Raw genomic sequence first — 61,493 nt, 5'->3', positions numbered from 1 at the left:
CAAATAATATTTTCTTTTATATTTACAAATAAAGATATACAGTTTAAGTAAAAAATATATATATATATCCATTAATATTATACAAAACAAAGTTGAGAAAGTAAATAAAATATACCATTCACGTAGCACACGAAAGCCACGACAACGAAAATCAAAATAACTTTCGATATTTTTTTTGGTTGGTTTTTATAAAAAGTTTAGTTTAAACTTTATCACTGACTTTAGCAACTGAAATCAGCTACAGTTCTCTTGTATTTATATTATAAACTTAACCTTGAGAAATGTAAATGAGGATTACGCGTAGACTTATGTTTGCTTACTAATATTTGTTATATGGAAGGTTGGGGTTAGTGCTACTTAGATGAGAGGGTCTTTTAAGCATTCTTACGAATGAACATCAGTGTTTAATTAACGATAACGATTTCAGGTGTAATTTGCTTGCCTGTAAAATAAAGATTATTTGACTTTCACTTTAGGTTGAATGGGAAGAAAAGGAGAGCCAGAGCAATCCAGATACAAGAGACTAAGATTTTTTTAAGTGTCCTTGTGCCTGTAGACGATGCTCACCACTCTCACTCGGTGAAATGCCTGTCTGAAAACGCCTAGGCATAAAATAGCACTTCACTAGTTTAGACAGGCTGCCTACAATTCACAACGTAAGGGAAAACCTCTGCATAAAAAGTTTATTGAATATTACGATGTTTTACAACTACTGTGATTATTTTTTTAAATATTACTCCACTAGTTTGTTATTATAATTATTAATGTGATTAAGTGCAGAGATCTGCAACAAGCACATAAAGAAATTTGTGAGGTCTTCTGGTTCGTGAGCGCTTCAGACACGGCGTGCTGAAGGCGCTGGTTCGAATCCAGCCAGATCGAAGGAATTTTTCGTTGTTTTCGATTTTTATATTAATATAGTACATTTTGTTAAATATCTAAGTCTTTGTCTTTGAAAATAGCCTAACGCTACATTACATAGAATCCGACTGAAAAAGTAGATGTTTAATTGCTTGTCTATAGATATACATACATATTTATTTTAGAATATTAGTGTTTATGATTTGTTTTCTGTTATAATTCGAGAAGTTGATTGATCTCTTTGAAGCTGTGAATTCCATAAATAATAAAAATAATCTACAAAACACATTTTTTCTATCCTCTAGGCAAAACACTGATCTGATGTTTTTCCTAGTTTTCTGGCACTTAACTTAATTATTTGGGTAACAATACAAATATATCCGAAAAAAACCGAGTAACCAAAAACTACAAACCGAAAAAAACAGTTTTCAAAATGACTCGATTTTTGCATGCCCTATTATAAAAAAATTTAGCATGTTGCGTGTTCTGTATACTGTAATATCTATTAGGTTATTAATTTTATTTATTTCATAAAGTGAATTGTCCGTTCAAATGATTATTATTAAAATCCAATATCTCCCGCTTATAAACTGTAAGAATATGTATACAAGCCCTGTCAAATCCATAACCAAAAATATTTTCCATTGAATCATTTTCAAAGAAAACTTATTTTCAATGTACCAATTCACCCTACAGTGGAATATTCCATCAAATACAGACAAGTTCGATAAATAGTACTTCCAGAAAACGTTAGACAATGGGAAAATACATTCATATGTTAATGAGACCAATTAGAATATATAGAGCAATAGATATCTGTAACAGCAAACAATACTGTCATTGTTCAGCTGTAGGAAAATTTGAGACGTAGTTAATTGAAATATTATTTTTACATGATAGTCATAATAGCGTATATATATAGTTTATTTCGCTCTACGTTTGGGACGTGTTCGAACGTCCATGGACTCGAAGCATATTGCAACAATAATGTTGAAAATCATCAATGTATGATGGGCATAGGCGTCATTCATATCGCCAAGACGCAACGCAACGCGACGCGACGCTGCATTAAAACGAACAATGCAACATTAACTTTATCCTCTACAAAATAAGGCAACATTTCATTAAACAAACAAATGAAAACGAAGCTGCAGCAATCGGCGATGGACTACAGCGAGCTGCGGCGGGCGCACTTTAAAAATGTAATATACTACAGCACATATTCTCTACCAAATAAAGTATACATTTCTTCAAACAACAAATAACAAGTCAGCCACGGTAATGCAGCGTCTCCGCGATGTGAATCAACGCATAGACGGTTTATACTAAGTTTAATGAAATGTTGCCTTATTTTGTAGAGTATAAAGTTAATGTTGCATTGCTCGTTTTAATCTAGCGCCGCGTCGCGTTGCATTGCGTCTCGGCGATACGAATCAACGCATAGACGGTTTAGGGTCCTATTCCAGAACTCTACTCAATGCTCAAGTCAGGATTTGAGCAGACTTGAGTATGATTTTCAGTGCTCACTGCAATACTCAAGTCCTGACTTGAGTATTGATTAGACTTCTGGAATACGACTCTTAGACTAGGTTTTAATTTTTTTTTTTAACTAGACTGTACAAAGACTATTTGTACAGGATACGATTATCCGAATGTATTTAACATTGTAAAATGAAATAATTTGTATTTGCATAAGATATGGTTAAATAAAACTTTATAAACAAGTTATTAACGAGTGCAGCATATCTTACCGATCGTCGGCAAGCAAATATTCAAACTTACATTTCACTAAAATATTAATTCTTAATAATTATGTACCTACTACAGGGTTATTAATTTATTAAACTTATTATAAAAGTTCTTTGACGTTGTAAAAACAATTTTTCAAATGTGATTTCTCTATTTTTTCTACACATTTTATTTATCAGCTGTGCTTTTTTTAATAATAATAATACTCTGCATAACACTCATAGCCCCGCACTAGGAATGCCCTGTATCCCGAGTGACATGGACACACACACAGACAACCACAAATTACACCCAAAGACACGGATAAAATAAATGTAGGCTATATAAATATTTATCACGGCCTGGGAATCGAACCCGAGACCTCGGCGTGGCAGTCCAGCATAGTTGTGTATCTTTCTTACAACTCATAAGCGGGGGAAACTGGATTTTAATAGTAATAATCTGAAAGGACAATTCAGTTACTAGGCCAAATATAACTCTGCAGGATTAAATAACTAAATAACTAAATAAGTAACCGTTCGGCCAGGGAGGCAGTATGCTTTTAAATTACTCGGTATTTTGTGAATATTTAACCGACTTCAAAAACAGGAGGCGGTTCTCAATTCGATTTTTTTTTGTGTGCAGGTTTCCTCGCGATGTTTTCCTTTACCGAAAAACTCGAAGTGCAAGCTCAGACTTGAACCCACGACCCTGTGCTTCAGAGGCGGTAGGTCAAACTATTCGGCTGTCGTATCAGTAGTGCAGTGGAAAAGTGTGCGTATAGCTGGCATAAAGGTAGTGTTATAGGACCGATCCCTTTTACTATTTTACGTAAGCTATGTGTACTTATAATTTGAATCATAATTAGATATCAAAAATGTAAACAAATGGGATAACCGAGCAAAAATATATTTTAAATGTTAGTTTTTATTTTGACGATAATAAACGTTTAGAACTCTTTTCAAGCAGAACTATTCCCATTTTGCAATATATATTTTTACTTAATTTCGTTTAACACAGAAATTATAATAAAAGACTATGCTAAGGTCGTCAACAATTTTATGACATCATTCATCATTGCACTGGTAACTCAATCGGGATCAAAACATTTTTGTGCCGCCATTTTGTGTCATAGATGTCATTCGTGTTTCGTTTCATAAACTTGGAATGTTTTCTTGCCTCCGTAGTTCGTTTTTTTTAAATTATAGTGTAGTGTAGTGTAAAAGTTTTTCTTTGTTGTTAATTTGTTACATTTTTATTATGTTTTTGTTGTTCATTAAGAGCCTATGCACACGGCGTATGTATAAGCGCCGACGAAGCGATAATTTTAATTTTAGTTATATTTGTTACTTTCGTATATAAGCTAATATGTAATCAATGCCATGTTTGCGCGCGTTCGAATCGATTCACTACAGTGAGTTGTCGGCATGTATAAAATACGACATCGGCATAGGCTCTAAGTTTTATTGAGGTTGAGACATTTTGTACCGAATTCGTACGAAAATGGAATTCCAATCTATCATAATTGCAAACAGAAAAGGCAAACCTCTTCCTTTTCCAATTTTGTTAAAAATAGAAGATTTAGCACATCTGTATTCACATTTTGACATGACATTTCATGACATTTTTTTTTGTTTACATTTGGACATCTAATTATGATTCATACTATAGTTTACCGAGAATTCTCTCGGACGTGGGTGGACAATAATGGAAGAGTGCCAAATAGATTCCGTATTCATCTTCAGCGTTGTTAATGCTTATCCTGACAGGAGATTTGGAGGGGAACTCCTAGACTTTTGCGTGGAGCAAATGTGGCAGTGTGCAGATCTCGAAATATAGTATTTAGGAGTAAAGAATTCCTCCAGGGTAGTACTGCCACCTTACCTATTTCTGGCGCCAAGCAGTAATTTAACACTACTGCGTACCGGTTTGGAAGGGTAAGGGTGCTAGTGAAATTCCAGGCACATGGGACTTGTCAACTTACGCCTCAGGGTAATGGGCGCAGTGGCAGCGCTCCTCAGATCTTTACAATTTAAAGCTCTGAGTGGCACTGCAACTGTTATGGACAGGCGTGTAGCTTGCCATCAGGCGCACGACTCGTTCGTCCCGTCACTTGATATTATAAAAAAAGTTAGCATCCAAAAGTACAACCCCTGCGCAGGGTCGAACCTGAAAATTCTGTTAATCTTGTTTTTTGCTTGTGATAAGTAAACTTAACAAAGCTGCAAACTGGCAAGAGTAGATACGAGAAAGTATTTTACACATCGACAATTTTTAGTTGCATGCTCTTGTGTCAACTCTCCTAGGAATACAGATATATTAGCATCACAACGTACAAGTACATTTTTTTTTGTTTACAGTACTTAAGTAGTTTGCAATTAATGCATGTTCACAAACATAATATAACTTAACCTAACCTTTGTTAGCATAAGTTGCTTAGTTCTTAGTTCAGTCATTTTAGTTCAGTGAACGCAGTGCAAAAATGATTTATTTGTATTTTTCATTGTATTTGAGTAGTATATATATTATGTAAAAATTTTACTTACTCGAGAGCAATATCTGGAATTAACTGAAACTACAAAGTCTGCTGTTCTGTTTTATTGTACATTAAAATTTTCAAATTACTAAAATTCACATATGCGCAACAACAATATTCTTTTGTTTGTATTGCTAATTAATTTATTATTTTATAATGTATTTACTATACATATAGTATCATATTGGTTACAAGCTTTTATGTGTCGTAGTGTTTTTAACGTAATTGTACAACAACAACTTCATAATAAATAGAACATCTTAAACACAGTTCTGCGAGGGATATAGTATACAAAGTGAGAAGGAACAAAGGGTACAGTCATGAAAATACGACCTTTGATGACTTATTTGTGGAGTACGCTGACTTTTTTTTTAATTTTTAAGTAAACCTTTTCAATCAGAGTAAAGTTCTAGTTGTCATGTTCAGAGACATTGGTATTTCCATTTTCATTCGTAACAGGTGTGCCTCGAACAATGTTCTTGACAACTTTTCCATTTTCCATTACGATTTCCGAGTACAAGCCCGATGATTGTCCGTCGTCAGCTTGAGGTTCATTCATCTCCTTAATGTCGTCTTCTGATAGAGCTGACTGTGAAGGGAAAAATTCAAATCATTTTCAAGAATTTTGAAAAAAAAAGCTTGTGTCTTTAATTTTTTCATAAATTTCAAGCACAATTTGAGCACAAGTCGTGTTCCCTGCTACTTAGTACAGTCAATTAATATAATACTCTACGACCAGACAAGCTAGACTTGAACAGGCACGGTGTTGCGTGAATCATAAAAGTTGTGATTTATTTCTCAACTTTGTAGCATATAGCAGAGATAAACTGCAACAAAGTCTATCTAAGTAAGTATGCATGCACATGCCATTGCAATAAACTTTTTATTTTATAAAACATGTGGTCAGGCTCAGACTTGACCATAGGCCAGACAGATCGATGAGGCATCGAAGTTGCCCAGAATATGCGTATTTAGTTTAAAAGATGTAATGTGTGGACGTGACCCCGACAAACGCACACAGAAATATAGCTGCAAGCAGCATTTTACATTCCCTTTAGAGGCAATTGAAATGTTATTCAGAGGTGTTTTTACTTACAGGTAGTTCCTTCATTGGTGGCATGTCGGGGGAACTGCAAAATCGTAACAAATAAGGTAAGTACCTAGCTACAAAATATTGACATTTATCTGCAATACTTTCAATACAATCATTGTATGTAATGACAAAGTTTCTGGAACATGTTACTGAGTAACAGTGGTGAAGGAATAAAGAAAGTTAGCAGCAACGTATTAAGGAAGTAACACTCATTAATATTATAACTAGATTTACCTTTGGGACTTACTCATTATTTACCAATAGAATAAAATAGAAATAAAAGAACCAAACCCAGCGGCTGATAAACCATCAATAACTGACTAGTTTTGTAAAATTGTGTATTATATGCAGGTTTTTTTGGTTTAATCTTTCTTTTATTCCTTCTTTTTAGTTCTTAACACAGTTGTAACAGCTGGCAAAGTTCGAGCAATTGTTTCCGAAATGAGTCATGTATCCTATTTAATTATTAACAAGGACATGTCACTTCTGTCTTATTTATTAGAACGTTGTATATACTGTAAAAAAAACTAGTGAAATATCATGAATTGACTCTAAAATATTATAGTGTTTTATATTTGAATATTAAATTTTGTTTTTGAACATATAGTATTTTATAAGGCAGTACACTTGTTCATTCGTAATGTAGAGTCACCCGAAGATATTTGACTTTAAACGAAATCATGAACTATGTTTATTCTATTTAGCGTTTCATTGATTGGAAGGTCCAATGTTACACTTGACCCAAGAACGTTTAACTGCTTTACTCAGGTAACATAATCTTACCTATCATTAGATGCAGCTGAGTCATCACTACCTGAAACAAACAAATTACACAATTAATAGATAGCAACTGGCCCTAATAAAGAGTACATAATTTCGTTCATTTAAGACCCTGAATCGACGTCAGTAAGCCTCGTCGCAATGGAATCGGTATAAAACTTTACGATAATTGACATCCGCACTCGGAAGGAACGGGACTGAAGCTAAGAAATTCAAATTCAAATAAGATTTTATAGATGTTTTTCTGGTCGGCCATTTTGTACATGTCCAAACCGTGTCCAAATTGCTCTAAAATTCCGTAATTTTTACACAACGATCTGTTTGAAATTTTTTTCGTCTAGAAAATTTACCCAAAACGTGTTTTCATTTTATCAAAAAGTCTAAGTAAGTTGGATAAGAAATCAACAGGACTTTAAAGCACATTTTTTCTGATGTAAGCCCTTAATCTTTTTTTTTTCTTTTTTTTATTAGAACGTTGTATATACTGTAAAAAACGAGTGAAATATCATGAATTGACTTTACAATATTATAGTGTTCTCTATATCGCTTGCGATAGGAATGGTTTAAAGTCCAAAGTGGCAAGCCTTATGTGCTCTTGACTGTACAACTTGGGTAGTATTAATGGGGACAGCAGCTTGTTTTGCTAAACTGAGAATACTCATAGGAAATGAAGCTATTTTCGGGATTTAAATCGCGTATATTTATTTTTTCAAACAAACCGACGTTACCGGGCCTTTACAGGTCCCATGGTCACGGTTGACTGAGGTGGTACAGTCTTCAACCAGTTATGTCTAATATTGATGCAAACCACCCTGTAAAGGGCCCGAAACGTTGGTTTGTTTGAAAAAACAAATATACGCGATTTAAATCCGGTAAATAGTTTCATTTCCTATGTGTAACAATCGCGAAAACCTAAGAACTCGATATGAGAATAGTCAGTTACAATTGTTGTTTAAAAAAGTGTACCAAGAACCCAGGTTTCACACTTGTGTAATTATCGACTTAATTTTGTTATAATATATTTTTTACAAAAATTGTTATTTTTCCCCCTTTTTCTGCAGAACAATGCAAGTGTGAATCATTGTAAACTCATCTATCTACATTTTACCTACCATTAACACAGTAGATTACACTAACGACGAGGAGAATCAAAAATGCAACTTTCGACATTTTGCAAAGTATTAAGCAAGAACAAACGTTCGGATACAGCAAACGGCAGAAAAATACTACCTGCGTTAGGAAAACATTTGGTTTATATAGATGAACTTGACAGATCTTGGCTTTGCTTCCATTTAATACGTAAATATGAGTATTGATGGTTCGGGTAGTGTAGGGTGAACGAGACAATATTATGAAATTAAAGTAAAAAGAATTCACAATGTCGTGTCAGTGTACAAAAATAAATTTGGATGTGAAGAAGACGTGGAATGCAAAGCTTCTTTTTTTAGGAACGCCTATGAATGTATAGAGCCTGAACCGTCCTATTGTTACAAACATAAACGAAGATTGTATGAACTTGTATATTCAGGATTTTGTCAGCAGATACCATTGAATACACATCGAATGTACTAGATGGAAGATACTAACTCTTTTGATGAGTGAATTTTCAAACTGCCATTTTTAAGGACCATCCACACACATCAGGGCCGTGCCCGAGACGTGGACGGGACGTGCTAGTTTTTATGAATTACGGGCCCTTCCCGGCGCCGGCCCGAACACGGACATGTGTGATACAAAATATACGCAACCAAATTTTTTTGAGCCCCTGACGGAGCACGGGCCGTCCGCGTCCCGGACACGGCCCGAATATGTGTGGATAGACCTTTATATATCGCAGTGCAACCTATCGTCCAAAATACTCGTCACAATTTTGTTTAACGTTATATAACTTTGATCTCTAAAATTTAGTGACATGTGAGCTATTTATTTCAGTTTTTTTTTTTCAGATAATCTAGAACAATGTTGTATGCTCACAAGTTATCAATTATTATTATTACTCATTTTAAAAAAAGGATTTTATGCAAACAGTCTTGTTATTCGTTCGGCCAAATAACGGCTTTTAATGGTGTATAAAAAAGTGCTAACAACACTGGTAACACCTCAAATACCTTAGTAAGTATGTTGCCATATAAATAAATAAATATTAGACAACATCACGTATGTTGCTCCGATCTCAAAGTAAGTAACTAAAGTACGTGTTTTGGAAATCGGAAACAACGACGGTACCACAAACACCCAGACTCGAGACAATATAAAACAGATTTCTACATTGACCCGGCCGGGGATCGAACTCGGAACCTCAGAGATGGTGGTGCCACTAAGAAAACTGGTGTGCAAGCCACTCGACCACGGAGGTCCTCAAAAAAATAAGAAAATACACAAATTTTCTTTAATGCACTATCACCTATATAGCACGCCCCTCTGGTAAAAGTGTCCAGTATCGTCGTGAGTCGAGTCCAAGCCCATCTGGGCGCCCTCTGCCCCGCTACTTAAATTTTGAAACGGGTCAGGAGCCTTCAGCTCGCCTTTTTATCCGGTAGTGCACTGCTCACCGCAAGTTTTTTTATAGTATCTACTACTTGTGTACTACGATACAAGTACGGTATTGAAGAAAGAGATATGGGGACTGTCGAATTCAGAACCGGAAAAAAAATTGAAAATTTATTTTAAAAAAACTTTTTAGATGTGCCAATTCACCCCGCTACGGAACTTAACCTGAACAAAATATGACAAGTTTGATGAATTAGACAACTAACTCTTTCTGCACGGTCTATGAGGAAAATGAATGTATATATTATGTTAATGAGACCAATTTAAATTTATAGGCCAATATATATCTGTAATGGCAAACAATACTGTTGTCATAAGGCTATAGGAAAAATTGTGACGTAGATGAAATAAGATTTTACATGTATCGAGATCATTAGGAACATAGGAACAAACAACAATATTACTCAGCAGTTGTAAAAACCCAAAACTCCATACCATTAAACCAACCATAAGGCTAAACAACAAACCATTGGATGAAATAATTAATTTTATATACTTGGGCAGTTTATTATTATATATATAACCAGTGATTCTAGGTGTACTCGGATATAGCCTCACGAATCGCAGTGGCTAAAAAGGTTAATTTTCAAAAAAGGCCAGGAAACGATTGATAAATGTATATTTGGAGTATTGCATTGTTTGGCAGTGAGACGTGCACAATGGTACTGAGAGACAGAGAACGATTGGAGGCATTTGAGATGTGGTGCTGAAGAAGAATGGAGGAAATCAGTTGGACGGAAAGAAAGACCGATGAGGAGGTGTTAAGAATAGTGAATGAATGGAGAGGTTTATTAAAGACAATAGAGAACCGAAGGAGAAAAATGTTTGGTCATCTGATGCGTCACAACAACTTTCTTAGAAACATAATAGAAGAGAAGATCGAAGGAAAGAGAGGCAGAGGAAGACCGAGACGAAGTTATTTAGATCAGATAAAAGAAAAAGGTAATGTCGTGATTCAGGAAATCAAGGCTAAAGCGCTAAACAGAGATGATTGGCGATTCTACACCGACAAGAGCCTAGCTCTTAAGTTACTATTTTTTCAAAATATTTGTACATTTACAAAAAAAGGGGTGTGCTCCGAAACAGTAGAAAAAAATACTATGTTTTTATTCAATCGTTCAGAAATAAATAGGAAAATTTTAAACAATAAACATTAGTTTTTATTACTACGAAGAGTGAAAAGTGTAATCTTATTAATTAATTAATTATTTCAACTTTTTCATAACAATGTTTTTTTACTCTTCATACAAAATTAAAATTGCCGCCCCCTGACCTCAAATGTTTGACGCTTCATAAAATACAAAATGTCTCATTAATCAGGTGCATGTTTTTGTATTATAGACCTTGATTTAATGTAGTTTCAATATTAAAGCGATATGTGGTTTCATAATAAAAATTTAAGTAATATGCTAAAAATAAAATTAATCATACTGATTTACTTTTCTTTTGTAACGCTTAATTTCCACTTTCACTTAATTTCCGAACTCATTCGTTAGATTTTTGCTTGGGCACCACTAGAATCATCCTTATTGGCTGTTGGTTTGGCGTCCTCGGCCATATTTTTCATGACAATCAGTCCAAATGTGATGGTCAATATTTTCATGACGTTAATAGTAAAGAACTTTTTCATGATAAGGTGTCTTGATTTATTTATCCCTTCGTAATACGTGTAAAGTAAAAGTTTATTAAGCGTATTACATTTGTAATATCAGGTTATAACAACCCATTGACATTTAATAACTCATGTTTATGCTATTATTTCGCAACATTTTTATGCATTTCGTTACATAACAAGATTAAACTCGTACACAGTTATAACCCGACTTCGACAATGCAAAAAGGAATGAGTTTGGCATTAGGCAGATATGTCAATATTATGCATATAAATGATTGTAATTCTGATGAGTTATATATGTAAGTATGTAACGAAATTGCATTTATCTAATAAATAGTTGGTATTTAGAAAAAAATCCCCTTCCAAGTCGCCTAATCAACCAATTAACCCAAACCATAATTATCTTTTTGGGAATGCCTCCAAAAACAAACTGAATTACTTCAGATATCTGACCTTCCTATCGAATACATGCTGGTGAACGATGAAGATAATATCTACCTTTAGATTTTTAAGTACCAATTGCGTTAATTATGATTAGAGCATAATTTTGTGATTTAAGTAAGGAACCAAACTGTATTTTCTAAAATGTTAACATTAGTGTTACGAAAAAAATATATTTCAATATTATTTATTATTTTTCATTTGCTTTTTGCGATATTAATTGATTAATTGCCTACTATTACTACTATTACTTAATGCCATAGTGATTAAATTAATTACATTTTGCCAATGTATAATAAGCTTAATGTTAAAATGTTTGTAGTATTTCGTAACGTGCTTTTCGTTACATACAATTATTTTGAGAAATAGTCAAATAAGAAGAAGACACATAGGAAATGGAACAATTTCTTTTTTTCGGATTTAAATCATACATCCGTGACCATAAGACCTGTACTGGGCTCAAAAGATTGGTTTGGTTGAAAAAATTTTATTATTATTATAAAATTCTATATGATCTTTATGCTCTGGCTTTCATATTGCAATATTATAGTAGCGAAGATTTTGTGTACACGATGATTTAAGTCGTAGTATGTAAAATTGCACAGTAGATGAAAACAATTACATATTACCAATTTATACGCTTGTTAACGTCTGGAGTTATTACACGAGACTTTTGTACTAGTGCTTACCTACAATTGGTTAAGTTTTCGTGACGCACCTGCGTAATTGTTTTTTCAAATTTATTCTTTTTAGTGTTCCGTATACATATTTATGATATAATCATTGACTTACAAATAAATGGACGACGGGTCTAATACAAAAACCACGAAAAAAATGTCCCAAGTCAACCTATTCGAAATTTAAATTGTAATGTCATCGCAGTATCGCGCTGTCAGTCGAACAAATGAAGACTAAAGCGGAGTTTGGCGCTCTGTATACGATTTTAGCGCCTTACAAGTGCGGACACTTTTTAGCGCGGACCCGACGTCCATATAATTGTAAGTCAATGGATATAATATACGTTTTAGGCAAGTTGACGTCAATTAGCCTGTATTTTTTTTATTTTCTTTCAATAACACCAGTTGTTCATACTACTAACCGCAACAAAAAAACTTCATAAAAGCATTCACTAACGCATTATCTCCCCACATTGCAACCCAGCACAAGACGAGCAAACATTGTTTGTTCCACTTAACAATTTCGGACTGCACAGTCCCATAGATTCTATTGCTTTATTGGTAACTTTTTGTATAATAAAATACATCCTTTACTATGTATACATATATTCAATGCATACATTTTATGGGTAGTTTGACCATTCGAATCATTTCACCGTTTATAAAGTTTAATGTATATTTTCACAAAAACTTCTGTAAGTTCTTTTGCAAATAAAAATATTATAAAATATTTAGCACATTTTCCGTTCTTCTTTGCTATAAAACCGCTGCTGAAGCGAGAACTGATTGCCAATAGTTTATTTATTTATATGAGTTAATTTCAGTTTTTTTTTATAATATCATGTAACGGGACGAACAGGTCGTGCGCCTGATCGTAAGCTACACGCCTGTCCATAACAGTTGCAGGGCCACTCAGAGCTTTAAGTGGCAAAGATCTGAGGGGCACTGCCACTGAGCCCGTCATCCTGAGACATAAGTTGATAAGTCTCATATGCCTGTAATTTCACCAGCACCCTTACCCTTCAAAACCGGAACCCGATAATGCTGAGTAACTCGAACGCAGTAATGCAAACTATTCTGCTTGGCGGCAAAAATAGGTACGGTGGCAGTACTTCCCTGGACGAACTCTTTCACAAGGAGCTCTACTGCTACTGAATGATATTTGCCATGATATTATAATATTTCTTCTTCTTCTTATCGTGTCGACGGCATATACTATAATGTTTGCCATCGTGGTGAAAGGATTTGCCATTCGGCGTAAAGTATTCGCCGATTGTTGTGAAAGGAATAGTAGCTACGTCGAGTAGGTTCCTTTCGTGCGCCCCATAGAATACATAAGAAATATGTTTAGTCGATCAATTTTAACATTGATTCTCGATTTACCTGATCGTATCCCATCACTGGTTCATAGAGTTTGATATGTGTCATATTATTAATCAAGCAAAACCAAAACAATACATACTATAACGTAGTGATTACATTCTCTTTGATACATACAGATGAAATCCATTCTTAGATTTACATACTTTCTAAGATCGTCGCAGAAACCGTGATGCGTTTGTAGAAATAGAAAGTCCTAAAAGTTTGCAAATATACGATGCGCCTGATTTTAGTTTTATAGCAATAGTATCATAAAAATAACTTGCTCCGCATGTAGGTACAGGAATGAAAATTAAACAAAAGGAAAGATTTTAACTTTATTCTAGAATAGTTTGGTTAATGTCACAAAATGAACTCGATAATTTATTATCTACAAATATTATAAAGTTGATGCTACATATTTTTTTTTATATCTTTACAGTGCTCAAAAGAAATGCAGGGTGACTTTTTTATCAGTAGCCAAATTTTTCATAATTCCAAGACTCGATTTTTTAAAAGAAAAATAACAGGTAACATTTTCACATTAAAATTATTAAATTATTTGTCCAAAGTAATAATCGATAATGTTTGGTTACCTAGTCCATACAACACGCTAGTCAGGCGAATGAATAAAAATATAACGCGAACGCGAAAACGAATTCAAGTGATTTGGCTGATGCTGTGGAATGAACTCGTGAATCTAAAGTCAAGGTATGTTGCGACTTAAAAAAATGACTATATATATATATCTGCCTCGATGGCCGAACGGTTACCATGCCGGACTGCCACACAGAGGTCCCAGGTTCGATTCCCGGGCTGAGACAAGTATTTGTATGGCCTACATTTATTTCTCTCAAGAGTTTGCGTGTAATTTATGGTTGTCTATGCGTGTGTCACATAGGGTTTCCATAGTGCGGGGCTATGTTGAGAGTGTGCATTATTATAGGACGTCAAGAGAATAAACTACTTCATGCCTTAGTAAAACAATATACTACAGATAGACACCTCTTTTATTACATCACACAATATACATGCGTTAGAGATTTTGATTTTAAACAACTCTAAAAGATCTTACTGAATTGTGATCTTTGAAATAGTAAACAGAATTTTTGAAATTTATTTTTTAAACAGGTATAATATTTAATTTAACTTAATATAAATTTACACTATTTACTCGTATTTATTACACTACACTTTGACACATGATGATCAGTATTCATTTAGTTACCTCCAAGGTGGTAATAGTAACATAATTCTAAGCGAGAGTGGTGTAAGAGGTTCCTGTATTCTATCAATTTTCATTATTGTCTTTTTCCTGACTTGGCTTCTACTGTATCTGTTTGCCTGACTTTTTATAATTAGTTTTTATTTTGGACCACATTTGTATTGAAGTCCTGTTTAGGTTTTATGTCGGGATTGATGTCATTTGCTGTTGCACTTTTACTTGATTTTGAATGTTTAACGAGTTTTATACCCTTAGTTAACTTCTCTGGTCTTTGATCACCACTGGGATTCTTATCTCCCCTTGGTTTTCCACCTTCAGGAATATTATTGAATTCTACTGTCTCTTGCCTGACATTTCCATTGATGTTCACCATACTATGAGCACCACCTCTGCTCTTTTGAACTCCATCAACGTCTGAATACTGGGAATGGCTGGATGACGTCACTATTTGTATATTTTCATTGGCACCTGGTTTTGCGTTTTTGATTTTTTCAAAGTTGATTGGTTTTACTTCGAGAGTGTTTATTGGTTTTACAGGAAGAACAGGTTCCGTCGGTGGAGTAGGCTTAGTTGGAGGAATTGGTTGTATTGCGGGGAAGAATGATGGAAACTCGGGCATCTAAAAGTAAATAAGTAAATAAATAAATTACAAGGTACTTTATAGATGACAAGAAAGGTTTGAAACAAAAGATGTTAGAATGATAGAGATTATTGTTCATTCATTTCGAAAAATAAAAATTTCATAACGGTATTTTAAGTGACAAACTATATGTATAAATTTGTTCGATAAATTTATTTCTCGTATATGAATTGATTTTTAAGCTAAACTTCACAATAAACATGAAAAAAGACAAAAACTATTTTTTCTGTGTTTTGTAACATTTGTGTAAGTTGCGAACTTTAAAAATGGGTCGTTTTCTGTAAATATTAATTAATTTAATAAATTTTTTTAAACTAGTTTCATTCAATTATGTATGAATGCATATTTTGTTACTTGTGGCATTTTAGGCATCGGTTAGAAGAGAAAATAAAATGGAATAATTGACTGCTTAGGTTGGGCTATTACCAAAGTTTAAAGCAAATGGCGTAATATTTATTTCGCATTACGATAAATTAAAAAAAGAAATGTCGCCTTTTATTCATTTATTTTTACTTAACTTCTAATATTTATTTATACTTACTTGTGGCATTTCAAGCATCTGTAACAAGAAGCAATAGAATAATGTTGTAATATTATATTTGTTTATAAATATATAATTGCTCAAGATACCTATCTAAGTTTTAAATTACATCATTTATCAAATACTCATATATTTGTTTATTTCACTTACATGGTAAGTTTCAATTTTAAGTCTCGATATAAAAATTTGAAATGTACGGTGAATTATTAATGGTACCTATAAAAAGTATATCGCATTCTATTCTTTTATTTTGAACATATTCATTGCTTACTTGCAGCATTTCAGGCATATTTATCAAGAAACATAATAATGAGTTATATCACTCCTTAAAGTTTTAACTTACTGAATTTTAAAACAAATACTGTAATATTCGCATATCGTAAATTTTAATTAAAATAAAAACAAATACTGTAATATTCGTATATCGTAAATTTTAATTACAAGTCTCGTTACAAAAATAAAAACAAATCAATAGAAACAGTACAAGATATTTTTATGTAAGTTGTAGATTATAAAATATTAAACGTTTCTTTTTTGGAATCTATCACATTAGCTGTAATTTCTTTTTGATGCTTTAAAAAAATATTTTAAATATATTTATTATTAGAAACTATTTTTTTCGGTTTAGTTTTTTTTTTAACAAACTCTGATTCTTTGCAGGTCCTATGGCCACTGTAATGTGTCTAAGCAACATAATAAGTTTAGTAGGTCATTGGATTTCGTATTGAAGGAAATGTTGATTAGGCGTAAGATTCCAAATTGTAATTCAATTATTTATTAATTTCTATATGCACCATGAACGAATGAAGACACTATCTACGATTATTCCTGTTTCACTATACGTCATTGGCCAGATGGCATCCCAACTACCTTACTGCACAACCAACCTAATATGTGATCACGGCAGACTGTCAGAACAAACATACGTAACATTTCCACTTTGTAACAATCGCGAAAATCTAAACAGTCGATATACTTATTTGTTACTTACTTCCGGCATTTCGGGCATCAGTAACAAAATGCAATAAAATTGGTTATGTATTTGCTTGCCTATGTTAGTAATAAATTAAGGAATATAAGCTAAAGGAATACTCTAATATTTGTTTAAGTTATGTGATAAATAAGTTATCGTTTTAAACCTCGTCATAAAAATGGAAAAAATCAATAGGTAGATTATACGTTAGTTTTGAATTTATATCTAAGATGTAACGAATCAAAATAGAACATGTATATGGTCATGCTTACTGTATTGAAAATAGATTTTAGCGTGAAAACCACAGAGAGCGGGTGCGGGTCGGGTGCGTGTCGGCTCGGAAGCGCTACTGGTGTAATTCCGTGTATTTATATGAACAGCAACATACCACCCGCGCTCCCGACCCGACACCCGCTCGACCCACACCCGCTCTCTGTGTGTTTTACGCTTTAAGGCAAACAGTTATTGCTTCTCCAAATGGCGAATTACGCTGTTTAGTGAAAGATATCACTTGTTACTAGACTGTGTCCGGTATTCAACAGAGAGCGACGTTGATGAGATACCTGCAGATTAGCCGAAAGTCCGTAGGTGATTGGAATTGTATATTAGGCAACCCCATACGAAACGGGCAAAAAATTTGTTGATATTTATTGAATAGGCTATCCAGAAGCGGATATGTAAGCTTTAGTTTGGGTTCCGATGGAACTTCCATATACATTGTATAAAAGTTCCTGAATTTATATTTTAAAAAATTACTTACCTCAGGCATTGGAGGCATTACAAACTCAGGTATATTCATCTGAAAAAAAAATGTGATATGAACATATCGCTTTCCACAAAAAAATTGTATTAATTCTAAATAAATTAATTCTTTATATTATAATGCAAGTTTATATGCATATATAAATAAAATCTACATTATAATGCATTGCGTGACTGTAGTTTCAATCAGGAACAACCAACTCAAAAAACAGGAGATATTAATTTTGAAATTAATAAACTTAAAAAAATAATACATATGTATATAATTGTAAAAAAGTGACATTTATATGAAAATAGAAAGCATGTATCTATAGAATAGAGAATAGAATAGAATCGTTTATTTCATGTTATCAATGTCACAATATTGCAATTGGAAATACAATGTCAAGGGATAACTATGATCGTCAGTAATAAAATTATAATAATAATAATGAATATAAAATAAAGTAGTATAACTACTGCTTGTCGGATAAAATAAAATTAAAATTGCTTCAAAAGACATCGACACTGTACAATTCAATATCCAATAAAAGGTTTTTAAGTAGGGTACAAAACGTTTCATCGTTTCTAACACTTTTCAGGTCTGTGGGTAGATGTTCGTAGAATATTTAATTGTGTGCAAGCCCTCACCTGTCGTAAGACAATCTGAAACAATAATAAATATATTTATATTATTATAATTTTTTAGAGCCAAGTAACATATTTTGTATTGATTTTGTGTAATATATTAAAAAATACAAGTTGAGGGATACTTAAATATTATGTTATAATACAACTATGGCAACAGTAACTATAATCACCTGTTTATTAAATCTTCGGAGCATAATGTGCATGTAGTGTAATATATACGAGTATAATTAATTATATTAAATTATATTATTATATTATTTAAATTATTATATTTATGTATATATAACGGATGAATTGCTGTATTTTATATTAATTGTCCTTGCTCACCGGCGGAATTCTGAAAAAGAAAACAAAGTTAACCAACTACATATCTACACATATTATAAATAATGTGATTAATACCAACGACTGAACGAAGATTAATTACAACTTCGAGAGGAATGATATTAATTTAAATTATTTTGTTTCACTTACTTTCCATCCACACCAGGAGGATTCTTTCCAACTGAAAAATAATTTATTTATGCCATTATAATATACACTCATGGACATACTTAGGGGAACGCTAAAAAAGCTGAATTATGATATCAATTACAACACTGGACACGTATATCAGAACGTTAAATCGAAATCAAAAGCCGATTGAAGTCATTCTTTTTTTATCCGACTTTAAAAAGGAGGATTTTCAATTCGACTGTATTTTCTTGAATGCATGTCGCTCTATTACTCCATTATTTGTGAACCGATTTTGATGATTCCTTTTTTATTTATTAGAAAGAGGGTACCTCAGTATTGGTCCTATTTAAATTTGAAGATAATATTCCACTTGTAAGGGTGGCAAACGAGAGGATGAATTCGGTTTTGCGCACTTTCCGGTAACCGATTACAATAAAACTTGGCGAATAGGTGTAATTCCACGAACTTTTGAGATCGGTTTTCTTTTTGGAATCAAATTAAACGTTCCGGTATATGTGTGGCCAATGGTTCACATGAACATTGTTATCATAATGAAACCTTTTTAACGTTCCTTTAAATATGTCCATCAATGTCTAAATCTATTACATAATTACATGTTGTGTAATCAAATACGTAGTATTTTAGAGAACCTAGTAATATTCTCAGAAATTGAATATTCATTCATCATTCATTATAAAATATCGAGCCATGACCGCCGACTTATCATAAGCGACATTTTAAGCCATAGATTCTCAAAGTGGTCCGTACTTGTACTCTTGCTACCTGGCTCATTTATAAATATGTAAGTATTACACAGTTCCCTAAAAAGATAATTAAACTCACGTGACATATGATGTATGTTGCCGTTGTCATTGATCAGTATTGTAGTACCACCATCCTTCACCAGGTTTCCATCTTTATCCTTTGTATAAAAACTGGTTGACGATACCGTCATACCGTTAAAGTTTTGATTTGGACCGGGAACCATGGATGCTACATCAGCTGGGGTGGGAATTTGGAACCCACCTGCGGGGAAAGGTCTGAAATTCATGAATGGGAAATTCTCGAAAATTTTAAACGGATTCCAAGGTTCGTAATTTTGGTATGGTTGGGGTTCGTAATTTTGGTATTGTTGGTACGGCAGAGGCAATCCGGCAGAAGCGGCGGCGTAACTTTGAGGGTAGAATCCCTGTAAATGAGATTAATTTGTTTGTAAGTATTATTTTATTTCCTTTGTGTGTTGGAATATCAACTTTAGGAGTGCCGCGATGCTGACAGCCACTTACCCCAGGTCTGAAAAAAGAGAAAGATTTTTTTTTTAATATTTGCATTAGTACTAAACAGGTCAATAAATTAAAAAATATATCCCAATATAGCCATAATGTTTACAACACCCACCAAAATGGCAGGAATACTCCAACTTGAGTTGACGCCTTTAAATTTTGGTTAGGTCTGACGACTACTGCGCAGTTACCATAACGTGGTAACTTAATGGCTACTACGTCATCGACACCTTGATCTTAAAAATTTCAAATATATTGACAATGAAACTAATAACTTGGACTTACCCAAAGTAGAATGCTGCAAAAAAAAAAGAAAAAATTAGTTGACATTAATTTACTGGTGGGCTACTGGAATGTCACATTTCTAAATATAAATCCAAAACTTCATAATTCATAAAAGAATTGACAAATACTCATTGCAAGCTTATGGTTACAAAGTCTTTATTTTTGGGCAAAATAATTATAGATTATAAGCAATTAAAATTTTTAATAAATCTGTTTTGAACTCAAAAGATCTGTTTCAAAACAAAGTTTGGTTCCTAAAATTTATTGTTTGAATGTAAATGTATGTATTGAAGTTTCGTCAATTAACGTTGATTGTATATTATATTTGTACTTAGTATGCAGGTTAATTTATTGAAAACTTGAATCTAAATAATCGTTACAAATGAATTACATAATTTTATACAATAATTGAATACCGCTACGTGGGTCATATTCATCTAAAATGTACATTTGCAGGTAATTTTTGTCACAAACCTTTTTCGTGGTTAAAAATATAATTAAATACAATAATATTATTTCGTACCGTTAAAATACTGCTGGTATTTGTATATCAAAAACCATTAATTTACTAATTTAATAATAAATTTCATAAATTATAATAGTTTTTTGAACAATTAAAATTTTAGCAATTTTACTTTCTATGAAATTTTAAATGTCACATCCCTCGGGTGTCGAACTCAACGGATCATTACACCCGCCAGTTAGCAGAGAAATTCATGAAGTTGCCATATTATGACTGTAATATTAATATAGTTGTTAGATCTTAAAAAATAATTACAGTTTGGAACAATAATGTTAAAAAAATAATTTTAAATTATTGTAAGTCTTTTTTCCGTTTCGTAACATTTTGTTTCGTTGCGCAAATCGAACGATACAGATTCATTAAAAACAAATAATAATCAATTTTAATGTAATTGTTCTCTCAACGAATGTATCATGGACATATGCCTATTTTAAAACGTCAGCCGTGAATTTCGCACGTCAATTTCAGGTACATTTAATTTTCGGTTTGGTCACGAAATTTCAGTAATTACGGTGAGAAGACTATCAAATTATTTAAATATTTCTTTGTTTTTATAAAGTACAGTTAAAATTACGTAGTAAGGCTTCTTTTGATCACATTAGCGAGCGCTTATTCAAAGAGCTAAGTTATATTTTCTTGGTTTTTTATTGTCGGTTTAGTAACGTTTCGTTACGCAACTGTACGGAAAAGGCTGTGATCACATTGAGCTCTTTCTAACCATACAAAATTATGTACTTATTTGCTACCTGTTCAAATGCTATATAATCCACGACCTCCGTAGTCGAGTGGCTTGCACATCGGTTTTCATGGTTTCCCATATCTGAGCCCCCGGGTACGAACCCAGGTCGAATTAATGCAGAAAAAACTAACTTTTCTATATTGCCTCGGGAGTAGGTGTTTATCGTACTGTCGTTATTTTCGATTTCCATAACACAAATGATTAAAAGTTACTTACTTTGGAATCAGAAGAAAGAAAGACCAAGAGATACAAAGACAGAAATGGAGTTACGAAAAAAGAAGTAAAAATAATGTAAGCCTACAAGAAATAATACATTTAAATGGAAATCCTGCATACATTCAACTAGTGCTGGAAAGCAAAAAGCTAAAAAAAATGTATTCTGATTTTGACATAAACGAACGTAGGCTGAGACAACAAAATTATCGGCTGATTATAAAAACCTTGACAACTTTTCTATTATGCCTAGAAAAAAAATTAAATTATGTTGAATCGGCTTATAATGCGAATAAAGACTCACTAAATATTATTATTTGTTTTTATGTCTTACATTATGTGGACTTATACTATTAATGATTATTTCCTCGCCACGTCGTCGTGGAGTGAAAGGGAAAGAATATAAATAAGTTAGTTAAATTTTTTCAACTGTGCCCAAGCCCTTATGTTCCGTTTCGTTTCTGTTTAGTTACATGTATAATTTAAATGAATATGACCCACGTATAAACTTTAACTTACTTTCTTATAAAAACATAAATTAAGAAAATGCGTTCGAACTATGCAATTCTTCAATAGTAAGCTTAAATGAATTAATGACTGTTAAATTAAGTCTAGCTGCGGACATTTTCATTATTGAAACTAAAAACACTTGTGCAAATAAGGACGTGTGTATGTAACAATAACTATTCGTTATTGACGAAACTATTGTACTCGAATCTAGCACTTTCCACGTAGTTGAAGCATAAGGAGATCCAAAATAGACATTTTGGCGTATTGCAACCAGACGAAAAAATCCTATTTTCGACATTAAAAAATTCAAACTCAGTTTTTTTTAATTGACAATAAAAACAGATGGTGTCGGTGGTCAACTATGGGGTACGAAACACGTTTGACTAAATTTCGCTCAATAAAAAAAATCACAAAATTTTCATTTTTTACTACATTCGTCTACGGAAAAATCTGTTTCATTCGATTGTTATAAGGATATTTCAATGAAAAACTTTCTCTCCCGTGTTTCGTAATCTTAAAGCATAACGTATGTTTTATTTATTGAGGATATTCTATTATTTTTTTAAACGGCGTATGTTTAAACATCGTGACTCGTAACTCACACGTTTCAAAAACTACGCAAATACGATACTATTTCGCCTCAAACCAAAAGTTATAGAAAAATCTTCAAAAGGGGTAATTACACGAGCTGTAGTTTAACTGCACCGCAAGCGCAAAATCAATTGAACAGTAATTTGTATTGCAGTCTCGACGGGACTGCTTGTGAAGTTGGTAGTTGAGAGCCCTAGATACTATCAAAATCTGTCGAATATAACACCAAGATAGGCTGCGTATGCATGCGCAGCCTATCTTGGTGTTATATTATTATATTAAAAAGAACTTTTTTCTTTCAAAATGTTATTTTGTCTATGGTCTTTTAAAAAATAATATTTAGCACGTACTTTAACAATTGACGGCAAACTTAATTAAGCTTATTACTCTTGAAAAGTTAACTTGTGAATCACAAAGATGAAATACAACACTCATCATGATAATGCCAAACCACACACATCTTTACAAGGCCATCCAAAACTACTGCAGATAGGTTGAAATAATCGTCCACCGTATTCACTTGACTTAGATTTTCACTCTTTCGGTCAACACAAAATTCATTGGATGGACACGACTTTGATAATGAAAAGGCCATCAAACGACATTTACTATTTTAAAAGTGGAAACAGGAGTTTTTACAAATGGGGAATTCTAAAATTACCCGAAAGATGGCAAAAGATTGTAGATTAACATGATTAATACATAATTGATTAAATTTTTATTTTTTTGTTTTTCATTTTTACATTGACAACGCACGGACTTTTTGGCCACCTAAATTTTTACAGGCTATAATGGCGATAGTATAACTTAAAAACGATATTTTCATCAAAATATAAAATTAAATACAATTAAATACAAGAATTAAATACATTAGATGACGGCTAGTTTACTTTATTTTATTTTGTTTTATTTATAGCTTTGTTGTGTTTTTTGGTCCGATGGCAAAATTGTGTATTAAGTTTTATCTGTCAAGTATATTATTAATTATTATTATATATTCATAAATGATTTTATTGTATATGAGTTTTTATGTCTAAAATAAAATAATGTCGATTATTATTAGACACTTACCCTGTGTCGAGACGACAAAAGCAAGCAAAAGAATCACCGAGGATGCCATTTTATGGCGAAATCAATTTGTTTAAAAGACTCTCTTCAGAAAGGGTTTACTGTAGCGCTCTTGTTATAACACTGAAAAGTCATGCAATAGGTCTATCTTTAAATATTGTTCATTACTTGTTGTTCAATGTTTTCCATTTGTTCAAACAAACGAATGACACTGTGTTTCCATGAACAACGGTAACGACAACGTGAGGAGCTTCTCGAAAGAAGTAGTAAAATTAAAATATGTTTTGAATAATACACTAACAAGGCATACAATTAATACAAAAGAATACATTTAACGGTGACTCAATAATTTGTCAGAAAGAATAAACGTCACTGAAAACATTATGAAACTGGAACGGAAATTTGCATTCCTCGAATCAGCCCTCCATGATTAGAAGACCTATTGTATGGATAAATAACAGAAGTTATTAGGTAATACGTGGGGCACACTAAAAGTTTCCGGAATGAATAAGAAAAAAATAGTATAAATGGTCAGAAATGAATTTATTGTTTCTCAAAATATTCTCCGTTAGCTTTAATGCACTTTTTCATACGAATGAATCAATTTTGAAAACATTTATACCACTCCTCCGTGACAGTCTCTGAAACATATTTTTCGTACTCCTCGACAGTCTCTTCAGCCCCCCGATTCAGAACTTCGATATTTTAACCGAATCATGCGATTGGATATCGTTCTCGAATCGACGGGCGCTTTCCGAGCTATTCAGAACATTCCAGACGTTTAACGTTCTATTCGGATTCGGATACGATATCGTTATCCAATAGCGTTTACGGAGTTAGTCGGTGAAATAGATTATAAGAAAAATGAAAATCCCTTTTTATAAATTTTTAAGACTTTAAAAGCCTAAAATATAGGAATTCATTAGTATTGCATTAAAATAAATTAATAAAATTGAACAAAACCCATATTTTATTTAAAATAATAAAAGATTTCTGTATTACATTCTTGCTTTGTGAACAATAGGACGTTCGGTAACTTTCATTCGATAACTGTGTTCTGAATAACGTTTGCAACCTTTGCCGGTCGAGAAGTACGAGTAATCGTACGGGAGTGACGTCACTTCGGTTCCGTTTCGAATACGACAGTTTGACGTTCGATTCGGTTATTGTGAATAAAAATTAAAAGAAATCGTACGATATCTAATCGAATTGGTCGACAACAGAGTTATCGTAAGGTTTTGAATCGACCTGCAGGTGATGAAAATCGTTGACCGCGTAACTGGATCTTAATTTTTGGAAATAAATAAAAGTCACGAGATTTTTATTTTTACCGAATTTGTCAATAACTACCGGCAAACAAATGGTCGTGTACCAATCAATCACTATTCACGGCACAACGATTCTTCCAAAGCAACAGTATCCACGAGTCCAGTTTTATTTAAAAAAGAAGCAATCATGCGTTTAGAGGCACTTTGCACGCGCGCCACTTTGGTTGGTTTCGACTTATCTCGAAAGACCCATACGCTCTATTGCTGCTTTGTTTTGGGATCGTAACTATAAATCCATGTTTCGTCACCTGTTATTATGACCCACACCAAATTTAACGCTCCTTCGTTTAATCTGGTAAGCATGGCATTACACCAAGTAACGCGATCCGTTTCTTGAGCCTCAGTCAAATTGTGTGGGATCCACCGAGAGCACAGCTTTTTCGCACCCAAATATTTGTGTAGTATTGATTGTATTTGACTCATGCCTATGCCTAAAAATGCCCGAATCACATGCCTGTCTGTTTTGATCGTATGGCGCACAGCGTCGATGTTTTTGTTGTTCACAGCAGTGAACGGGCGACCATCACGAAATTCGTCACTGAGATTCACACGACCGCGTTTGAATTCTGCAAACCAGCTATAAATAGTCGTCTTGCATGGTGCTTCACGAAAATTTTATTTTTTATTATATTTTTTTTTATTTGTAAAAACAAGTCACAGTCAGATGAAACAAACTGTATTGTACAGCCAAAGAGTTCCATTTTCAAATGTTGTAATTACTTTTTAACTATTGTTTATGTAAGTGGCCAGTTCCGGAGACTTATGCGCCCTATGTAGGATTGATATCTTTGCACAATCCTTGTTTTCGTATACACATATATCGACTTGTTTAATATATACATACATACCTATACATATATATATACATACGTATGTATGTATATATATATATATATGTATATGTATATATATATATATCTATATATATTGTGTATATATATATATATATATATATATATATATATATATATATATATATGCATTAAAATATCGAGATTAACTACTATAGTATAAAACGAGTCAATTATAATTATTTACTGTTGCTAATAAAAATCGTACTGTAAACCGTGTAAGGTTCCATTTCAAGTAACAACAATTTACATACAGAATAACAAGTAAAACACGACCCAATTAAGTCATGCATATTTAGATTATGACTAATGCTGTTTACACCACATTAATTATAAAATTTTCGAAAGAATAATAATTTCATGTGAAGGCAAATATAATGACTTATTGTAAAGCAAATAAGTTATTTATTACTTATTATATTATTATATTTGCACTTCTGTCATTAAGCTCGAATTATATGTGTGCTTAAATGATGAAGATATAAGAATGGTGCTCTATGGGCAAATAACTTATATTACTTTTTTTTATGACATCAAGTGACGGAAGGAACAAGTTGTACAGACCTTTAAATTGCAAAGATTTGAGAGTTGTGTTGTGGGCAGTGGGCTGGCAATATTTGTCGAAGAACCGATAGTCGATGAGGGAAACGAGTTCTAGAGTGGAGACCACGACTCTCCCAACGTAGTGTAGGATGCCCTCTGGCCAGACGGAGTTACGATCTGTGAAAGGCTTCTGGCAGCACATGGATACAACTGTGGACCGGCCTAAGTGGCGCACATTGGGAGAGTCTTATGTCCAGCAATGAACTGTGATAGGCTGATAATAAATTATATAAGAATGAAGAAAGAATGGTAGCTTAAAACGGTGAAATCGTACCGAAGGTATTTTGGATAGCGTCAAATGTTTTATGCATCCATTTTTTACCTTGTGGTCGAGTGGCTTGCATACCGGTTTAAAACTAACTATTCTATATTGTCTCGGGCCTGTGTGTATGTGGTACCGCCGTTGTTTCCGATTTCCATAACAACAGTACTTTAGCTACTTCTTTTGGGGTCAGAGCAATATATATGATGTTGTCTAATATTTCTTTATTTTTATTTTTTTTATAACATCAAGGGACGGGACGAACAAGTCGTGCGCCTGATGGTAAGCTACACGCCTGTTCATAACAGTTACAGTGCCACTCAGAGCTTTAAATTGCAAAGATCTGAAGGGCATTGCCACTGCGCCCGTCACCCTGAGACATAAGTTGACAAGTCCCTTGTGCCACAATTTCACCAGCACCCTTGCCCTTCAAAACCGGAACACAGTAATGCTGACTAATGTAAGCAGTAATCTGCTTGGCGGCAGAAATAGGTAAGGTGGCATTTTATTTGTTATTTCTGCCGCCTAACAATAATGTCAGCATTACTATGTACTACTCTGGACGAACTCTTTAACAAGGAGCGCTACTGCTACTAAAATTATATAATTATACCTTATAAAGTTTAATGGTGTCTTTATATACAATAAAATCTCGCACAAAACTCTATAATAATCTAAACAAGGTCAAATGAATACGCAAGACGTCATAAAACCCTACCAACTCCATTTTGACCGAAAACGTTAAACGTAACACTTTTCACAATATTATCCAATCGTTCAATCATGACATCATCCACTGTGCCAAATAAAACCTTGTCAGAAAATCCCAACTTGATTGAACTGTATTCGTACCGCATATACGAATAGAATGGTACGGTGAATTAAAAAAAAACCGTGGTCATCAAGTGATCTTTTTCATCTAAGCGGGATATTTGACAAGATATATTATAGCATTAAATGAGACTTAAGCTGATGATTAAATGTACGAACAGAATTTTAATACGTTGCAAAATACAGTACTTATGTGCGTTTAGAAATCAGGCGTTAGAAACAAACTTATGAAAAGATTTTTTTGTGATATCACAATCTTAATGATGTCATACAAGCTACATGCTAATGATCGTTTTGCTAAGAAAGGATGGTGTGTCACCACTGACTTTAATAAATTAAGGAGGCACTACATTTTTTAACACAGAATCGGCTCGAGCCAATCACAAAAAGTTGTATACTAAGAGCCGTACAATAAGAGCTAAAAAGACGTTGCGCGTTTCGCTTCCTCCGCCGCCGTCGCCGCCGCGCCCGACACAAAACTTAAGACGTAAATCTTTTTCTGTCCGGCTTAATGCGAGTCCGTGTCGATAAATACGATGACCCCCTAATGTCTTGATGTGAATTTTAGAACGAATGTCTGACAGATTTGAAGCAAGTATTTGTTTTTTTTAAACTACTTGAAAAAGGAGGAAGTTCTCGATTCGGCTGTTTATTTTGGCGTGTATGTTACGCGATTACTGTTACTATTTGTGAAATGATTTTGATGATTCTTTTAGTGTTTCTAAAGAAGGTACCTCAGTATGTATATTGATCTCATTTGAATTTGAAGAAAATATTACACCTCTGAGGGTGGCAATTGCAATAAAACTTAGCAAACAGATGTAATTGCAATAAAAAAGCCGATAAGCTAACTTATGATCAGTTTTCTTTAAATAAAAAAGGTTTTTAAATCAGAGCGTATGTGATAAGTACAGAAAAATAAAAACGAGTAAGTAGGTAAAGCAAACAAAATTTTTTCAAGACGGCTGACAGCCGACGGAGCAGAGATGTTCTAGTGTAGGCAAGACGCCCTGCGGCAAGATGAACGAACGACTTGACAAAGTTGGCCGGCGACGGCTTGATGCGGGAGGCAAAGGGCCAGGATGCTGATATGGTAACAAAAAGTCATGTTTATTAAGAATTCTATCTAGTTCTTCGGTTTTCACTTTGACTGACTGCTACATGTTGGAAATAAATCTGACGATGGCCATGGGTCCTGCAAAGAGCCCGAAACGTAGTTTTGTCTGAACAAAGATAATATACGCGATTTTGTCACTGCGATCTCTGTACAGTCGTGGGTCAGGAGAAGTCATCTGCTCTTATCAGAGGCTTAGTCAGAACACCTTCGTCATTTTTGCCCAAAAGAACGGTAGTCAGTCATTGTAAGCAGTTAGTCTACTTGTCATCCGTAGAAACTGTGTATTATCTACATAATTACAAAGACTTATTAACTATGTAAAATTATTCAGCAAATCTTACAGATTAACTAACGACTTTGGCAGACGGAATTTTAAATTTTTGTCACTGTTGTTTGTACTGTCAATGACATTTGAAATTAACAAAACGCAGAATATCATTAATAAGTTTTCACGTCTGGGGAGATTCAATATACGTATTGTTTTAAAAGTAAAATATTCTTGTTACGTGCCGTGACTAACGATTCCTAAAAATACTAATTAGAGGGCGGTTCGTGAATTGAAGAATAGAAAGATTGGGACGTTAGATCAATTTTTTTAAATAATATTGTAATAATGTTCCAGACAATCACACCAACTAATAATATAATAGTTAGCCTTTATAGTTCCACTGTTGGACACAGACCTCTTCTCACCATGAGAGGGTTTGGACTGTATAGCTCCCACGACGACCCAATGCTCATTGGGAACTTAACACACATCATTTAATTGTATTGCAGATATGTTCAGATATCATCAGGCTACCACGATTTAACCACAACTACCTCGCTTCAAATTAGAGAACTCCATGTGTGTGAATTCACTCCGAGGCGAGGTATCACACGGAACACACACACCAGAACATTCGTGATGAACGTTTCAACAAGGAATTATGATGACATCAGTGAGCATTATAATTACTGTACCTTTTTTGTAAATTTTAATAGAAGTAGAGCTTCTTGTGAAAGGGTTCGCCCAGGGAAGTACTGCCAACTATTTCTACCGCCAAGCAGTAAAGTGAGCATTACTGCGTTACGGTTTTTAAGGGTAAGGGTGCTGGTGAAATTACAGGCACATTACGAAATTAAATTAATTCATTTATTTCCATAATCGACAAGGCATCGATCGCCAATCCTTACAGTATTACGGATATTATGTATTCCTTCCTCGTGGTGTAGATTAGGCAACCCAATGTCATTGCTTCGTGTCAAGAACTAACTGACACGATAACATGGCGCAAAAAGCGAGACTGCCGAATCTATGCACACACAGATTATTCAAAATAATATCACTATATATCGCACACGACACCAAATACTGTCATAACTCAAAATTGTGGAATTGAAAAAATACGGTATGAAAATATAAAAAAATAATGAAATCAATATTCTCTTTTATAAATTGATAATTAAGTATGCATTATGTATAAATTGAAGAGATTAATTATTTGCAATAAGATCCATTCAGTATTTTTTTAATTTTCAAATTGTGTTTTCTCAATCTCACAATTTTGAGTTACGACAGTAAAAAAACTATAAAACTTTAATGCTAGAAATTAAGACTAGGATTAAATTATATAAACGATGAAATAATATTGGACGTTCGATCTTGAAATTCATTAAAAATTTGTATTTTATTTTGTTTTGCATCAACTTAAACAGAAGTTTTTTTTTAAATCGCAGTTACACAGATTGTAACAAAAATATCTTAGCTCACTTCATCATGTAATCCTAGGTACTCATAAAATAAAAGAAATATGACCAAATAATAATATATTAAATTTAGTAGGCATAGAAATTTAACCTTTTTTAGATTTGATTAACACTTTTTTATGATACTAAGTAATGGAACGAACAAGTCATGCGCGTGGTGGTAAGCGACACGCCTGTCCATAACAAGTGCAGTGCCACTCAGAGCTTTAAATCACCAAGCTCTGAGGAGCACTGCCGCTGCGCCCGTCACCCTGAGACATAAGTTTGACAACTTCGATGGTCGCGTGTCTTGAACACCGGCTTTTATGATGTCGCCATCTCTGAGGTCCCTGGTTCGATCCCCGACCAGGTCAATGTAGAAAAACTAACTTTTCTATATTGTCTCGGGTTTGGGTGTTTGTGATGCCGCCGTTGTTTCCGATTCCCATAACACAAGTGCTTTCTTACTTACTTTGGAATCAGAGTAACGTATTTGATGTTGTCTAATATTTATTTATTTATTATTTTATTTATAAGTTTACAAGTCCCATGTGCCTGTAATTTCATCAGCCATCACCCGTACCCTTTAAAACCTGAACGTAATGCTCACATTACTGCTTAGCAGCAGAAATAGGCAAAGTGGCAATACATTCCTGGACGAACTCTTAAAGCTTCTTGATCACACAATAGAGTATTTGAATATTATCTTGTTACAAAAAACTACAGTTGAAATGCTCTGAATTTTGAAAGACACTGAGTCACTAGACGGTAAGCAATCCAGTGTTAAAGTCCAGACAGAATTGAATGTCGGACCTATTCGCACACAAATTAGAGTCATAAACTAAAAAATCTTTGAACAATGCCTGTCGGCACTTTTGTTAAGAAGGTAACGAAAACGGCATTTTTCGACTGTTCCGTACCAAAATGGAACAAACGGAAATTAAGAAATCACTTCATAGTATCCGTCTTTCTGTCACAACCGATTTTCTGAGTAACTATTTAACATAGAAAGTTGATATTAGATAGAAAATGGTGGCCCAATTAGGGTCATGTAGTACTTATTTGAAATTTTTATTTGTAAGTTAAATTACTTTATTGGATTGGATAGTTACAACATCTGTTTGTCTTAATCAATGAGTGTGTAGTCCAATTAGGCTGTCCCTAGCAAAAAATATCAAAATGGAACTTAAACACTGTCCTTGGAATTCTTGAAAACAAAAGTACTTTTATCACATCCAATGCATAAAAATAATACGAAGTACATGAAACAAATTACGTAATTATGTAAAATGTAATAATTCTCCTATTTAAGCATAAAAAGTAATCGACTAATTTCGTTTCGTAGAATCTTTAAACCTCTCTGCCGTAAAGTTGTCATTTTACAGAAGTGCCCCTATTACATGAATTTAATTGATGTAATAAGGGCACATCTGCGAATTTAATTGGTATTTTAAAAATCGATCACAATATTTTTATTATCGATATTAAGGTCTTACCAATTGTCTTTATGAATAAATATTACATTTTTTATAATATCAAATGGTGGGACTGCAAATCGCAAAGATCTGAGGGGCAGTGCAAATGCGCCCGTCACCTTGAGACATAAGTTGACAATTCTCATGTTCCTGTAATTTCGTGTGTGTACATCAATGATTATTCATTAATTACGCATAATTTGAGAGTTGTCAAATTTCCGCTTAGTAAAACGTTACTCAGCGCTTAAAATATGCCCCAAGATTGTTTTTAAGTACTATCCAATCAAGTACAGGGTCTTAGTCCCTTGAGGTGGTATCACCCAAGATACCGATGCTATCAACACTGTTCAGCTGAGCATACACGTCTGGGTATCTGAGAGAGTGAAAGAGCTATTAATTTATACTCGCTTGATAAACAAGCGAGTATAAATTAATAGTAAAAAGTGGTTAATCAAAAATACTATATTACATAGTTTTAGAAATTTTATTGAAGAAAGAGACCCTTTTCCTAATATTCTTGTTTCGAAGTATTAAATTGATTACCAGTGTAAGTAGGTACTTGCAAAACGGCCGTGACACAGGACGTGTGGCCCCGAACAAACCACACACTTTAATCAGGGCTGAGCTCAGGTACATACATGGCATTTTCTTTGTATGGATGTTTTCATACGACGCCAACACAACAATATACCTATTGACAACCTCGGTAGCCCAACGGTCTGCGCAGTGGACGCAGGACAAGGAGGTCCCGGGTTTAATTCCCAGTAGGACCAATTAAAAAAATGAACTTTTTTTTATATTGGTACTGGTCGGGATATTCTGCATTGGAGTGAATTCTGTTGCTCTGGTACTCATAGAACAGGGAATTTCTTGATTTGAGACCACGTAATTAGTGTATTTGTCTGGATGATTAAAAATAGTACATTATGTACTATTTTTTATTGAAAGGACGGTAAATAAGAAATTACTATTAGAAGCCCGAAGTCGAAGGCTGAGGGCTTTAATATCTCGAGTTTTGTATTTTTTTACTAATAAATAAATACAAATTTTACTAGTAAATAATTACAATGTTTATTTTTTGTATGAATAAATATGGTTCACAACACAAGATTATGGATTTTGCAAATGGCGGGTTTCTTGTTTTTTTATCATCACCTATTTTTCCATTATGTAATACAAAAGCAAAAAAAATTGTAAAAAGCAAAGACGCATACAGACATGATGGATTGTAAAAAAAAAATTGCTAAATTATTACGCACAAAATAATTAAAATCAATTATAAGAAATGTGGGTGAACTGCAAAAAAAATCTGTATAAATATCATTTCATGAGAATGTTTTAATTTTGAACTTAGGTTAAAAATAACTCCTTACCGAACATGGCTGTAATGAGAAGAAAAAAGGCCTGAGGGTTTTATTTGGGGCATACGTATGTCATCTACATAACATGAAACATGATGAAATATCGTAGGGGACAGTGCAAATCCGTGTATATAGGTATTGGTAAAAGTCGCGTATCTGCACTAAACCAAATATTAAAGGAGAGGGATTTAACGTTATTACTTTGTTATTTCAATGGCTACTACTTTCATTTTTGCACAGAAAGCATTAATTTGTGTTGTCTACGCACTCGTAACAATATATTTCCGTAAATCACGCTAATTTGTTGGCCACGACATTTACGCGGATTAGAATTGGCCACTAAATTCTCGAAATGGAAACTCACAATCCAATGCTAGTTACGCTTAATTGCACCGTCCACGACGATATGAGAATTATAAGGACGACGTACAAGTTGTTTCTATACGTGCAATTTATTAAGTTGATTAACACTGTTTGCAATTTAAAAAAACTGCTTCTTATTGGAATGAATAAGATTATTTTATTCTATAGATGATGTTGGTATGTCAACAGATGCATAGCCCTAATGACAGGTAGAGTAATTTGTCTCTGCTGACCGCTAGATATAAACTATCGGCATTACCTATGAGCTATAATAAACACTATATGCAGCTCCTCATCAAAGCTTGATCGAATTCCTGTTCGAAGTGGAATACAATCCGGTTAGGGCCAATTCTTGAATAACAAATTTGAAGAGTAATTGTGACTATTTTCGAATTCCAAAAAGACCTTCATAGGTTTAGACCCAAGCTTAAAACATTAAATGCACGCAGATACGTATTAGTAAGATAAAGTAGGTAAAAAAAAAAAAAAAAAAAAAGGTGTACAACACATAACAAAAGACAACAATAAACTTCTAGGAATTAAATGTAAAGCGATTTTTCAAATGAATTTCATCGCATAGAGTCCGGTTTTAGCTATGATAGAATTAACGTTCCTTGTGTAACCTGATCAAGGTGAACAACCAGTATCCACCATGCCGACGAAATCGTGGTGACATTCTTATCTTCTCTGTAAGTCTCATTTAACGACCTACCAAGGTCAAGAGGTCTCTGACACTGTTACAGGGCAGGGTTAGGAACTGACCGGTATTTTTATGGAACTATCTCCGTCTCGCCAACTTAAAGTTCAACATCGTTGTAACAATTACGACGAATGAGTTAGGATCAGGACATATTGCAACGTAATACTTGTTGCTTCTTCTACTGATTTGTTTATTTATATAACCAACGTGTTCGGATTCCATAAACGCATCTGACTTAGATAGGTAGGATACTTTGGATTTCCCAACTAGTTTGCCTATTCCATCTAAGTTTTCCGTCCATCTGTCTTCACGAACAATGAAATCGTTACTCTTAAAAGGAAAGGTTTATGAGTTTTAGATGAGAGGGGGGATGGGTACAGGACAGGATGTAGACTCAGGCGCAGCGCAGTGGGTTTTCTGAAGGCTGCGGCGCGTGCCGCATGCCAACACCGCGGTTGACCTCGTACGACCCTATTAATACAAGATACATCAGCAGTCACGCATAGTATCTCCAATATTCCCAACCATGAAGATCATATGTGCTTGCTTATATTTCGCCGGCGTGGTGGGGGTGGTGGTACCAGCGCCGACACCCGCCGACGGGTTTGTCTTCCCAAATGAGCGCAGAAATAGGAAACTAGAACCGATAATTACTCCTCCCGTTCTACCTGTGTTAGAGCATTTGGAGAGAGATCCGAGTACATTGTTCCCCAATGAGACGAATGGGAAAAAGTTTGGACCAGTGAAACCCAGATTTGGTGGGCAGGTGAATCCCAAGTTTGGATTCGGGAGTGGATTTAACGTTGCCCCATCAGGAACTGGTGGATTGACTGCAAGTTTTAGCGGCAGTTCCAATGGGGCAGGCGCCAGTCAATCAGCTTCACAGTCTTTTTCTTTCGGGTTCAATGACGGATTTAGCGCGTCGCACTCTGCGAGTCAGGCGGCATCGTTCAACGGATTCGGAAGGTCAGTGACATAGCTCTATTAGCATCTAAGTTACTTAACTTCGACGCCTGTCAATCACCGCCACAGCCTTTCTTTTTCGGATTCGAACAGCAACCACTGTTTTGTAATTCATTACACAAACGTTAACGTAGTTTAACACATCATCTTTACGTACTCGGTAATTCGACAAAAAAGTGAGTAGAGAAAACATTTTTTGTGGTTCAAATATTATGCATATCGTGTAGTATGGTGTAATGGGCTAATACCCACAACTGCATGTCTAAGGGTTCTATTGTGTGTGGAATATTATCCATATATATTTTCAATGATTAAACAAGCTAAGCTTCACCGTCTTACCGTTATGTCAAAGCTCGACAAGAGGAAATCTGATCTATAAGCCTTGCATTTTAATAAGATTTACCGTTAGAGATCTGACGCTTTCTTGACCCATTTGCAGCAATCACGTACAGGTTTTATCTCGAAAGGAAAGATTTGCTTCTTTCACTGATAAGTTGATTGCGTACTACTTGTACGCATTATCCTCAGTAGCTTGGCAATCAATTAAGTACACTGGGTCGTCGCATACTTGTTTCGTATTCGGTCACATTCTCGAGGGGCCGGTGGCTGGTGTGACTTGATAATCTTATTTTGTTATGTAATTTGCAATACCTGTTGTGTTCTACATATGTACAAGTACGCGCACACACTTTCTACGATTTGTAATTTATAAACACATTATCATATGCAAATTTTATTTACAAAATTTCGTTTCATTACGGAGTTGCTAAATGTTTGTAAGCTAGTTTTATAGAGGCTGGCTTGTATTAATTATGGAATATTGTTTCTCAAAAACTTTCCTCTCTTTAGTAAAAGTTCTTTAACTTATTATAAAAAGGGGATGGCAATAAACTTAATAATTATTTAAAACAAAGATAATATACTTGCTTTGAATGCATTATGTGTAAATAAGTAATACTTGCAAATGACTATTTCTCTCTTGATAAGGTGTGCTTATTTACAAAGTCTTTCAATTTAATACCAGTGGATTCAGCGGTAGTCAAGCGAGCAGCCAAGCCGCATCTTTCGGAGCTGGTGGCAGTTCTCTCTCCGGCGCCGCGTCTCAAGCCGCCGCGTTTGGTGGCAGCAGTGGCAGCCAGAGCGCATCCTCGGCCTTTGGCTTCAACTCGCTGTACGGCTTCCAGCCTCAGGTAAATCTGTAAACAGTATTGCCGTAATAAGTCTGAAATGAGGCCCATTTTTTAAATACCTATATAAATGGAAAATGCCTTTTCAATCGCACCTTAAATCTTTAAGGTGCGAGTATCTACTTAGGTGGTATATGCTCGGAAACACAATCGCAGGCAGGGAATTCCATTCCTGGGTAGCGCGCATATTAAACGATGGCAAAAAGCGCTTAGTACGCCTGAAGGGAATATAGACCAAATAGTAGAAGTGTTATTCTCTACCACAATGGAGCGCAGACGAGCTCTGTTTAAGCAACCTACACTAGTGATTTTAAAAACAATAATGCAGGCTAAACAGCGAAACAATAGTTGTTTGATGAAGTACAACTATTCCCCGCCCCTTATGGTATACAATGGTCGTTAACATCTTTTATACTTATTCGTTACTGACGGGAGATTAATTCCGCGGACTGGCCACAAAGATGTTGTATGTATTCAAAGATGTACAAAGCTAATCTTTAGAGGTCACAGCCTCGTCAAACGACATGCTACGTCGTATCAGACAAGTGTAATGAGAGCAGCATTAACTTCATGAAATAAGAACTCGATTCATTAAATAAATCAATTTCGCAGCACAACTTAATGAATTTGCTGTCACTTATCGTCCGATGATTAAATAACCTATCAGTTTTTTTGCAATACAGGCGACTTTTGGCGATGGCCTTCTCGACATCCGACACCGTGGAGTCCCTGATTTTCCCATCCCGAGCTTCGTAGGCCGCAGCAAGGGAGTAGGAACAGCTGCCTTCAGAAGGAGCAAATCTGGACCCTCAAGGGGGAAGACTGATGACGATTTCTTCGCTATACTAGTCTCAGATTAGATAGGTATTGTCCGTAGTAAACTTTATGGCCATGAATCAGAAAATTTATAAGGCACTTTACGCAGAATGACCTAAATTAAACAACCAAATTTAAGCGCTTTTGAACGTATAGATTATAAGACATTCTTCAAAATAAACATCTTTCACTATTGAAACCCTTAACAAAGTGGGAGAAAACTAGCTGTTCCATTCACATATGTGGTAAATGGATGGATATAAACATTTTGTATGAAACTATTTCATTTCTGAGTTTTGTAGCTACGTGTTTTGTGACTACAAAAACCACTTGAAATTAGTCATGTGATCAAAAGAATACCTCATAGTATTGTCTCGTGTACAGTGACGAATGTTATTACATTCACACGTAAACTCAAATAACATTTTTGAATAATTATAAAATAGCACACATTCATAGCTCAGCCCAAACACCAAAACTCACGAGAGAAATAAATGTAGGCTATACAAATATTTCTTCCGGCCTGGAATCAAATCAGGAACCTCGCAGAACGTAGCAGACCAGCATGGTAACTGTTCGGCCACAGAGGCAACTGCCTCTGATGATAAATAAATGAGTTAATATATTTATATTAAATTAAAAAAATTCTTCATAAATGTTCATAGTCCTTGTTGTCTGCATACATTGTGTAATAACTTACTCTAAGTTATTACACAATTTCCACAAAATTTGTTGAAATTTAAGAATACCAGGACCCCAATTCAGAACTCTTCGATATTTTAACCGAATCGTTCGATTGGATATTGTTCTCGAATCGAAGGGCGCTTTCTGAGCTATTCAGAACATTCCCGAGTCCAACGGCGTTTACAAAGTTAGTCGGTGAAATAGATTATAAGAAAAATTAAAAATTATAAATTAAAGATTTCAAAGGCCTATAACGTAACCTTCGGTTAAAAAACCGACCTCCAAAGTCATTCATCCCCTAGTTTGCCACCCTTTGAGGTAGAATATTTTCTTGAAATTTAAATGGAACCACATCTGAGGTACCTTCTTTCCAACAAAAAAGAATAATCAAAATTGGTTCACAAATGGCGGAGTTATCGCGTAACATACATACAAAAAAAGCATGCAGACGAATTGAGAACCTCCTCCTTTTTTTGAAGTCGGTTAAAAATATAGGAATGCAATTAATCTTGCATTGAAATAAAGTAATAAAGTTGAACAAAATCCAGACTTATTTAAAATAATAAGAGATTTCTATATTACATTCTTGCTTTGTAAACAATAGGACGTTCGGTAACTTTCATTCGATAACTGTGTTCTGAATAACGTTTGTATCCTTTGCCGGTCGAGAAGTTCGAGTAATCGTACGGGTGTGACGTCATTTCGGTTCGGTTTCCAATACGACAATTTGACGTTCGATTCGGGTGTTGAGAATAAAAATGAAAAAAAAAAAAACCGGCCGACAACTGAGTTATCGTGACGTTCTGAATCTACCCCCTGGAGTTATTCGATTGAAATTGCGCCACGTGTGAGCATGTTATTGCAAATGACAGTTTTGAAATTCGGTTAATGTAATTTGGATATTTTATTGAAAATAAGTACCGTCTGAAGTATTAAGATCAAGCCTATAGATGACGCAGATCTGCAGTTGAACTCTCCACTGTACTAAATTGAGCATTGTTTAGGTTAGCACATATTGTCTATCAAAACATAATCAAAAAAATGTTAGGAAACATTTTCACCTTGACCAAAAGTCTGTGTTTGCCGTAAAGGATATTTCGTACACGTGTAAAGTGCCCAAACAAATTTACTTACCTATTGCAGCATATTTTGACATACGAAATTGTGTTTTAATGCAATAAAATTAGAAGCGTCAAACATATGGCCAAGAAATTTGTATAGCGATTAATGCAAACACTCAATATTTATTGTGAATTGAGCTCTCTTGTTAAAATTAACAACGAAGTCTGCGTCTGCGCCATTGTCGTTTTCGCATACTAAGTAAGCTTTAATTTAGCAATTTAATTTCACTTCCAATTCTTGAAGAAATGATTACTTTTGTATTTAGCAAATAAATATGAAACATTTAATTCCGTTGTCATATACTTACTGTCAATTTAAAGTGCCCCTACTAATATACTCGTGTAAATATTTAACACTTTGCAGAATATTCGCAACTCGAATATTAAGATGCAGAATGTAAAACTAAAATAATGTACATACTCATTTCATTGTATTCGTTTCATTCTATGGAATAGACGAAATAGAATGTATCAAACATGCGTAGAAATAAATAATTACAACCACCAATGAAGAACGAGCAGGTAAAAACCTCGACATCTATAAATACACTGTAAATAGACTAACGACCTTACTCTATTTATTACTAGTTAAGGTGTTCGTTATTAAATAAACGAGTTGTTAAAATTTTATTATAGGTTGTATTTTTATTTTCATCCATCACTAAAATCCGACTTTGCTACGGGATCATCGTATGTGGAATCTGCACAAATTCCTAAAGAAATGTATAAGGATAATAACTAACATAGACCAAATGATATCTCGTAAGTTCAAGTATTGCAACCTTAGCATATCGACACTAACTTGCATATTTGAAACTTGTAAGTTCATTAAAAAACACTCTTACGACGATAAAAACAAAAAATACGCAATAATATCGGGACGGACAAGTCGTGCGCCTGATGGTAAACTACACGCCGGTCCATAACAGTTGCAATGCCACTCAGAGCTTTTAATCGCAAAGATGTGAGGGGCACTGTCACTGCGCCACCCTCAGACGTAACTTGACTAGTCTCATGTGCCTGTAATTTCACCAGCACCCTTACCCTTCAAAACCGGAACCCTGTAATGCTGACATTATTGCTTGGCGGCAGAAATAGGTAAGATGGCAGTACTTCCCTGGACGAACTCTTTCACAAGGAGCTCTACTGCTACTTATTAAATGATTTAGTACCAAATAATAATAACAATACATAATTATATTTTTAAGTACATAATGTTAGTATACCTCTACATACTTTAATGAAAATAAATAATGTGCAAAATATCGAGTCTACTAGATACTTTTAATTCATTATTTCTGCAGTGTCCTATGCAATAAATAAATAGTTTAAGTTAATATAATTATGTAATAAAAGTAATAAATTGGGTACAGCGGAAGTTGAATTGTTTCAAACTCAAAAACAAGACATCCTTTAGGGGAGTTAAAAAAAATATTGTTAATACCTTGTTATCATGTGTTGTCATGAATTTAAAATTGTACATCCGTATACCAAGCAGTCAAAATAATTGGAATTTACATTTTTTTGTTAAGAAATTTCCACAAAGTTGATGAATTTGTTTGTTTGTTTTTTTTTTATATCTGACTTCAATGTATTGCATGTCCGCAGATGGAGTTCCAGGCTAAACAGGATACCCATACATAATGATGGATTACGTTACGTTAGTCAAAAATCGAGGAAGTTCAATCGATCAATTATCTATTACGCTATCGTGCTAATTCTTCGTTTCATTCTTACGCCATTCGAATACATACTGTAACTAAAATGTAACATGCACACTCCTTTTTAGACAAGAAAGTCAATGGACTGACATAGATAGAGTAAAACCAGTAAAAATTACAGTCTCTTACAGTCCACGCGTTACCATGCAATAGATATCGACGGCATTAAAGTGCCTACACATTTGCTCGATTTTTTGATGACACATGTGATCAAACAAAACGAGGAAATTTGTAAGCTGCAGAGGATCGATATCGTATTTTTTGTCGATTAAGATGTGTGATCAGGCAAAGCGGAATAAATGCGTAAGAAGTATATTATTTTGTACACACGCTAGCTTATCAAGCTACACATTAACGTATCTAGTTCCGTTGCACTGGAGACGAATTTCGAACAAAAATGTGTGGTCTGACGTGCCGTTGTTCGTACATCGACACGTGTCGAACGTCAATAATCTAACAAATCTGTAGGCACCTTAAAGACTGGCATATTAAAAATAAGTTGCAGTAACAAAACTTAAGGTTTGTACTTTATAATTGCTCTATATATGACGATTATAGTCTATTTGTTCAACAGAAGGTGAATCTCCAATCTAAGAAGTTATCTACAAAATAATGACGAATGCGCCTGCAGAAATACACATGCCTATGAAAGCAATTAGGAGTTAGAGATGCACAAAGTGACAGGCGCTTATACAAAACTCCGTGTGGTTAACCTAAAGCAGCGCTGCCCGCGTTGCCCACGCTAAAGCATGTACCCGGTGCCCGGGTGCAATCAATATCATGGCGCCCTCTAGTAGGCACACGATCAAAATTGGTACAGTTATATTTTCGTCAGTGATGGGAAATTCGGGTGCTAATGGTACAATTATAAATGGTGTTAGGAAGCAATAGTCCTCTTAGGTAAGGCAGACGATGGCCGTAACTATAACGTAGTTTTGTGGAGCACTTAAATGCATACCTAGGTAATTTATGAAAATATACATATACTTCTATCTTTTTGTTGACTTTCCGTTTCAGAGACGACGGTCTTCTGAAATCGTTTTCTAGGTCACTACCATCGTAAAATATTTATACATAATTTTTTTTTTTGCTGTGACTGACTAACATTTTACACGATCACTAGGGACAAGTTGTTATTCGGGTTGTTGATAGTAATGATTTAGCAAACCATCGACTTTGTATTGAATAAACTGTTCATTTCAATTTTCATCCAAACTCTATTTATTTCATGCTTGTCTCCCAAAACAGCTTTCACTAGCGACCACCACTATAAAGTCAGGGTTCATGATATAATTTTCGTGTGACAGTAAAATACATAGCAACGATAAGCTTTGAATACACAAATATTTTTCCTTACGTCATAATTATTTTATTTTAAGAAATCGATTCGTAAAATAATCTTAAAAACAATCCGTTCTTAGCGTAAAGTATGCAAAACGACCATAAACTTGTGTATGCGGATATACCGAAGACACATATCATTATTGCCACAAGTTCTTATCTTCAGATTTTAAATTAGTTTTTTATCAAACTGAAGTACTTCTTAAGAGGGAGCAGAGGAAAAATTCCTAATCTTCGATTTGATTTTAGAGGGGTATATCCACTTTAAAGTTAAAAATAAAATATTGTATGAATAACTACACGATATATTCAAGCATAGACATTAATCAGAAACATAAAACAATAAAGTTTCCTCGATAGATAAAAATCACGAAATGACCTCTAATTTTCACATTTTTTCGATTTATCCTCGAAATGCTACAGGTTATTAGGACAAAAATTAGATAATAAATTATATTTATGCATGATCGACAACTGTCACTACGGATTTTTTTTAATCCCTTTAGTTTTAGAGTTATTCCGCTGAAACGATTTTGGTGCTTTTAATGCGCAAAATTCAACATCTCCTGTCGCATGTCACGCGAACTTCAGGCATATAATTGTTTCACAAATTTGGGCGGAGCCAACGTCAAAACTTGTTTGGCATGAGAGCTCTTAACATAAATTATCTCTAACCTCGAATTTAAATTTCGAACATTACGCCGTTTCATTCAAAAAAGTCTTGTGGATGACATACATCTCGATGGTTTTCTAGAGAAGCGCCCCATTTCAAAAACATAAAATACTCACTCAGGTCACCAAATACGGTGCAGTTTTTTTAATCAACTTTGATTAAATAAATAACGCGCGCACACTCATAGCCACGCACTAGGGAAACCCGGTACCGCAGGTGCCACGGACACACACATAGACAACCACAAATGACTTCCAAATTTACGAGAGGAATAAATGTGGGCCATAAAAATATTAAAATCTAAAAGCGCAATTGGTTCGTGGATTCGCAATACTATGTTATCAGTACTACGTGAGCGATACATAGTCAATAATAATTACACATAAATAAATTACTTATATTATACGATCATACAAATACGTAAACAAGGAACAAATGACGGTACACAATCACGTTCAAATAAATCAATGGTCGCAGTGATGACGTACTTTAGAAACCCTGTATAAGCCATCCCAATAAATATTTGCCGCATCCGGGTGACACGACGCTACGTTAAAACGAGCAATCCAACATAAACTTATTTTTATATTTACTTCCCAAATTGATTCTGCCGGGAATCAAACCCGGGATTAAGTACAACAAAATTCACTCCGGGCCACTACCTAGAACACCCAGGCAAAAACCAGTTTAGAAAAGTTATTTTCCCAAATTGATTCTATCAAGTGTCGAATCCGGAACCTTCTTCCAGTGCCCTCAGCACAAACCGTAGAAGTCTGAGAAGAAATATTGACTTTATTTAGTAGAGCCCTACGTCGCTCGGCTGCCGTCTGCCTCTCAATAAAATATACCATATTATTGAGAAGCTAAGTAACAATTTGAATTGCCTGCGGCGGTATAAGCTTCCGACGACAGGCTGCGCATCGCCGCACCGCGGCTTTACTCTCTAGTAAAAAAAATATACTTTATTTAGCAAAAAATTTGTTTGTGTATTAAATTTTAAAAATTTTAAATGAAATAAAATTAAATTTGTTTGTATTAAATTGCATTTTATCATCCGACACGGCTCGACGCCGCTTGCTGCATCTTTTTTTCATTTTTTTGTTTAAACAAATGTAACCCTATCCAGTAGAAGATAAAGTTTATATTGCATTGGTCGTTTTAACGCATCGCAGTGTCGCGTCTCAGAGTTGAATAAGTTTACGAAATGTGTATAGTCCTTATTCCGCGTTGAACCTACTTGGTGGATATTTGAAAAATACGGAAAACCCTGTCTTGAATGGAGAACCTTACTCTATAGTGGGACATAAATGAGATTTGTAGACAACAAAATTTTACAGAGATTGGACTCTATAGAATATGAATCACACACATTTAAGGAAAATATAAAAGTTGAAAAAGGAATAATTTAACAAAAAATAATAATATATGTACATCAAACACTAAGGAAACTAGTTCCTCTGTTTTTATGTGAAACAGGAGGCAAATGAGCAGTCTAGCCACTTCATGGAAGGTGGTCATCGTCGCCATGTCCATGGGTCCATCCATTCAACTTAAGAGAAGCTGCCTATGCGTTGCCAACCTTTGAGAATCCTGTCAAGAACCCCATACTATAGTGTAAAGTTAATAAAGACCATTCCACATCTTACCGACTCGGGCACGGAACGAACGTGATGCCCGTCAATGTGACGAGGATGGGCTGTACTTCTTTGGTGGGAGGTGCGATGGTTGAATTTGTTGATGGCTTACTAGCAGTAGAGCTCCTTCTGAAAGAGTTCATCCTGGAAAGTACTGCCACCTTGCCTATTTCTGCTGACAAGCAGTACTGTGTTCTGGTTTTGAAGGGTAAGGATACTGGTGAAATTACAAGCAGATGGGACTTGTCAACTTATGTCTCAAGGTGACGGGCGTAGTGACAGCGCCCTTCAGATCTTGTCGATTTAAAGATCTGCTTGGCACTGCAACTGTTATGGTCAGGCGTGTAGCTTACCATCAGGTGCACGACTTGTTCGTCCCGTTCGTCGTCCCGTCACTTGATATTATATATATAAAAAAACTTGACGGTGGCACCATTTCGAAAATTTTATTTGCTAGTTATTGGGCATCATTTCGAATATCTGGATTATATCACTTAGTATTATAAAAAAAATCATGTCTTTTTATTGAGTTCTTCGGTTTTCGCGATTGTTGTTACACATAGGAAATGAAACTACTTTTCGGATCTAAAGTCGCGCATATTTCTCTTTTTATTTACTTATTTATTTATTTATTTAAACACTTTATTGTACCACAAAGTAACTTACAAATTTTCAGAAACAATATAAATATTTGTGTACAAAGGCGAGCTTATCCCATAAAGAGATTTCTTCCAACTAACCTTTGAAAATCTGAGAGGAAAGTTGGTTTTTGGGGTGGCACTAAAAATAGATAAGTAAAGAAATGAAATATACTATACTCAATAAATACACAGATAAATTTAATAAATCAAATGTACATACGAATATTAAGTAATGTTGATACATTAATACATACAAAGTCTATAATAAATTGAATGTACAAAATAAAACTATAAATAAATATATCAAAAGTAAATAAATATTTCAAAAGCTCTAACATGTGGAGTCTGAACAATTCCAAAACTTCAAAAGAGCACCCTTGAAAACCCGAACCGAAGGCGACTGTCTGACCTCGACCGGGAGAAGGTTCCACATACGGGCAGCATTTACTGTGAACGAGTTCGAATATTTTTTTTTTCAAATACGTTTTATTATTTTTGTTTTATTCTCTATATTCAGTTTTTTTGTAAGAATTCTAAATAGGGAACCGCTCTCAGGGCAAACTAGAACCGAAGTTTATGTTAATATTATTATTCTGAACGACAATGTCAAGTGATAACATTTACAATCATGACGATCATTCTCGTTTAATCAGTCTCGAGGTGTGGTTACGTAACCGAATAACACATCAGAAAGTATAAAATGAAGGCTCCAGTTTTATTCGTTCTATTTTGTACAATTCTAAGTGCAGTTACCAGTATAAGGATATTTCCTTTGGTGAACCCTCAGCCAGTAATAGAGTCTATAGATTTAAAGAAGTACGCTGGATTAACAGCTGGACTCTTGCCGGGAGCTTTTCAGACTAAAACTGAACTCGAAAAAGTATTGAATGTTACGAGTAGTGGAAACGCGATCCCACTATTGGAGAAAGATCTAGTGCCTCCGAAGGTGTGTATTTGGTGCAATTTAATCTAAATACTATGTGTTCGATTTGAATGTGCTTGTTAACTCCGAAATGTCAATAGATGGCGTGTGAAACACGGAACAGTGTTAACAAATATTCCATATAAAATATGTATTATGCATGTTTCATTATAAAATTTAAATAACTACTGGGTACAGTCATCCCATAAACTACGTAAATAACTTAACATTTAGTCATCCCATAAACTACGTAAATAACTTAACATTTTGGCGAAAATGGTTCTTTACTTCATAAAATAGAACATGAAATTCCATTAATATGTGATAAAGGAGATACTATGGTTTAAGGTCTTAAATTCGAAACAATTTATCTCTTTTATTTATACGTTTTTAAATTTTAATCGTCTAAAATCCCGGTGACCTCATGTTATCATGCAACGCAGGAGGCTAGAAACCGACCTCAAAATCTCCTCAACGACAACTGAAACGCATAAATATGGAAGTCCTATTCAAAACGGACACTAACCCAAGCACAAAGTAGCTAATAATTTAGCTAGCTAATTTTGAACCGACTTTAAAAAAGGATGTTGTGTGTGTGTTTTTTTTCTTTTTATATATATTTTACGCGATAACTCCGGCCGACATTTGTGAACCGATTCTGATATTTTTTTTTTTTTGGAAAGTAGAACGACAAAGACCACTTCTGAGGTACCTACCTCAGAAGTGGTCTTATTTAAATTTGAAGAAAATACTTCATCTCTAAGGGTGGCAAACTAGGGGATGAATGACTTTTGAGGTCGGTTTATTTAGTACTTTGTACTGAGATTATCTTAATTTTAATAAATAAAAGTTATTATTAGAAATCGATTAACAGAAAGTAGGATGGAATGCAATAAACTGGATTCATCCGCTAATTTGTCACTTTTAAACATGGAATATCTTCTTCAAATTTGAATGGCAACATTAATGACGATTATCCTTGCACACATGGAGACCACAAACCGGAAGGCGTTCAATGTTACCGCCCTCTACTGGATGGACGGATGACCTGGGGGGCGGGTAACCGATGGATGTATGTCGAGTCCTACCGGCTAGTCTGGCAATCGTTGGGGGAGGCCTATGTTCAGCAGTGGACGTCTTCCGGCTGATGATGATGATGATGATGATGATCCTTGCACACGTACAGCCACAACTTTATCTTTTTTGAATTCAAACAGAAAAATGTGAATATAGAGTAGACATATATTTCCATATAAGTAAAAAAATTCTATATCTACTTTCAGACGGACAGCAAACCAACGGCAGCTTAAAATATCTTAACTAAAACCAGCATGCCATAAGAAGATTATAATGGATTCTTATATCCTAAAGAATCAATTACGCAAATGTTAAACCGCATTTAAATCACAATATTTTATTGAAATTTATTACAAAAAAACATATGTCAGGTCTTGATCGTCAATAGCTGTACAAAATTTTATTATAGATTTAATTAATATAAATAGTGGGGACTTTTATATAACACAAATATACTTGATATTTGAACGGAACATGTTTATATAAAGTTAAGTATTTTTTAATATTGTTTATCTTGTTGTTCTTGTTATAATCATTTAAAAAATTATTGTAAAAAGCAATTTATGCATAGTAGTTACAATTTGCAAACACCAAATAATATTTCTAGTCTAAAATTATTCTCACTCAGGTTGCATTAAAAAATCTGATAATACTGCAAGTTTACTTTTTAGCCCCCAATGCGAAAGGAGAGAAGTTATAAGTTACCTCTACCTAATTTCGGTGTCAATTTTTATTACTTAATTGTAGAATATTATTATTTAATAATCGAGTGTAGTAACCTGAAATATTTGATATATTATAGATACAGATATTTGATATTTCACGATAATTAACTCGAATATTTAAAGAATGAAAATTGCCACCGAAATCAGGTAAAGAAAACTAACCTAAAGAATTACCCAGAAGCCTATATGTATGTATCTGTGTGTCTGTATGTGGCATCGTAGCTCTCAAGCAACCAGAGTCTGGATTGAACTTAAAGCGGATTTTTTTATGTCAACGCTAATTTAGTCGGGGTGGTTCTTAGCTAAGTTTGATGAACATTTTTTCAGCTGTTGGAAGATCATCAACTCGTTTTCCATTTAGTGTCATCGTAGTGTCAGGATGTCACCCATAAAATGAATATTTAATCTACTGTCTTTAAATACAACTTTAAATTTGATATACTATGGAATCATGAAATTACTATAACATGGCAACCTTGATCTGCTGCAACCACTATCTGAAGACTACGCAAATTATCAACTGCTCATGGCAGAATTGATTTTTACTGTTCTGTATCAGGTTTTTAAATTTAATTTATTTGTTATTCAAAATTGGAATTGTCTTACACACACCAATGTGCAGGTGACATAACGATGATAACATTGTGAGATTAAAAGCTGCACGATAATATTGGGTACTATAAATTTAGACTTACGCTACGTTGCGGAATTCGTATAATTAGATTCAGATTCATTTATTTCTCACATATAATAAAACAGTACAAATTACACTACATGTCAAAGCAAAATAAATTATATTGATATCGTCAAACAAAAATGACAATTATAAGATAAAAAATACACAATAATTATATAGTCACAGACCACATAATGTGATCTGTGTATACAATTAACAATTCATTAATAATAATATTGTTGCCATTTAATTATCAAATAACATTATGCACCAAAGATCGTAAGTTGATAAGAAATACATAAAGTACGTCAATGCGATAAAAAATAAAATAAAATAGAAAATACTCGCGTACGCGCGTAAAATAGAAAGTACTCGTGTAGCCTTGGAAAACCCTTTATGCTCTATAAATGAATTCATGAATTCATTATAGAGCACAATTGGTTTTCCAAGAAAATTTAAAGACCTTAAGGTCTGTCAACCGTCGCCTAAATGTTTCGTCAAATGGTTCAAGTCAGAGAGTGGCAGGTAGACGCTCGTAGTAAGTAGGCCCGATGGCACGATTATGTGATATGATAAAACAAACTTTTTCTACTGACCAATGTCAATAGTAGTGCTACAATACCAGATTCCATTAACAACTGTTTCATACGTCCAACTGAATGCGAGACTTTTCTACGAAAATGGTTCAGGTGTGAGTTCATCATTTATCGTAAACAGTATTTCATAACAAATAACTAAAATAATATATAATATAAAATGTAATTCACAAGTTTGCAATTGAGGATGTACGACTAATGAAATGAACTAACTAATTATTTGAGTAAAATTCGTACCAGTGATGCTTCAAAACCACAGACCACATTTCCGTGTTCAAAAGACAAATTTTTGCAGCAATAGAGCTCTTTGTGAAAGAGCTCGTCCAAGGTTATGCTGCCACCTTTCCTATTTCTTCCGCCAAACAGTATTGTGAGCATTATTGTATTCCGATTTTCAAGGGTAAAGGTTCTGGTGAAATTATAGACACATGGGATTTGTCAACTTATGTCTCAAGGTAACATGCGCAACGGCACAGTACATAATATTTTTGGAATTTAAAGCTATAATGGCACTGCAACTGCTATGAACAGGCGTGTCACTTACCACCAGATGGATGGCTTGTTGGTCCCGTCATTTGATACAGTAAAAAAAACAATATTCTACTTCCTCTCTATATTACCTTGATAACATGCCGTCAGTAGAAAAACCCCATTATGTAAGACAAAGGACAATTAAAGTATAATTGAATAAACATGGTTCTACAACTAGGTATAGCAATGGAATTAGTATAGAAGTAGGTACAATAATGAAGAGGTTACTGAGTAAAATACGCGTTCATGGCGAATAAATTATATGCCTTCACTGCCCAACCTATATTGTCCAGAGATGGATTTGAATGATGAAGGATTAAACGTTTTGACTTGCATACGTTAGGTAGGTACTTATATGAGTAGAAAGCGTATGCACACTATGGATTTTCCAATGATTCAACAAGAAATGGAAGACGCAGGCTAGCAGACCACTCACAAAATGGACCGATGACCTGGTGAAGGTTGCAGGAATCCGCTGGATGCAAGCAGCAGAAGACCGTTCTTTTGGGGAGGCCTAAGTCCAGCAGTGGACGTCTTCGGCTGAAATAATTACAGGTATATGGGACTTGTCAACTTATATCTCAGGGTGTCGGGAGCAGTGGCAGTTCCTCTCAGATCTTTGTGATCTAAAGGTCTGAATGACACTGCAACTGTTAGGCTCAACTCACACTGGTAGAGACGAAGCGTCGCGTCGCGTCATGTTTTTCGCCTATAGCATATTCATCTCTGTCCTCCCAATATTAATGTACGAGACGGCCGCTTGTAATAAATTAAAATAGATTTAAGTACTTATCATTTATAACCTATTGTAAGTTACTAGCTTCATAATTAAAAATATTTTGGTTCGGTCTTTTATTTCGCAAATAGATAGATTTAGTAAAATAGATAGAAATAGAAAAAAGGCAAGCTTATCTTAGGAAAAGATTTCCTCAATAGAATAGATGTAAAAGTGTTAAATAAAACCGCGGCTCTCGTCACGGTATTGCTGAGGTCTAGCTGAGCCGCCTGGCTCTCGTTAACGTATTGCTCGAGCCCGCCTCATAGCTTCGTATGTGGCCGTGTTCCCCCCGCGGCTTCGACCTGCGAAAAGGATTAAATACATATATATATTATAAAAAAAAGATGATGATCAAAAAATTAACAAGAACTGCAGTTTAATAATAATAATAAGTATAAACCAAACATAAATTAATTATTATGTAGAGTAAAAAATAATATGAAGAGGTGTATCCAGCGACTCGAGAATATAAATTAAGCAGTGCGTCCAGCAGCTCCAGAACTCATTGGATGTTGGCAAAAAAACTGCCAAGTGTATGTTGCCAAGTTAAAGACAGAACAGTTTCGTTACACTCAGAAAGGCGGAGGCGAATTACCGCGACGATACAGCCGTCCACGATTGATGTTTGGCAGATATCAACAATGCGAGATGGAAATGTCGCTAAAAATGAAGACACAAAAAATGCGCACATTTCATTGCCCATATGTAAAAAGTATATAGAATGCATAAGCTCGTCCATTGTGAAACTGTAACATTCTGACATTACGCAACAATTAAGGACTTGGTCCTCACAATGTAAGAGGTCAATTTGATAGCTAAGGAAGACGATAGTACGTAACTTTAAATGCAATCATCGAAAAAGTAAACAAAAAATTATTAAGTAAGTGGGTTTAAAAAAAACATTTATTTTAGTCCGAAACCTCTTAAAAACAGTTACGTTCCCTATCTACTTCTTTTTTAATAATAATGAAGTAAAAATTAATCGCCGAATTTCACCGAGTCAGTTCAATTGCACTTAAAAAAAATTACCATTTGTTAAGACAATAATAACTCTACAAACGGAGTAGCGTCGCTTGTACGTGTGCACGCGCACTGCCCTCTACGGACGCATGCATTCGCATAATCTCGCGGTGCACTCGCGTTGCCTAGCACGGGTCATTACAAAATTGAAGCGTTCCCTCAGTGTTAAAAAATACCATCAAACAATTGACGTATTTATTGTTGTGTTTACGATTGTTTGACCAAGAGTGCCTCAAATTCAATATTGTTCAGCATTTCATTTCTATTTCATTATATGCTATAGCACAGGTATAGATTTCAGTTTCCTCACAAACTATAATAAGCTAATACAACTAGTACTTATTAATGTATATAAAAAGAATTTTGTAGTTTGTGATGGTACAAAATTAACTATTTTTTCTAAAAAAAAAATATCCTTCTCCTATAATCGAGATACCAATCCGCAATCCTGGTATAAAAATATCAATACATAAATACTGTATTTAACAAAAGTTATTTCCATATGTCACGAGAATAGAGAACATCTCTATTTTTTCAATTATGTTTACAACCTTCAGGTACTTATATGTACAAATTAAATAATAATATAACAACCCTACGATCCGAGGGAAGTGTAGGCATTTAGGCGCCGAACAGGCGGGAGGTGCTTATGTCTGCGTACTTGTTTTATTATAATCACAGAATATACAGTTGAAGTGTTTAGTTTGCGTGTCACGTATGCCCACAGTATGCGTAGTACCACATACTTAAGCTCAGTCCGCCATTTTCACTTTGCACGTTATGATCTTGTCAATTATCTCCAAAAGTGCTTAATTTTGCTTCTTTAGAGTGCAAAAATGATAGTCGTACCTTGTAATGTTACCTTTGGTGGTGTTAATCATCGTTAAGTCTCATTTCATTTAATTTTAATGAATGTTCGATTTTCAGTTTATCGTAACATTTTTTTTTTCTTTAGAAAAAGTAAACCGAATACCGCTGCTTTATGGTCGCTTCTTTTTTGGAGAACTAAGCAAACATCTTGGTTTTGTCGTTGTTCAGCAATTGACCGCTAGGTGGCAGTACATTAATTGAAATTTCAGTGCAATTGCAAAACGTCGTAACTTGCAATATTAGGTTACAGGTAAATAATATTAACAGATCAGAATTTATCACATCTTTACAATTAGAAACTATGACCAATCATTATAAAGATTTCATAGTGTTTCAAATTATGATTGTGTGAGTTTTGGCGACGGTAATGGAGGCTTAAGGCACTTCAATTCTTTTTTTCTTCCGTGATTGTACTTTTTTTTTTTAAACTGTTCTAAAGACGACCCTGCATTGGAGGATTCCCCACAGGTTGACCGGCCAAACAACTTAGTCTAACAGTCTTTAACTGCTTATTAGCCTTTCAACGTTTTTTAACATTCAGGGAATACCGGTGATCTCAAAATCATTTATCGTAAACAGTATTTCATAACAAATAACTAAAATAATATATAATATAAAATGTAATTCACAAATTTGCAATTGAGGATGTACGACTAATGAAATGAACTAACTAATTATTTGAGTAAAATTCGTACCAGTGATGCTTCAAAACCACAGACCACATTTCCGTGTTCAAAAGACAAATTTTTGCAGCAGTAGTGCTCCTTGTGAAAGAATTCGTCCAGGGAAACACTGCCACCTCACCTATTTCTACCGCCAAGCAGTAATGTGAGCCTTACTGCGTTCTGATTTTGAAGGGTAAGAGTGTTGGTGAAATTACAAGCACATGGGTCTTGTCAACTATATCTCAGGGTGACGGGTGCAGTGGCAGTGCCACTGCTATAGACAGGCATGACGCTTACCACCAGGCGTACTGTTCGTCCCGTCACTTACTTTTTATTTAAAAATAAGAAAACCAGTTTTTATAGTTGTAGCTGAATGTACAACTTATATCAAGAGTAAAATATCATTATTTTTCTCTAATTTATTGTGTGTGCATGGCTATGGCTATCAGGTGATATATCACCAAACTCCGCTTCGCTCCGTCCGCTCTCTATTGTTATGTCTTTGATTGTTTCTATGTGTTGCGTCCAGTGTCCATGGATAACCAGGACTGACTGGCCATAAAGACAGATTGACAAGACTGGCAGAGATCCAAATTAAACCGACTTTTTTGGATACAAGATTATGATGGCAGTTCTGACTAAACCTCTGACCAGAAAAGACGACTTACCTTGGACGTCCTGCGTTTTATATTGTACACTACATGTTTTTTTGTACTTGCCAGTTTCCTATTGCATTTAGAGTAAACTTCGTAATGAAATTATATTCTATTAATATCCACAATAGGCATATTTCTCCAACTCCCCCATCACTAGCGAAAACTTTTTATCCCAATCTACAACAAAAACTATCGGAGGCCCTCAAAGGAAAAAGCTTATAAATACATGTGTGCTTATAATTCTATGCCATTATAGCAACTTTGCAAAGTCGTGCAACATGCAGAAGTTTATAGTGTGTGCGATTTTCATTTGTTCTTATGTAGTCCTTGGGAAAGAAAAAGTCATATATCAAGCCACTGGAGGGCGGTTAATAGACTTGATACGTGGCTTCCCGCCTGAAGATGGTGCTCTGAAACTGACAAAAGTTGAAGGAGACACGGCTGTCTTGCCTGATGGAATTTATTATGAGCCCCCGGAGGATGAGGCTTTTGAAGAAAGAGGACCATACTTATATTTACATGTAAGTTTTTAGAAATACTTAGAATAGTATGACAATATCTCTTATATTGTGTTATTTAAAAGTAATGATTTGTTTATAATTACTTGCAAGGTTTTTGTTATAAGTGTTGCTTTGATCATATGATCAATTTTAAATGCGACAACTTTTACAAAGGGGATCCCTCTCAGTCGTGAAAAGTAATCAACTGTTCTGCATCTATTTCGGTCGAGACGTAAATATAATTTGTTTGTACAGAAATGCTGATTTTTTTCCACTGCCAGCATGTAACTTTAAACAAACGTCAAAATGTTGTATTTTCTTTTTCAGGATCACGTAAAAGGTCAAGAAAACAGGGCTAAAAAAGAATAAATCTCTGTCGTTTTATTATACAATGAGACATAAATTTTAAAAAATGGGTAGAACTAAATACAATAAATACATAAAAAATAAGATTTGTAGTTTTTATTGCGTATTAAATCGTACGTTGTGTTAAGGTCACGCAAAAAGTTCTTGGACCGGTTTTCTTGCAAATACGCTCATCCTTTTGTTTGTTGTTCAAGTTTTACTCATACCAATATCTCACATAATTATATGTATAAAGTATTTATTATTCTAATAGAATAACTCGGAGATTTTTAAAGCAAAACAAGATGAGGTATAATTTATATTCATACAAGCTGAAATCGGTCGTTTTATGAAAGTCTAATAATAATCTACACAACAATGTAAACGACCTTTATAATAAAAGCATTTCACGATTTTAAAACGTATTTTAAAAGTACTTATATAAGAATAAAATAGAGTAGAAAGCATTTTATTGCAACATCAGAATACAAAAAAAAACACAAAAAGAAAGAATGACAACCAAAGTAGAACTAAAAAGAAACGTGATAAACATTTTAAACAAAATATTTATCAAAAAGTAAAACAAAACAGATAATTATACTATTTGAAATACTGTTATGTGCACGGCAGTGGTATACCCAAAGTGATGTCATTAAACTAAGGCAACAGCCGAGAACAGGATGTAACGCTGGTTTTCAATGCACCCTAAAGCCGAACAAGAAATACAAATTATACCAATATTACTAGGTGGAAAAACCAATAACTGCCTGGAATGTAAACAAAGTCATGATTTCTTGTACATTAAAAATACCGAAGCGAAAACACAGAGTAAAGTTATAAATATTTACTCGTGCGCCTAAAGAGTAAACGGCTGTACTATACTACACATATAAGGTTTTATTTACATATTTAGACAGGTAAGGTATAAAATACAATAAAAGCTTAAATACTATAAACTAATACTAGGATTAAATTATATGAATAAAATTGGGTTCCCGCGGCAAGGTGCCCAAGATGCTGACAGAGTTCCCCCTTTGTATAGCTATGCTAATGCGTTGGTAAAGTAAAGGTAACTTGGGTTTGATTTGGTTAGCTTGGGCCGGCCCTTAGGTTTCCCAGACAGGCTATTATTTTTTTTATATAAGATCAACGACATCGGGACCCCACGGGCCAAAGGTGCAAATAGATAGTCGGAGCCGAGGTTCTGGTATTATTAGTCTTAACATACATATGCCATACATATAACTATAAGTTTCCGGAAAAAATAAGAAAAAAAATACTATAAATAATCAGAAATTAATTTATTGTTTCTCAAAATATTCTCCGTTAGCGTTAATGCACTTTTTCATATGAATGAACCAATTTTGAAAACATTTATGCCACTCCACCGTGACAATCTCTGAAACATATTTTTCATACTCTTCGACAACCACTTCAGGTGATGGAAATCGTTGACCGCGTAACTGGTTCTTAATTTTGGAAATAAATAAAAGTCACAAGGCACCAGGTTGGGATTGGCTATGTTGAATGCGTGCGTTATTATTATTATTATTAGTTTGTCAATAACTTCCAGCAAACAAATGGTCGTGTACCAATCACTATTCACGGTACAACGATTCTCCAAAGCAACAGTAGTTCCGTGTCCAGTTTTATTAAAAAAGTAGCAATCATCCGCTTAGAGGCACTTTGCACGCGCGCCACTTTGGTTGGTTTCGGCTCACCTCGAAAGACCCATACGCTCGATTACTGCTTTGTTTTGGGATCGTAACTGTATTCCATGTTTCGCGTAGGGGCGTAAATTTGACGCCCCTTCGTAGAATCTGGTAACCATGGCACTGCACCAAGTGACGGAATCCGTTTTTTGAGCCTCAGTTTGGGATCCACCGAGAGCACAGCTTTTTCACACCAAAATGTTTGTGTAGTATTGATTGTATTTGACCCATGCCTATGCCTAAAGATGCCCGAATCTCGTGGTATGTCACATGCCTGTCTATTATGATCGAACGGCGCACAGCATCGATGTTTTTGTTGTTCACAGTAGTACGACCATCACGAAATTCGTCACTGAGATTCACACGACCGCGTTTAAATTCTGCAAACCAGCTATAAATAGTCGTCTTGCATGGTACTTCATCGCCAAAAGCAGTTTGAAATCGAGCGACGCTCCGCTGAGCTGTTAAGTTACACTTAAAGTCGTAGAAAATCATACTACGATGAAACAAACTGTATTCTATAGCCAAAGAGTTCCATTTTTAAATGTTGTAATTACTTTTTAAATATTGTTTATGTAAGTGGCCAGTTCCGGAAACTTATAGTGCGCCCTATGTATCTATTTATTTATTTCTTTTACCTATATTATCTTAATCCTTGTACTCACTCTATTAATAGATCAAATGAAATAGTCGTGATGAAATAAGACTATAGCCATCATTTTTCAAATCGTGATGATCTTGAAACTCTATCGTATAAATAAAGCTTCTAATGTATTTCCTTTAGCACTTAAGTTTAGACATCATGGCTGTTTACTGCATCAGATTTATATTGTTTTTTTCTATTTATTTGATAGTAAATGGAAATTTTAACAACACCAAAGATCGTGTCGTTCTTGTCGCACCGGTTTTAGCACCGCCGGTTAATAACAGAGCTAGGGTAACAGAAAGAGCTAAAGATTTTCCTGTTTTGATGTTACTTGCCACTGGTAACAAAGTAGAAGCGATTTTAGATGAAAAAGACGTTGAATCTCAACCAGTTTACGTAGAAGTAAGTATAATCAAATCGAATTCTTAAATTTTGATTGTGACATATAGGAATGAAACTATTTTTAAGATTAAAATTGCAGACACTTTACATTTTAGATTCGATAATTTCAAACCAGATTAATTTTCTTAATTGACATTTGTGTACTAGCATAAAATTCTCACATGACACTTATGAAGGAACAGGAAGAATTAAACGTGTATTGTTCATTTTCAGAAACTGGAAAACCGGAATGTATCTGGAAAGATTCATCACTATCAATAAATTTAGTTAACAATAAATTGACAGTTTGAGACTTACTTTTTGAGTCCTTTTTTATTATGTCAAGCGACGGAACGAATAAGTCGTGCACCTGGTGATAAACGACATACCTGCCCAGTTGCAGTGCCATTCAAAACTTTGAATTGCAAAGAATTGAGGGGAACTGTAACCCTGACACATAAATTGACAAGTCCCGTTCACCAGCACCCTTGCCCTTCAAAACCGGAACACAGTCTTGATCACATTACCGCTTGGCGAGAGAAATAGGTAAGGTGGCAGTACTTCGCTTCCCAAACTCTTTCAGAAGTAGCTCTGCTGCTATGAAAAAGTGCTAACCTAATAAACTACTGAATAGTCACTGTTCACAGTAGTTATTTTAATACAAATAAATGGAAATTGTGTAAATATTGCTTACATTTAGTAGCAGTAGAGCTCCCCTTGTGAAAGAGTTCGTTCAGGGAAGTACTGCCACGTTACCTATTTCTGCCGCCAAGCAATAATGTCACCATTACCGTGTTCCGGTTTTGAAGGATAAGGGTGCTGGTGCAATTACAGGCACATGGGACTGGTCAACTTATGTCTCAGGGAGACGGGCGCACTGAGTGGCACTGCAACTGTTATGGACAGGCGTGTAGCTTACTTGTTGTTCCCGTCCCTTGATATTATAATACAAAATAAATATATACTTAATAAATAAATGTAATTATGAACAGGCCGTTAAATGTATATAAATATGATGTACCATATTTTTTAATTCAAACATTGTAGAAAATATTCAAAAACAGCTTGAATTCAAGACGCATGTCGAGAATTTTCCACATGTAAGGATGCAATTTATAAATAAATACTAAAGGTAATTGCAGTAAGATTACACTTGATGACCGTAGGATTTCAGATAGTATATAAGGTGTTAAGTATAGTTAGATTCAGATCAAAGTAAGGAAGCTAAGGCAAGTAACCTTTTCACTGTCGATTGTATTTTGAGGACAAAGTTTAGATAGAAGAAAAGTTATATAAGAAATACAATGAAGGTCACTTTTTATTTCTGTGCCATTTTTATTGCCATGATAGTAGGCCGAGAATATGTAACGGCTATGCCTGCAGCGCAAGTAGTGATATCACAGCCACAACCCGGTAAGTTCGTTTTAATTTAAAATTAAACCTTTTTAACCGACTTCAAAAAAAAGGAGAAGGTTCTCAATTCGACTGTATGTTTTTTTTTGTATGTATGTTACGCGATAACTCCAGTGTTTGTGAACCGATTATCATGATTCCTTTTTTGTTGGAAAGACGGTACCTCCATAGTGGTCCATTTCCAAGATTCATTTTTATAAATAGTGCCTAAATTTTATTATAAGGAGCAATTATTTTAATGGATAATTTTGCTATTCTCCAATTCAAGGCGTGTTTCTCGTTTTTCGAGACACTGCTAACGGACCGATGTGGGAAAATGAATCCCGCATGTTCCATCGGTATCACAATGGATATCGATGAAGGAACACTTATTTCGCTTGTTGTCCTGATTATAAGTCATCAACGCAAACGTCGTCGCCTTCAAGACTTGCAGGCAAATCTATCATGTCAGCCGCAGTTTACGAGCAAGAGAGCCAACGATGAGGCAACAGGGAAGCATTTATTTCTAACCGACTTCAAAAAAAGGTGGAGGTTGTCAATTCCACTGTTTTTTTGTATATATAATATATATAGCGCGATAACTCTGGCATTTGTAAACCGGTTTTGATAATTCTGTTTTGTTGGAATGAGGATACCTCAGTAGTGGTCCTATTTAAATTTGAAGAAATATTCCACCTCTAAGGGTGGCAAAATAGGGGATGAATCCAATTTCCCGCACATTCCGGTAACCGATTGCATTAAAAGTTAGTTTAGATATAATTCCGGTCGGTTTTTTAGTACACTGTATTGAGATAGAAACAACCATGGACACACAACAAACTAAATCGTTATATTATTATCATTATTATTAGAGCGTATAAAAATCACACTATGTCGTCGATTTTATATCAATTGTATGAAAATAGAATATTTACTACTAGATACCGGTTGTGTGTAACCATTGTGTACTCAATTCAAGACACTAAAGTGTTTACGTTTGCACGGCGCTTTAACTCTTAAACTGAATTTATGTACTTAATAAATACCTCTGAACTATTATCAGTATAAAGATTTATTCGTTTAAGAAAGTCAGAATCTTATTTATTTCCTCGCAAATATGTTATAAAACGTCGTATGACATACGTGCGCTTTGAAAATTACAGCCTCTGTTTTCTTATAGCCATATCATATAGCCATAGCAATATCGCCTTGGCTGTAATTTTCAACTTACCGCACTTATATCATAATGTACTATTAGCTCACACCTGCGTCAATATTGCACGAGTAGGTTTTTAATTTAACAGAAACAACTCGTTTGATCGCGCATAATCTTGTTTTGTCTTGCTTGCTTTTATAAAATATTTTGTTTTTATACATAATTTAATTTTGCAAATAATTAATACATGAATACTTTTAAACGTATAGCACTTTTGAGGATCCATGAAGCAAACAAAATTAGCAAAAGATAAAGAAAAACGAAAAAGATATAAAATATACGTAATACAGCTTTATTACGTATTAATATACGTACAATAAACATTTACTAAGCCATTCAAATTTGTTTTCGGAACTTCCAGGTTATCCTGTCCGCCCGATGACAACAGTTGTGGTGGCGCAGCCGCAAGGTACAAATTTAGTTGTAAGAAGAGGTTAAGAACACGTAAATATGTACAAAACTTCCAAACAGCTTAGGAAATAAAACTATTTTTCCGGATTTAAATCGCGTATATTTGGTTTTTCAAATAAACCGACGATTCGGGGTCCCTTGACTGTCAACCGTGACCATGGGATCCGGAAAAATAGTTTCATTTCCTATGTGTAACAATCGCGAAAACTTAAGAACTCGATATTCCAAATAGCACTAAAAGTAGATTTTAGAGACCATGGTTAATATATTCATTTTTAATGAATAAAAAAATTAAAATATGGAACAAAGTGTACTCCAAAAAGTCACCATCCGTAAGCTAACAACTCGTTGAGAGTAATTTAATGGGTCTATTGCAAAGTAGTTGAGGAGTTGGGCAGTCTGCTGAATGTCGAGGTTGCAGTATCAGATCTTTTACAGTTTCTTGCTCGTTCTTCTCAGGGGAATCTGCCCTAAGAATGAGCAGTAGAGTTTAATCAATACGACGCCTTCAAGTGTCGTTAGCTCTATCTATGAAGTAAAGATTTGTTTGTAGAGTTTTAACGGCTTTGGCATAAAGCCAAACAGCCTATTCTTCATTTTCTTTTCCTCACTTGTGGTTTCACTTTTCGTTTAGGTTTCTAAATCTTCTTATGAAATTAAAAGTGGAAATCATATAGCTGTAAATACAGATTCCCAGCTTCCCCCATCTCCACTTGAAAACAGTATAAGTTATGAAATGAAGACTATTTTACTTGACTTAGAAAAAAGTTACCATATTATTGTAATGTCTTCGAATTGCCATAGTATACCAAAAATAGTGACACCGTAGTATAATAGGACAGGTAATAAGGTTATGTATATTGACGCACATTACGTCTGTTGTAACAAAATTAAC

The 61,493-nt window shown here is 34.5% G+C and overlaps 3 protein-coding genes and 2 long non-coding RNA genes across 6 annotated transcripts in view; 3 read left to right on the top strand and 2 right to left on the bottom strand.

The window, feature by feature from the left end:
- Window positions 1-5,201: 5,201 nt before the first annotated feature.
- On the bottom strand, window positions 5,202-7,075 carry LOC113230491. The gene is made up of 3 exons (XR_003310497.1): window positions 7,002-7,075; window positions 6,222-6,255; window positions 5,202-5,714 (listed from the first exon to the last, which is right to left on the bottom strand). It is a non-coding gene; the product is annotated as an uncharacterized LOC113230491 (long non-coding RNA).
- A 7,839-nt stretch (window positions 7,076-14,914) lies between these two features.
- On the bottom strand, window positions 14,915-24,210 carry LOC113230368. 2 transcript variants are annotated; one of them, XM_026464272.1, is made up of 10 exons: window positions 24,083-24,210; window positions 20,436-20,448; window positions 20,154-20,160; window positions 19,711-20,056; window positions 18,886-18,916; window positions 18,739-18,748; window positions 18,412-18,426; window positions 17,780-17,818; window positions 16,047-16,064; window positions 14,915-15,484 (listed from the first exon to the last, which is right to left on the bottom strand). In XM_026464272.1, the coding sequence occupies exons 1-10, from the start codon at window positions 24,129-24,131 to the stop codon at window positions 14,999-15,001; spliced, it is 1,014 nt and encodes a 337-aa protein (XP_026320057.1). In that variant the 5' UTR covers window positions 24,132-24,210; the 3' UTR covers window positions 14,915-14,998. The 2 variants fall into 2 exon arrangements, with proteins under 2 accessions (XP_026320057.1, XP_026320058.1); XM_026464273.1 differs by lacking the exon at window positions 18,412-18,426.
- A 10,902-nt stretch (window positions 24,211-35,112) lies between these two features.
- Window positions 35,113-38,736, top strand: LOC113230350 (fibroin heavy chain-like). Its single transcript, XM_026464246.1, has 3 exons — window positions 35,113-35,664; window positions 36,686-36,851; window positions 37,532-38,736. The coding sequence occupies exons 1-3, from the start codon at window positions 35,225-35,227 to the stop codon at window positions 37,706-37,708; spliced, it is 783 nt and encodes a 260-aa protein (XP_026320031.1). The 5' UTR covers window positions 35,113-35,224; the 3' UTR covers window positions 37,709-38,736.
- A 15,073-nt stretch (window positions 38,737-53,809) lies between these two features.
- Window positions 53,810-54,933, top strand: LOC113230537. Its single transcript, XM_026464524.1, has 2 exons — window positions 53,810-54,516; window positions 54,823-54,933. Exons 1-2 carry the CDS (start codon window positions 54,274-54,276, stop codon window positions 54,862-54,864), a joined length of 285 nt encoding a protein of 94 aa, XP_026320309.1. The 5' UTR covers window positions 53,810-54,273; the 3' UTR covers window positions 54,865-54,933.
- Window positions 54,934-58,574: 3,641 nt separating this feature from the next.
- Window positions 58,575-61,493, top strand: part of LOC113230504 — a 5,088-nt gene continuing 2,169 nt past the window's right edge. Inside the window, exons 1-2 of the long non-coding RNA XR_003310499.1 lie at window positions 58,575-58,992; window positions 60,549-60,596. This is a non-coding gene — a long non-coding RNA (uncharacterized LOC113230504). The remainder of the gene's footprint in view (window positions 58,993-60,548; window positions 60,597-61,493) is intronic.

This window comes from Hyposmocoma kahamanoa, unplaced genomic scaffold (assembly GCF_003589595.1).
Source record: "Hyposmocoma kahamanoa isolate Upper Pololo Valley unplaced genomic scaffold, ASM358959v1 63, whole genome shotgun sequence".
NCBI lineage: Eukaryota > Metazoa > Arthropoda > Insecta > Lepidoptera > Cosmopterigidae > Hyposmocoma > Hyposmocoma kahamanoa.
Note: the sequence above shows the minus strand (reverse complement) of the source record. Positions and strands in the feature narration are given on the sequence as shown.

Excerpts from the sequence above, each read along its gene's own strand:
- LOC113230368 (XM_026464272.1), bottom strand. The coding sequence starts at position 24,131 with ATGGCATCCTCGGTGATTCTTTTGCTTGCTTTTGTCGTCTCGACACAG. Across the intron at positions 18,917-19,710 it reads CAACATACATCATATGTCAC|TTGGAAAGAATCCTCCTGGT; the intron begins GTGAGTTTAATT and ends ATTATTTTTCAG.
- LOC113230350 (XM_026464246.1), top strand. The coding sequence starts at position 35,225 with ATGAAGATCATATGTGCTTGCTTATATTTCGCCGGCGTGGTGGGGGTG. Across the intron at positions 35,665-36,685 it reads TCGTTCAACGGATTCGGAAG|TGGATTCAGCGGTAGTCAAG; the intron begins GTCAGTGACATA and ends ATTTAATACCAG. Across the intron at positions 36,852-37,531 it reads TGTACGGCTTCCAGCCTCAG|GCGACTTTTGGCGATGGCCT; the intron begins GTAAATCTGTAA and ends TTTGCAATACAG.
- LOC113230537 (XM_026464524.1), top strand. The coding sequence starts at position 54,274 with ATGCAGAAGTTTATAGTGTGTGCGATTTTCATTTGTTCTTATGTAGTC. Across the intron at positions 54,517-54,822 it reads GACCATACTTATATTTACAT|GATCACGTAAAAGGTCAAGA; the intron begins GTAAGTTTTTAG and ends TTTCTTTTTCAG.